Source organism: Thunnus maccoyii, chromosome 20 (genome assembly GCF_910596095.1).
Source record: "Thunnus maccoyii chromosome 20, fThuMac1.1, whole genome shotgun sequence".
NCBI classification, from domain to species: Eukaryota; Metazoa; Chordata; class Actinopteri; order Scombriformes; family Scombridae; genus Thunnus; species Thunnus maccoyii.
The window spans coordinates 19,484,503-19,545,450 of record NC_056552.1 but is presented as its reverse complement, the minus strand read 5'-3'; the positions used below and the strand labels follow the sequence as shown (position 1 = coordinate 19,545,450).

Below are 60,948 nucleotides of genomic sequence, written 5' to 3'. Positions count from 1 at the left end.
TTTTCTGCAGTATAATGCCTGAGGACTTAAATCCACTTTTATTTGGTTCACTCAAATGACTTTGTGCTAGAGTCTAGACGGACTTGTGGTAAATGGGAGATTTGTGTGGTAAACAATGACACCACTAAGAGCTTTATCAAAAATTACAACCAAACAGAGAATTGCTTTCTAAATGGATTTGTGTGGTTGGGGCATAATTCCTGATAATTCTGTGATATGATTATCAGCTTAAGTAGAGGAGTTTGCTTGAATTGAATGTCTGGTCACGGCTGCTCTGTTCCCAGTGAGTGACTTCTTGTCACAAACAGGGAAATATGTATTAACCAATAATCCTGCATTGAACCAATTAATTCAGTGTATCCAGTCATAGGATCAAATCATGTGCTGTATTTTTATATAGCCCTGGCTATTATATGTTTTTGGCCATTTATAATGACCTTTGTAGTTTACATTACTATTGACCACTTTAAGTGTCTAACATATTTAAAAATTGTACACCCTCTTGGAAACAACTGGTTTCCATTCATTTACATATAGTACAGGGTGATAATCAACTGGCTAAATCTCAAGTAAGATAACCCTTCAGTCAACTCATCGACTTTCATTGTTGTTCAAGTCACATTTTTGTAGAGTGGTGATGCAGACTTGATATTGATCAGCATGTACAATGCATCTTTGAAAAAATAAAACTAGTTGTTGATGCCCAGAAGGCTGGAAATAAACACAAGAAAAAATCAGAACCATAGCATGCTTTTATAAATGGTTCACCATATCAATATCACTTGCATATATTTGTATGGTGAAGATGAAACTACTGCTGGCAGCCAGTTAGCATAGCTTAGCACCAGCACTCACTTCCTAGAGTTGTGTCATCACAGTGCCTCAAGGAAGTTATTGTGCCCTGCAAAGAAATAGTTATAGTAAAACTTAAGTGCTGCTGGTAGGTGGATTTTGTTATCTTTGGACAAAGCCAGGCTAGCTGTTTCCAGTTTTTGTGCTAAGCTAAGCTAACCAGCTGCTGGTTGTAGCTTTTTGTTTTTTATTTGTTCCCATATGAGAGTGTCATCAATCTTCTCATCAAACTGTCAGCAAGAAAGCAAATAATATATTCCAAAATGTCAAACTATTCCTTTTAAATAAAGTTTTGAACATAAATACACAAAAACTTGTATGTTTCTTTAAACCAGTTATTCTGCCAAGTCAAAGTTCACAAATCTTCAAACATGGACAAGTAAACAGCCTTATTGATGGGAAGAGTTTTGTTTTGGAAGTGAGTGTCCAGTATCTAAAAACTGCTGTATGTTTTGTTGTTCTGTTATTCTAAATTAATATTAGTTAAACTTAACCCTTGTACTAGCCTAAACCCAGTTCTAAATGTAACTCAAACACAAACAAAAAGTTCCTAATTAAAAAAGGTTGAAAATAGCCTAAATGACCCTCAATATGCAATGAATATCCTCCTGCTGCACATGTAAAACTGAGATTGCCTCTCAAAAGGATACAAGTACATGAACACACATACACACACTCGGCTGAGCTCCAGTACCACCACCCCTTCATTTCTCCACGCAGTCCACAGGTGTTGGGGGGGAGGTAAATGAAGGTTGGCGTATCCAATCATGGCCTGACGTCAGGGTGCCACCCCTCCTGGCATTGAGCCCGCTGACAGAGCGAGCCATCTGGGCAGCAGAGACCCGGCGACAGGCCCATCCATCCCTGTGCTCTGCCCTCTGGGCCTGCAGCCAGTGAGACAGACTGGGAGAGCTGGCGGGGATCAGCACTCCTCGCTGGCTCGCCAAGCTGGAGCATGTTTTGATGATTCTAGCATTCAGTGGGGTCAAAAATGTGCATGATTCAGTTTATTTAATGCAACGGTTTGGTCTCAGTCGTGCAGTCTGACTGGTCACAGATGTATTCCAACTGTTGCATTAAGGCCGTAAATAACCCTTCATATTTTGACATAAATAAGTATGTTTTCCACCATCTATTACCTTTTTATATAAAATAGGAGTGATTCAGGCGAGTGATCTCTGTCAAATGCAGCTCAAAAATGCACCTACCACCAAAGATGTCATAGAATTCACACACATTTTGGCACATTTTAATCACAGGACTATCATACCCAACAATCATAGCAGCAAAAGCATAGGGGAGCCTCGAGGGACTTGACAAGGTGGAGTGGTGAAGAAGTAATGAAAGAGACACAACATGGTAAGAGAGTTTAAATACCCTTTGGCTTGGTTAATCATGGTTGACAGAAAAGTACATGCACATAACTTAGTGAGTTCACTCAGTAGTAATTGGGAGGTGGAGAACGGGTGTGATGAGAAAATTAAAATGATAATTGTCTTCCTGCTTGAACCAAAAGCTTCTCATTTGAATTCCAGAGAAAACTTTAGATGTTAGCTAAAATGTCACACTTGAAGCAGTTAAGAGAGCATCCTTCAAACTGGGAGGATCTGGGTTTAAGCCTTCAAGACATCCAGGGGGACCTTTAGGAGAGCAGCTGACATAACAGCTATTCAATTGATTTGTGATCCAGCAAAGATGAGCTTAATTGTTGGTTTATACATGATACAAGTCATAGCAGTCTGCCTCTCTCCAACAGGGTAACACACATGTTTGACTTAATAATTAGATTGTGTTGGGACAAGTATTTTGTCATAACCTTCAATACAGTTGAGTAGAAAATTCTCACTCTTCAATAGCTTTCTCAGGGTCCTCATCCTCTGTTGCAACCTACGGAGTAACATTTCCTGTAATGGGAAGTGTCATTCTTCCCAGACTTTCACATCCACTCAGCCACCACCCATCTAAGTCATGGACAGTTTTGCTTAAGCAAGGCATTTTTTTGCCATCTGACTTTACATTGAACTTTTCCTTTTTTTTATTTGTGTCATGCTCTGTGATGATACAGCATTGACTAATACATGCTACTGATACTGCTAAATTTGTTACATTTTTTTCTGCTCATTGGTTTGAAGGACTTTAAAGTGACTATAAGCAGCATTTGTATATTAACAGTGGATCACAGGGCTAGTATGTGAAAGAGATCACTCTTAGTGATGAACCCACAGAGACTTATTACCTGACTCTGCAGTTTTGGTTTTATCTTCCATAACTTTACAGTCTATTTCACTCTCATCGCTCTCATCAACCTTGTTTCCAGGTCCAGCAGACAGCTGTTTTCATCAAAAAAAGCTCAGATAAACACACTACACTACTGCCCAGCATCAAATGGCAGACAAAGTTAGCTGCCAGCTGATTAACATGGCAGACCAGCTCATTATTGACTTCAGCATTCTGTACAAAAATGCCTTTGAAGATACAACCTTCTGCAGGATAACAGGTAAAGACATAACATGACCTATTGTGTGTAGCTTTGTATTTTGTTTAATGTGTCCTGTGAGTTTTTTGCTTTGTACTGTTTGTTATTGTGCTGTTACATGTTTTAATTGTAAGGGACTGCAGACTAAAATTAGCTTGAAGCTAACTCTGGTGCAGTGCTTCAAATGTTAACATTTATGTTTAAAACTGTACATTGTCCCAATAAATACAATACAACAACTTAGGAAGCATCACGAATCATGGAGTAACATACGTATGGAGTGCTGAGGTCACAGATTTGGCTACTTAAGAGCCAGATATTTCCGTCAAGAATGGGTGGAGACCAAAATAGAGCTAAAATCTGAGTATTGGACTTACATTCAACAAGTGGCCAGAAACACAAATTAATGCTAATGTTGGGTTGTGTCTTTTGGATGTGTAAATATGCAACTGTTTGATAAGACATTCGCCATGTCAACTCAAAGGAGGTAATATTTCAATATGGTGTTTACAGCTTGTTTCTGCTACACATTTCTACTGTATTTAAGCTCCACAGTGTTAAGTTCTTCTTTTTATTTTTGGGTGACATTCTGAGAGTTGCCCACAAATGAGGTGGAACAGTAGCATTACTATATAAAGCCATTTGGTGGCATTGTTTATGCAAAGGATTGCATTTTATGAATATGCATCTCATCATGTACATGTGGCAGGCATCAAGTTAAAATGAGTAATTTATGACAAGTGTGCAGTTAAGAGTGTTTGTCAAATCTGACTTAAAAAGTAAGAGAGATTTAGGAAGAGGCCAAGTGTTACTTGTTATTCCGCTAAATACAGCCAATCTTCACAATCCTTTCATTTCAATCTGACAGGGTTCAGATACTAAGAGCAGTTTAGCTGTGATGTATGTGAGGCTAATGGCATAGACGAAAAAATAGGAAGATAGCTGTATGTCTGAAACAGTCAGCAGTTATCCTTAGTGTTACTGTGTGCTCACGAAACATAGATAAATACTGTACAGTATCTTTCCAGAGGCAAGTTTGTTTGGTTCAAAAACATTTAGAAAATGAATGTAATAGTTTCACAATGGTTACATATATGAGTACAAAAAATGACATGGATACTCCCCATTCATATTCTGCTGCAGCATCCCTCTCCTGGCCTTCAATCATCTTGCTTTCTGTCTTTTGTTAGAGCAGAAAAAGTGGTGGATGTGCTATTTTTTTTTGTTCACTTAGTCAGATATGGCACAGAAGGCTCTCAGTGACATTTACCCACAATACTGTGCTTCACACCACCACCAACTGGACTCCCACTCTCTCAAAAGTGAAGATGGAAGATTGTTTCAACAGTGTGTTTGGACATAGAACACACCCTCTCCAACAACTAGCCACCTGCTGACTAAAAATGGCCGATTGCTGTTATTTACCAGCACACAGGATGTGAATGTAGTGGCTGAGAGGTAGAGAGAGACAGGGGTGGTCCATCAGGACAACAAGGAGCACCTGCGCCCACTGAGTTACACAGCACTGTGTGTGTGTATTTGTACATTTCACTACGTGCTTGTGCAAGCAAAATGTTTATGAGGAAGTGGCTGAGAGAAAAATGTTCTTACATTGCTGCATTATGAGGGTTATAGTCAAATATCTTTTTTTATTGAACACCAGAAATCAACACGTTAAATCAAACTTTGGAGGACATCATATTTTGGCTCTATAAAACTAATGTTGCACCAATATACAACAGTTTTGCGTAATTTGTGTCCATGTGCAAACTTGACTTGCTCTCTTGCCATTCTTGTGATCACAGCGCCACAGTTATATGTTCAACTTAGCTCAGTTGCCAGGAAGACCACCTACTGAAAAGCTATGGGAGGCATGTTAAAGATGTCAGTACTTTCACACAAACTGTATTTTTCTAACATAAACAAAGGAAACTTTCAGAAGGTGGTTTCCCCTGATTTATAGCTTGAGGTACTACTGTTCCAATTTTACAAGCCTGAAGACTGAAATCATCAGCTAAAAACTGTAGCAGTCCATTGTGATCTCCATTAGGATCAGAATATGTGATCAAACCACTATTTGCATTACAAAATGGTACAATCAAGCTGCTGCCTATTGGCTCAAAATACATTTCACTTGCAAGATGTTTGCTAACATTTCATATGGCTTTTTAACACCTTACTTACAAGTAAATTAATACATAATAGCAAAATACAGGATTTTAAATAATCAATCCTAACCTGGAAACACTTCAGTAGCAAATGGTATTTTTTCTTCTTGTGTTTTTAGGCATGCTAGCGGCGTAGCTGTAAGGATGGCAATGTCGGTTTGTTGGTCACTTCACCACTTTGGTCCAGACTGAAATGTCTCAACAACCATTGGCTGGTTTTCAACAGATATTCATGGTGCCAAGAGGGTAAATCCTACTGTGATCCCCCTGACTTTTCTTCTAGCACCACCAGCAGGTCCAACCAAGTTATCCATTCAAATATGTCAACTTCCACTAAGCAGATTAGCACAGACATTCATGGCTCCCAGACTATGTATCCTTATGACTTTGGTGATCCCCTGATTTTTCCTCCAGCAGCAGGCTGACATTTGTGGTTTTGAGTGAGATGTTTTGACAACTATTGGATGGATTGCTGTGAAATATGTTGGGCCATCTGACAACAGCTTAACTACTGCTGCGACCCAATAATTATCTATAATCCCATAGTATGTTCTTTCTGTTTACTTGTGTGTGAACCAATTGTCATGATGGAGTTATTTCATATTTTGATGTGTCAGTGAAATTAAAAAACAGCTCTAAAAAAAACAACATCCATTGGACATACAGTACCAGTCATAAGTTTGGACACACTTTCTCACTCAAGTGAATGGGAAGGAGTGTCCAAACTTTTGACTGGTACTGTATATTGCAATATTTTCTTTTCAGTTTGTTCAGTTATTTTCTCTATATAAAGCTACAAAATGTTAAGCTAAGACGATATTTGTCCCTTAGTCCCAGAAGAAGGGTTGCATCATTAACCAGAAACCGTGTTTATGTCTTTTTTTTTCATCCACATGCTGTCGCAGAGGGGCTGGATGTATTTCCCATCATGGTAGTTGTAATATGCACACTGAGTTTGAAAGTTCAGAGTTCCTGCGGGCCACTGCTAACCAACTTAAAATTTCTTCTAGCCAGCAGAGCAATTTGTAGCATGGAGTAGCGGCCATTTCCCACTGTCATCACAACCCACCCCCCTCACTGCTTCATCGCTTCTATAAGACCCCCAAGGAGCAGCACAGTGTAACAGCTGAATAGAAATAAACACGTCTCTAAACCGCCTGCCATCCCCAGGGACAAGACTGCACAAACACATAAACACACACAAACTTATTCTCTCCCTCCTATACATACACACATATTAACACACTCACATAAACTATAATACACACTCACAAACTTTAAAACACACTGTCAGACACACACATGCACACACGCATACAGATGCTGGCAAAGATGGTACATTTTCTTCATACGTACACAAACACGCACACACATTATGAAAACAGGTAGACATTTTGACTTCCTTCCTGTCAGTCAGCATTTCCTCTCACAACTCTTAGCGCATGACGGCCCATCTGCATGCCATTACTGTGGGTTTCGACACTAATGGAGCCATTTCACCGAGCAATAAACTGTGGGGGAACATTAGCACCCAAGATGCAGGCTAACAACACACTAAATTGACGGTTGCCGACGTGCTGCGCTTCTCTGAAAGCGCCTCCAGGGCTAGGCAACAATCATTCTAAATATTAATATTCGTCACTTTTTCAGAGAAGGATGAAAAGATATAGCGGAAAGCCCAGGCTTATTGTGCATATGTTCCTCAGTCAATCGCACTCATCCCCCTCTAATGGAGTGGAACATCACTCTACAGGAATATGTGGGAAGCATGAGGAGGACACTGGGGACATACAGTACATTCTTATGTGCTCATAATTGCATGCATATACTCACAGTTAAATGATACGTTACAGAATAGAGAGCATGTTCATGTTACGCTTACCTTTGATTTGCAAGACTACTGTACAAATCCACGTTGTTGGCTGCACTATTGCACTTGAACCAGTAATATATTATGATAGTTCTAGTAGTTATTTTGTGAAAGATTTTCAATTACTATTTTCTCAGCCTAGTTCTATATAGACTAAAAGTGTCTGAAATGCCTCACATTAGCTAGTCCAGCAATCACCGTGCACCATATTCAATACAACTTTAATACATGCTTGATTTTTTATAAACCAACTTAACCAACTCAATCATAGTGCTGTGGCTCAATATTACATACTTTCTGGTTCAGTTTAAATTACCCTTATGCCTGCTTCATGGCCATGCAACGGGGTCAACAAGCCAAAAGCTTCTTCCAAAAGTTCATTTTAACATTTTCTGATATGCAACCTCTACGGTTATGGTCTGGTTAAGTTTAGGCAATCAGCAGGAGAAATACACACATCCTTACATTTTTGGGGACAATAAACTGCACAAAAGAATTCACAAATGATGTAAGATATGTCATCAAATCTCATCTATGTATACAAGCGAGCTCACACCCAAATCTTAACCTGAGGAAACGTGGTGGTTGAAATGTTGGCATGTCCACAACGAGTTAAAGAAGAACCGGGAACAACATAGCAGTGTGCGTGTACTTTTTCGATCTTCTGGTCATGTTTAGGATGTTAAAACTGCTTGGTTAAGGTAATGTTGTTATGATTAAGGTTTTGGAAAATATGGCTGTCATTGTTGAAACAAACCAGTGTTGACTGTTGCTACAAAACAGGAAGTTGACCTGGTCACATGCTTTTTTTTTTTTTACTCATCATGCTACTTCCATATTTGCCGCCTACAGAGGACAATAATTACTCTCCAAAATGCAAGAGTTTGCTTGTCAGGAAAGCCTAAAACACGGAACAGACAACAACAGTGCTGTAATTTTTATTGTGTGGGCAGTTGCAGGAGGTCCAGGGTTTAAATGCGTATGGGCCATGGCCTTTTGTGTGTTTGTATGTTCTCATGAGTTAGAAAACTCCACACAGAAACAATTTCCTGAATCAGTTTCCTAAATTAGAAATATGAAATTACCCATTATCCCCTGTCTTTATGTGGCAGATGTTTTTATTTCTGTCTCAAGTGTTTTTACTTTTACTATAAAGTTTCCACACAAAATGCAGAAGCACAAGTTCATATGCGTGTTGACACATCAACATAATCCCACAAAGAGATCCACCAAGTCCTCACAAAGATAGAAGTACACAGAAGCACTCACATGCAGTTGGTTCATTTAAAATGATGCCTCCAGATTCCCCTCTATGTGTTTATGGCCGTGATTGCATGCCTTTAACATGTTGACATTCAAATTTAATCCGTCCTTGTAATTAGCAAGGCCGCACAAAAATAGAGGCAGAGTGATTAAAACAGGAAAATCCAATCAAACATGCTTCTTACGACACTCAACATTCGCTGATGAGGTGGCGGCTCCACGTATAGGATATAATGCAGTAACAATTACCCTCTCACACTCTGTCAACTACACAAACACACGTCCAAGCACATATACTGTTATAGACACATTTTGGCACACACGTACAAATAGCTGTAGAACCAAACGCACACATACACCACCATAACAATACTAATTAATCCAGATATCTTTTCCCACACAGGATATCCTTGGCTTTCATCCCCTCCTCAATTAGATTGAACTTCCTACTGTTATGTTAGTGTTTGGATTAGGAGGAATTATGGAGGAATGCTAATGTTTGAAATCCTCCTTTGCCTTTGACTTACTGCATCAGAAGCTTGACAGCTATCTGGCTTTTAGAAGAAGTGTGTATTTCTTAATGTGTGTGTGTGTGTGTGTGTGTGTATGTGTGTGTGTGTGTGTTGTGTGTGTGTGTGAACTTGTGTATATGCTGCACATAAGTGTTGGCTGACCCCATCAGTCACTACATGCTAGCCTTCACTGACCCTTGGTAAATACACTGGCTACATCAGGACCTTGCATCACTCTCCCAACTGCCCTTTTCTTTCATACTCATGAGTTGAGATGCGTCAAAATGAGAGCAAAAGATCCTTTTGATGTTTCTATGTGAACTATGATCTGGTCTCCTAGCTCCTTTGGGACTCTGACAACAAAGAACTACACTTGAGTCTTGATAATCACATAAAACACTACCTGCTGAACTGCCAAGGTGATGACATGGTCATGAATAAAAGATGAAATTAAGTATAAAATAAGCTTTCAGCTCTTTTTGCTAGTCCATATAGTTCCCAATGTCACTCACTAACTCCCCATAAAAGGATTAGGGTTAGGGTTAGGGTTAGGGTTAACTCCCCATAAAAAATTATAGGTAGCCATTTCTAGCACACAAGCACAGACAAGCTATGTGGTCAGTTATGTGGTCACATCCAAGTTGGAGGGCTTAACATACAGGTAAGTGGAGTCTCCATGTGGGAAGGTGTTGTGTAAAGTAATAATAAAGTCATTAAAGGGAAAGCTGTGGAATTCAACACACTGTTGATTCATTTATATATAGATACATTTAATTGGGCCATGCACACCTACACAGGTCTTTTCACTTACTCTGACTGATTAGACCTCTGTTCGACTATTCTGGGAATTGTGTGATATCACCAGACTCCATGCACTAATAAGCATGCTTTTGACAGGCAGGAAAAGCACAGGTGTAACTGATATCATTATAGATGGCTCCATCCTCTATAGGTGTGCTGGTTAGTCACCAAGCCTGAAACTGCACCTAAGTGGAAGGAAACACCTAATCCTAAAACTTGAAAGGAATGCAGTCATTGTGGTTATTAGTTACATGTGTATTTGATGAGTCCAAATGTCCACCATGAAAAAGGTCTATTGAGATTTGTCATTTATATGATGATTTTGATTTACTAGTAGTTAATAGGAGGATGTAGACTTTCTCCTAAGCCTGGTGCGTATTTGTCAAAGGGTGTGTTCTATTTAAAATCCAAAATGGAAAATGTTCTATTTGTTGCTTGTTTTGTACAAATCTTCTCTGGCACAAAACAACTTGCACTGCCAAATTTCATGGGGTGGTTTTCTGTCAGATGTGAGTAACTGAAATGTTAAATGTGATTTAATTTTAGTTGCCAAGCTAGACAGTGAGGTAGCAAGCTTCTGCTACTGTCTAATCACAACACACAAAAAAATTGCTCTGCAACAGTCAAGCACTGTGAGCAATGTGAGACAAATTGTCTAGAGCACTTGGCGCTGGCCATAAGTGTACCTGATTTGGATTGGCTGTTGAATTGGAAAAAGGGGAATGAGCTTACCATTCTAGACCAACTGCACTAACACCTGTTTTTAGATTTTTAACAGTTTGGCTCTAGTTATAACAGACAGCAGGGTAAACCTTATAATGTCAGTCCTCTGTAGGGCAACTCTTTTCTCGTGGGCAATCACTTCCACCTGTTCACCTCTGTCTCTCCCTCTTCTCAGCGTGGAACCTCATTCACAAACAGAAGTCCACCCACAAAATCCAACAGTCAGTTGCTATAGCTGTAAAATATGTGCATCGCAACACTAGTCCCTTGGCAGAGTCATTTGGAAATATATGTAATCTATCTATGCTAAGAGGACCCTAACTCCAGCCTGGATTCTTTACCAATCGAAGTATGAAGAGAGAAATGAGCAGAATAATTTGTTGGCGTATTTCTTTAATCTCAGTTATACAGGTATTTGACAGGTGCTGTCAGAATTTGTTTGATCTACAGATATGGATTACCCACAAACCCCTATGCAAAGCATGTTTCAGCCCTCAGCTTATAGTTGCCATTTCTATCAGGGTGAGTAAAGTGGAAATTCGTCCAACTGAGGTGTAGGTGGGTGGGACGAATGCTTCAGTACCCTGCTTCAAGGCAATGTTCTCTCAATGTCAAGATGCTGTTTATGTGAAAACATTGCGTTTTAAATTCAACACCTGCTCTACCTCCTCGCCTCACCCCCTCCTTCTCTCCCCACCACAGAGTTTGGAGGTTCGCCTCTCCAGGACATCGCTGGTATAGATCAAATCAGCCTTTGAGCTGCCTTGATCTCTGCTTCTCTCCTTTGGTTCTCTCTTGTTCTTCCTCGCCTCCCTATCTCTGGTCCAGGAAGTGCAGCATTGTGGATTTGAGGTCTGCCGGTTGATAACCGGCCTCGGATCTGTACGGATTTAGGACTTATTGGTTTATAGACAGAGGAAATGTGTGTCTGTTACATGAAAGAGAAAGCCTTGGTGCTGCTGTCCGTGTTGGGGAAGAAAAACCACCATGAAAACAGTTGCAGTTCTCCCATGATCGCTCATGAGAGGCACTGAGCAAGATATGCTAATGGACCCTGAAAACTCTGCATGTGAGTCCCTCTGCAGTGTGGGTATTTCTCTGTCTGGTTCTGAATCTCACACACAATCCCTTCTTTGCTCTGCACCTTTATCTCATATTCTCACCAAACGAACCTCATGTGTTTCTTCCATTGTCATAAACACTGAGCTGCCATTCCCTCCAATGCATCACCGACATCCACTCCAACCTGTCAAGTGTCTCCCCTGTCACCTGCTGACACCATCCTGCAAATCCCCGGTCTGCCAGCCCATCTTGAATTGTTCATCTAATATGCCCATTTCACAAAGCCAGCCATTGAGTTAGTTCACCAAACATTACAGGCAGGAAAAATGTGTTTATCTGCCTCTCTGTGTCTCACTCTTTCACTTCCTGTTATTGTTTTTCTCCTCCTCTCCCTCATGTATCTTCCCTTTCTCATCTTTCCTCACAAACGCCACATTCCCCTCCTGTTTATTGGCATCCGCTGTCACAGTGATTTGCTTAAGTGGATGTGACAGGCAGCAAGTCATGTTCATGGCTCTTATAAAAGCCATACATTCGCTTCAATAGAATTCATTCCTTGTGCTTCTTTTGCATGCTGTGTTTGACCATGAGGGAGTGTTTTTTTTCCCCTCTGTGCTATAATGTTTATTCCCTTGTTTTGTCACTGATAATGTATGCAAATTGCTGCCCTGGAAAGACGTAGGTCTCTTTGCTTTTGGTAATCAGCTCCCACCAACACGTAAACAAAGAAATTACTTCTGTGTGTGTCATTACGGTTGAGCATTACAGCAGCTGCTTGACTGGTGCTGCTTGACCCATCTCTGAGTGCCAAAACACTCCTCTCCCTCATCTATATTTCAGTGCACTGAGGGTGTTCTGTAATCATCTCAATTTGTGAACATGCAGCGGCGCCGCTTTGCCATTTCCAAGCACCATAATCTTTCGTCACATTCCGCTAAGGTGTCGGAGCAACAAGGGTCATGACAGCCTGAAATGCTATACATGTAGTGCCTGCAGCAGCCATCTTCTGTGCTGCTGGAGTACTTTTATTTCCACTGAAACTCAGTTCCGCTCGTACAGTTCTCTAAATTTGTGACTGCTCTTAGCACTAAAGGGCTTTCAGTGAGTCATAGTTTTCAGAATTTGACCCTGAGTTGGTGGGCTCAACCCGGGGTGCAGTCTAAGAGTTAGCACCTTTACAGTAGTCATATGATATCATTTGGAAAATGCTCTTTGAGGATTGGAATCAGACCGAGCCTTAAAGAAATAATTTGACGTTCTGGGAAATACGCTTATTTGCTTTCTTGCCTTGAGTTAGATGAGAAGATTGATACCACTCTCAGACATGAACATGGCGTCAGTCTTCTTGTCTAACTCGGTAAAAAAGGGAAGAAACATATTTCCCAAAATGTAAAATGATTCCATCAAAGAGTGTGTGTGTGTATTAACCTCCGGAGGCTTCGAGTTTGCCCCTTAGAGCCTAGTTGACTCTCAGGCTTAGCCCTCCATTTACAACAAAACCCCGCTGCTTCTCTCTTCTTCTAATGAGGGCTGGAGGGACGTAACAGGCCTTTAGCTGTTTTCTCTTCTCTCTCTCTCTCTCTCTCTCTCTCTCTCTCTCTCTCTCTCTCTCTCTCTCTCCTTCCCTCCTACACTGCAGTCAGGCAGGCAGTGTTAAATATCTCATCTTATTTTATCCTCCAGCCTGCCATCAATTTCAAGCTGTTCTCTTCTCATTTACAGTGGTGCCGCATCATCCACGATATCAGGATGCGCATCAGCTGCCAAATGTACACTTTTACTCATCTAGCTTGGTGCAAAGAGAAGGGGATAAACAGTTTTGCTGCAATCCTTCACATGTGCCAACCAAACCTGGCGCTCCATCCATGGAAACATACTGGTTTCCTCCAAGCACATTTATGGATCATTTGATTCAATTTCATGTACCATAAAACTGTAATAATAGCAGACTCAATTACATAGCTTCTTTTTCTCTTTCTCTCTCTTGTCGCTCCTAATGGTGTCATGTTACCACTCCATCCCAACTGCCTGCTTCATGTTTTTAACCCGACATTAAACTGCTGATTATCTCCCAGAAGAGGCTGAATGGTCACGAATGTTCTCACACACACATCACCTCAGAGGTAGACTGGTCTCATAAGAAGTTTGCAAAACAAAGCGCTCCACTGCTCTCTATAGGCTTGATCATGAAAGTGCATTATTTTAATCCTCAGAGTCATTTTTGTGTCTGTGTGATCAAGATTTTAAAAAATCTAAATATGTCTTGGTGCAATATGTCATTAGCTGTTTGGCTGTGACACACTGAAGTTACCACAGATGTATGACTGCACTGTTTTAAGTGATTAAAGGTCCTTTTTGGCCCATTTTGACACCGAAGCACTTAAAAGATGCCTTGATATTATGTTTCAATCCTTAGAAATAGAAATGAAATCTTTTTTTACAGTCTAATCCAGGATAATCATGTAATAAATCTAAATGAGTGAGAAAACCTTTGTTCTTTATTTAGCTTGCAAATCCTTTCAAAATTAGCTGGATAAAGTAAGAACTACATGGTTGTCAAGCAAAGGAAAAAAGTATCTTTCCAAAAGCAGACATTTGGAGATGCAGTGGTTTCCTGTATAACTTTACCTGCTTTTTTTTTTTTTTTTTAATTTTACACTGACTGAAAATCCAAATCAAGTCACTTTTACAGGCAATGCCTTCATCCAACCATTTCAGACTGAGGTAGAGTCTGGGTTTCCCTCAGCTTTCCTCTCACTTTTATCAAGTTCACAGTTTCTTTCACAGGTACCTATAAACCTCCCAGTAGCGTGACACTGTTCTGGCGAGGTGGTGTCTGCACAACGTTGTGTCTCCTGCTACCTCCAGGGTCACCTTTGATGTTGGCTGGAGTGTTAGAACTCTCTCTCACACACATTTAATATCTCTCGCTCTACCACTGTACCTCCTTAGTCAGCGTTACACTCAGAGTACGCTGTAAGAATGAAATAGAAATGAAAATCTTATGACGTATGTGCAGAGTTTGGCATTAGAAGACACTTTTGACATTCATCTGCTGAACGATGAAAGTTTTTCTGTGCTCAGCTTAAATCTGAGTTTAAGGTGTGTACAAACAAGCGCGGTTCGTGACATCACAACTAATTTGGAGCTAATCCTGGTCCAATATTCAATTTATACAAGCGTGATGTGGAAAGTTGAAGCCTCCGGTGCACAAACACTGAGAACAGACTTTACAGTGCAGTAGGAGACATCTTGTGTCCTGCAGTTTAAATTTTGAAATGAGAAACATTTGCATATGAACAGGTTCTGCTTTTTTCAATGAGGGAGGGGAAAATATGTCATTTTAAGAATTCTTAACTCATTAACTGAACTCTTTTTTTGTGGAAACCCATATTAGACACAAATTATTATTCAAAGCAGAGGCTTTTTAATATGTCTTAAAACATGTCTGGAGGGGAGCTTTAAATAAAAGTGCAAAAATATCATCAACTCAGTAAACTTTGTGCTGAAAAATATGGCCCCTGCCTAATAGCTAGTTTTAACTACTTCATATACAGTTTGGTAGTTTAGTCTAATGGCTCCCAGCTGAGGGGTCTCAGCCTTCTAAAAGGTCACACAATAATGATATTGATTAATGGGCAAGAAAAAAAAGCTAACTTCATGCTCCATAAATTTGTATTCTTCTTTTTTTTAATAGATTTCATCTCTGTGCCTCTAAAGTGTAGGGGAGTAGAAGTACAAAGTAGCGTAAAATGGACAAGTACCCTAAAATGTACAGTACTTGAGTAAATATACTTGTTGAGGTCAGGGATGTGTGCAGATCAGTCAAGCTCTTCCACACCAAGCTATTTTTTCATGGACCTGACTTTGTGCACAGGGTCATGTCATACTGAAACATTATTTTGGAAACAAGAGATCCAGTCCAAATCAAGAAAAACAGCCACAGACCAAAAGTAGATAAAAAGGCGTGTATATTTTGCTGTATAAAACCTTCCATATTACTCTTCCTTTACTTGTTGACAGCATTAATGAAATGAAATTCAATAGTGATGGGAGAGTCACTGAAATATGAGTTTTAATTAATATACTATAATATACTTACTTAATTTCTGTAACAGTCCTTCACCCCTCATTTATTCAAAATCAGGATATTAAAAGAAATTAGTTTTCTTGACAGATTCAATCGACAGTGTGTGCACACACACGCACACACACACACATGCATGCGCACACAGGCACAGAGTTTCCTGTGTCATTTCAAGGGTAAGTTGAACTTTGTAGAAGAGAAAAGAAAGAAAGTATTGTCCAGATAACTAATTATAATGAGTCCTACTCAGACGTCCATGTGTTGTTTTATATAATCAGGCTCCACATGGAGTGAGTACATCACAGTGGACAGATGTAAACATCAAAGTGGCTAAACTCAAGCCTGTGGTCTCCAAATGGTGAGTCATGCCCATGCTTCTGTGTAACAAAACGTTGTGTGTGTGTGTGTGTGTGTGTATGTGTGTGTAGTGGACTGGGGGCGGTGGGCTCAGCTTCGTCCTGCTCCTCTGCTGTCATTCATGAGCGCAGACCTATTCTGGTCCTCTCAGCCTCCTCTCTTACAGCAGAGAAATGAGGGCTGACACAACAGAGTTTACAAAGCCCAGCTGGCAGGCTTTGTTATGCAAGCATATTACCGCTCTGTTCCTGTCAGTGCATTACAGGAATAATCCACCCGAAAACACACTAATACTGTCAGTAAAACAGCTATTGGCTTGCTCTATGTATTTCTGGGCCAATTTCATTGTTCGATAGTGTATTTCTTATTGCTGCAGTTGGCTGAGAGAATGGATTAGTGCTTGACTGGTGTGAGTCTTTTAAAGGCCTGATATTGATACCATTATATTGATGCAGCTAAATGCCAGCTTGTTGATAATCAGATATGATTTTAATTATTTTAAATGTGATGTTTAAAAACAACATTACAAGGGTTTTTTTACCCAATGATTTTCTTTACTTGTCATGGAGAAAAGGGCTCTGACCATTTCATTTCATAAAAGACACTGCATGTGGTTTTTCAAGTTTTAATTAAATTATGTATAATCTATGACTAACTATTGTCCAATGTGGTTACAATTCCTTTTGGCATGCTATGAAAATCAACTTGGAATGACATCATTATTTCATCATTTTTATGTGGGAATACAGTTGGGAGTAGGGATTGTTTTCTATCATAATTGGTGCCTTCACATGCTTGTGGGAAATTCCAACATCAAAGACTTTAGAGTTTTCTGTCTGCATTCATGGCTTGTCATTTTGAGAGATCAAAAACTGGAGAGACAACCCAAAAGGATGACATGAATCTAGGACTGTTCAGCAGTAAACTGTAACATCTGAAAAGTTGGGAGTTTCTTACAAAAACGCACGCAATGCTCAACAAAGAGGACTTTCAAAACTACCATTATATTTTCATGAGAATGTGAAAAAGAGATATTTATGATGTGTGTGATTTATGTGTGTGTGTGTGATTTATATGTGTGTGTGTGTGTGTGTGTGTGTGTGTGTGTGTGTGTGTGTGTGTGTGTGTATGTATAAAACTGAATAAACCACCAGTACGCAAAATAATGCAAAAATAAATACCACACAGTTCATACAAAGACCTTTTTAAACATTTTTAATACCTATTTTCTACCTGCTACAGTCCTCCATATCACTAGAGGGCGCTGTTGGTTTTCAACGCTTCAACTTCTTTGTCTTACCGTCACGTGACCGGATGTACAACTTCAAAACATTGAATAACAGACGCGGGTAGTGCACCTGTGTCTGGTCCCGCAATGATTTCTGTCACTTTTAGCTAACATTTGTCACCGGGAGGGTAGAGAAAAAGTGGGTGGTTTCGGTGCTCTGGGGTCTGTTGCGGTGGCTCCAACATGGCGGGGCCTCTGCTGGAGTTTGAGACCGAGATGTTCCTCAGTCTGTTCGGCTGTGACGGGCTGCTGGTGGCGGCGGAGGGGATGGGGATAGACCGCATCTTGCTACAGTTCATGCGGGTGTACTCGGAGCAGGGCAGCCTGGTGCTTCTGCTGAACACAACCACACCAGAACAGGTAAAACCGGCCACAGATATTAACTTGGCTGCGTTGGTCGTTTGAAAGCTTCATAACTCGCCCGTTGCCTGGTGATGTGAGGCAATGAGATAGCTAATATGTCGACAATTAACTGTTATTTGTCAATTTTAACTACTACTTTACTTTATCACAGCTCATAAGACATCTCGTTTTTGCCTGACTTGCAAATGTAATACACTTATGGCACTGTTGTTGCCATACCTAAGAGAAGGAGCAACCAATACACTGGGATCAATGCATTATCATTGTCAGATAATAAATAATTTTACCTTATTAAGTTGCAGTTACACAGAAAATACTTTTTAGTATTTGACACATGATTGTGTTGAACATGTTGAAGATCCCCTCCAGACATGTTTTAAGACATGTAAAAAGACTCTGCTTTGAATAATTGTGTCCGATCAGGTTTTTCCATGAAAAAGTTCAATATCCTAGTTAGAAGTTCTTAAAATGGCATGTACTCCTTTTGCCTCATTAAAAATCCAGAAACTATAAATATGCAAAACTTTAACTGGCAGATGTACAATGTTGATGAAAAAGCCCACTCGTAAGTGTGTGTAAACTGTGCACTGCAGGCTTCAGGTTTTCATATCACACTGGTGTAAGTTGCATACTGGACGAGGACTGGCTCCAAACTAGTTGTGTTGTCACAAATGATGCCCTCATAGCTCTCACCTTACACTCAGATAATCCGTTAAGCACAAAGAAACTTTACACTTTCAGTAGCTGAATGTGAAAAACAGCCTTCTCTGCACTTGCATCATTCTGCACATCTAAGCCTTAGCAAAGTCTTGCATTACTTCTGGGTATCAAAGTTTTATTGAGCCACCTCTTGCTGCAGCTAGTGTGTGAAGTTAACTAAAGCAGGTTCAGTAAAAAATACTGTCTTTCTTGCTCTCCCCTCTCAGGAGTATCTCACGGAGCAGTTGCGAATGGAGGGTGTGACCCACCTGCCCAGGACGGTGACCAGCGATGTCCAGAACAATGAACGCTATAATGTGTACACTGAGGGAGGAGTGCTGTTTGTCACCAGCAGAATCCTGGTGGTTGACTTCCTCACAGACCGCATCCCTGCTCATCTCATATCAGGTAAGAATGCCTGATCACAGCTGAATTGATAGCTCTGATCGCTCGGTACATGTTGTGATCTTGATTATCAATAGAAAATGATGAGTCTAATTTATTTTGGGTGGAATATTTGTTTATGTGGTTGTTATATCTTGTAAAATATGCCAAGTCAAAAACTGGATATTCAAAGTGAGGCAGTGCTTATGCCTTATTTTTGTTTTCTAGATTAGTCAGTAAAAATCCTAGAGTAACATGCTCTTATCATCTTTCTTTACTGTCCCTACCTTCAGGCATCCTTGTGTACCGTGCTCATAAAATAATTGAGTCGTGTCAGGAAGCGTTCATCCTTCGTCTGTTCAGACAGAAGAACAAGACAGGCTTCATCAAAGCCTTCACTGACAAGGCCACGGCCTTCGCCTCGGGCTTCTGCCAGGTGGAGCGTGTGATGAGGAACCTCTTTGTCAAAAAGCTCTACCTCTGGCCCAGGTACGATAAACCTTTTCCACGAGAGATATTTAGACATGTCATAGCAGACCTGTAACTGCACTCCGTGTGCTTCATCCAACAGATTCCAAGCATCTGTGAACACAGCACTTGAAAGGCATAAGCCGGAGGTGGTGGAGCTCCATGTGTCGTTGACGCCAGCTATGAGGGCCGTCCAGAGCTCCATCCTGGACATAATGAGCGCCTGTCTGAAGGAGCTGAAACGCTACAACCCCACCCTGGAGGCAGAGGATCTCTCTCTGGAGAACGCACTTGGCAATGCTTTTGAAAAGGTGTGCCACTTTAGAGATGAAGGTGTATGGAAATGGTTTTGAGTCGGACAAAATTATATTCTTGCTGTTTGATTGTGGTGTTTACCTTCTTACCAGTGTCATCAGTTCTTAGTAAATCTCATCCCACTTAAAACAGGACACATTCTGTTTATTACAAAACTACATTCTGCCTCATCTCACTCCATTCAGACCATCCATCACTACCTGGACCCCTCTTGGCACCAGCTGGGCGCCAAGACCAAGGCGCTGGTTCGGGACCTGAAGGTGCTAAGGGTTCTCCTGCTCTACCTCACCCAGTACGACTGTGTCACCTTCCTCAATCTGCTGGAGTCGCTGCGCTCCAGCCAGAAAAACTTTGGCTCCAATGCAGGTGAACTAAAAGTATTTATCTGCTGAAATACAAGTGATATTATAAAATCCATGACTCTTTGACAACATGATTCAAAGACTCTCGTGATGTCAGACGTCATAAATTCATGGTTACATTTAATGCTTTTCATCAATGAGCCCAATCACATTATTCACATTTCATACAGTATATTATCATCATCATCTTGTGCTTTAATGGTGTAAAAAATTGACTTAATTCTCAGATTCAATCTTCTTTCTCCTTGTTTGATTGCCTGTGGTTGTAATTGTCAGGGTGGCTCTTCCTGGACTCCAGTACCTCCATGTTTGTGAACGCCAGGAGCAGAGTGTACCGCATCCCTGAGAGGAAGAAGAAACTCAAAGTGGGAGCAGAGGCAGAGGAACAGAAGCCTTCTTCTGCCTCAGGTGACTAACCAATGAAGAGATCTCTGAAAATATTCATCAGAGAAGATGTGAGCAATTTAAACTGCTTGTATAATTATTATTGCTGAAATTACTAGAGGGTTTGTGTGTGTGTGTGTGTGTGTGTGTGTGTGTGTGTGTGTGTGTGTGTGTGTGTGTGTGTGTGTGTGTGTGTGTGTGTGTGTGTGTGTGTGTGTGTGTGTGTGTGTGTGTGTGTGTGTGTGTGTGTGTGTTCAGAGGTGAAGCGGGAGCTGGTGTTGGAGAAGAGCCCAAAGTGGGCGGCTCTGACTGAGGTACTGCAGGAGATTGAGAGGGAGAACAAGAGCTCTCAACATGAACCAGGTTAGCGTTAAAGCGTTATAAGGATCCATCATGTCAACAGCGCATGTCATCTCTATTCTACGAATTCACATTTAACGTGCCATGTTAACAGAAATTCACATATACTACCTTTCTAGTTTCCAAAAAGTGCTTTTGTTGTCTATTAAAGTCAACATGATCTTTTGTAATTTAAATTTTAGCCCACTACATAGCACAGAAATGCCTCCTGTGTGGACAAGCCATAAGTGTGCATTCTATTTAGGTGCACCAGTTCAAGGCTCTGGTGTTATGCATGTTGGCTCACTCGCAGGGCTTACTGGCACACCCAATCAAATGCAGACAGAGTGCTAAGCGACTTAATCGTTTTTTCTTTCGAAATCACAATTTGAGAGGATGCAGTTTTCAAATTGCAAGAGCTGGGAGATTAATCATCAATTTTATAAGTAACAGTGTCTTCACAAGCTGTAGCAAGTGAACATTTAAGCTGGTGACCCATGATCAATATGCTTCTGAATGCCAGTATTTGCACTATTTACATGGCGATGGTTTAGTCAAAGAAAATACACCATGCTGTATAAGTTTTATGTTTGAAAAAATGAGTGGGCTGTTTCTTTTTGCTCTTCAAAGAAAGAACTTTAAGGCACAGCATATCATTGTTTCAAGCTAATCACATAAAAAGATAAATTGAGGCCTCCAGTATTTTGGAAGCAGTCTGTTCTTTCTTTGAAGCTAATGTTGACTTCAGGCAGCTGCAGTGCAGAGCTATCAGCAGTGTAAACATCAGTCAGATATTAAAAGACTGTCAGATGTGACCTACTGATAGTTTGTTATTATTAACAGAGCTGGGCATCATGTAGCTGTTGTAAATAACTAATAAGTGTAACATATATTTAAATGTTCACTGAGTTAATGTAGCACAAATGTAATATCTTCATAAATGTGAGCTTGAATTGGTCGTTTTTCCAAATAAAAAACTAGTCAAGTTTACTTAGAAGATGACTTGATTATTGACTCTGATTGATTGATTGAAAAAAACTTGGGAAATCCTCAATAACGAGCAACAGCAATATTTTATCTGTTCTTTTAATAATGCATGGCACAAACATATCTTATTTACAAATACAGGCCTGTAGTTATTAATGGAGAATAAATGCAATTTAATTTGATATTGCAGTATTAGTCCAAAATAAGAAAAAAAGCTATTAAATATCAATGTCCACCATGAAAAAGGTCTATTGAGATGTGTTATGTATATGATGTTGATTCACTATAACAAGAGGATGTACACCCTGGTGTGTGTGTGTGTTTCTTAACTGCATAGCATGTCTCTCCCCAGGTCATGTGCTGATCTGTGCCAGCGATGACAGGACTTGTGCCCAGCTGCAGCAGTACATCAAGCACGGGTCAGATTGGCTGCTGAACAGACTGTACGCCCGCACCATCGCTAAACGGGACTCCGCTGCTGCAGCTGCCTTTGACCTCGACTCACACAAAAAGAGCAAAGGCTGGCCCAAAAAAGGGACCAAGGGTAAAGAGCCTGCACAGAAAAAAAAGTCCACAAAGAGTAAAAAAAGACCGTCTCTGACCCTGACCCAGATGGTGGGGAAAGAGGAGGCGAACGAAACGGCAGCGATGGGCAGCAGTGGAGACGAAGATGAACTGATGGAGGAAGAGGAAGGGGAGGAAGAACAGCTTAAGCTAGATTTGTCATCCGATGCTTACTACGGTGTCCTGAAGGAGCCGCTGACTGTCATCCACCCACTGAAGGGCTGTACCGACCCCCACAGCTTGACGCGGGTGCTGCGTGAAGTGGATCCCAGTTTTGTGGTACTGTATGACGCTGAGATCAGTTTTGTGCGCCAACTGGAGATCTATAAAGCTAGCCGGCCTGGAAAACCACTTAGGTGTGTGAGAAAAAAAACAAGATTTGAGATCATTAGTGTGGTAGTGCGCTAGAGTCACGACCCATTAACTCAGCTCATGATCTTCCTTTTTTCCTCTTAGGGTGTATTTCCTCATCTATGGAGGCTCAACAGAGGAACAGAAGTACTTGACAGCGCTGTCTAAGGAGAAGAGAGCCTTTGAACACCTCATAAGGTCAGAACTATTACTTTTACATCAAGCAGGCTCAATGAGACTGTTCAGTTAGTTACTTTGTATGAAACGTTCACACTACTGAGAGTATTTGTTGATTGTGCACGTCTGCAGGGAAAAGGCCACTATGGTCATCCCGGAGGAGAGGGAGGGGCGAGAAGACACCAATCTGGACCTCGCTAGAAATTTAGAGCCTGCCAACGCCACCACCAACACCCGCAAAGCAGGCACGTCTACTTCAGTCATTATTGAAGAGTTTAGATTTGCTCTCAATTTTTTGATTTCCTTTGTCTGTCTTCTTTTTATAAAACTTTTACTCCAAAGCGTTCTTGAACAGGGAATGATTGTGTTCCTGTTTGTCGTTTGTTAATCAGGAGGCCAGGAGCAGCCCAAAGAGCCCTCACGAGTCATCGTGGACATGCGTGAGTTCCGCAGTGAACTGCCCTCCCTGCTCCACCGCCGTGGGTTGGACATCGATCCCATCACCTTAGAAGTAGGTGACTACATCCTGACCCCGGAAACCTGCGTGGAGCGCAAGAGTGTCAGCGATCTGATCGGCTCACTGCAGAGCGGCCGCCTCTACAACCAGTGCCTCTCCATGACCCGCTACTACAGAAAACCGGTGCTGCTCATCGAGTTCGACCCAGCCAAACCATTTTCCTTAACAGCCCGGACAGATTTCCGTCACGAGATATCATCTAATGACATTTCCTCAAAACTCACCTTACTCACTTTGCATTTCCCTCGGCTCCGCATACTCTGGTGCCCCTCCCCACACGCCACAGCTGATCTCTTCCTGGAACTGAAGAAAGGTCGCCTCGAACCAGATGCCGCAGCAGCACAGGCAGTCACAGCCGAGTCGGACATGGTGACTGAATCGGCAGACCTGTATAACCCCGGACCTTATGATTTTCTGTTGAAAATGCCTGGAGTCAATGTAAAAAACTATAGAGCTCTCATTAGAAACGCTGACAGTTTGGCAGATCTAGTCAAATTCAGCCAGGATAAGCTAGCAGAAATACTGGGGAATGCTAACAATGCTAAGTTGCTTTATGAGTTTCTGCATAATGACGCTGATGTTCCAGCTCCGGTGCAAAAGGGCAAACAGACATGATAGGCAGTAAAAGCCTATGATAAAACATTTGGACACACCTTCCCATTCTTTTGAATGAGAAAGTGTATCCAAATGTTTGAATGTACTGTATCTGTATAGATATATTTTTGTCTTTAGTGTAGAACTACATCTTGTATTTGTACATAGGGAGTTATTTGTCTGTGAAGTGAAATACATAAAATTGTACAGAATTAACTAAAATAATGCAAATGTTTTGAATTTGTGAAAATATTCTGCAAATGTGTGCAAAATGTTGAACTTTTTAAATTAAATAACAGTAAAAAAAATATTTTTACACTCTGGAAAAATAAAAATCTTTAGTGTTTTTATATTTTGCATTACCTGTAAACTCAAAATAAAGCTTTCTCAAACAACACAGTTCATTATAATTAACATATACTGGAGGCTATATACATTTAACATATAATTTAGTGTAAAATGTATTAACTACTTACTCTACTTACTGTTATTTAGAGGTAGAAAGTTGCTCAAATACCACAAATGAATACTAATAACCCATCAGGGAGGTGGATTACCTAATTAGGTAAAATGACTAATCTCAGCTGTTTTTTATACCTTTTTAATCCACTATAGTTAAAAGTCTCACAAATACAAGACAAGTACCAGTACCTCATAATTGTATGTACAGTACTTGAATAGTAAGTAGTGTTGAATAATAGAAGTGGTGTACTTGACTGCAGTGTAAATCACTCCCAGTATGCTGTCGCTCAGTTCTGATGGGCTCCTTCAGCATAAGACATTACTTCCAGTGAACTCTCAGTCGATGGAGTACACGAGACCTTAATCTGTCTTTGTAGATTCTTATACAGGTATTTTTACATTACAACTTCTTAAGTGAACTCTTAACAGAAAAGAAACTGGTAATAGTTATAGCAGTGTTCTGTCCTGTACATTTAATTGGTGGTGAAATGTAATGAAATGTAAGTACATTTACACAAGCAGTGTACCAAAGTATCATTTTTGCTTGATCTTTACTTTTTGTCCATTTTATGCTACTTTATATTTTCACTCCATTTATCTGACAGCATGCAGATTAAGATTTTACATATAAAACATATGATCACCATTATAGCAAATCATAATAAAACATTGATGGGGTCTCTGCATAATACATATTTCTACTCGTGACACTTTAAGTACATTTGGATGTTAATGCTTGTGTTACATGAGTAACATTTTGAATATTATTGCTACTTTTACTGAAGAAAATCATCTGAATACTTCTGAAGTGCTCTCAGGGTGGGGCCAGGGAAAGTTTGGGTGTCCTTTCTTAAATGCCAGATGACCCCGAGCTGTGGGATAATTTAATTTCATTTAATTTTATAATGATGAGATGACTAATGAGATGACTAATGAGGGCGGCTGGCTCAGCTCTTCCCACTGTGGATGTTAGCAGTTTCACTGTTATGCAACACTACTAAATCATATCTGAGAACAAACATCAAGTGGGTTCTTCTTCTTCTTTTTTTGTAATATAATTTTCTTATTAGTGAAAATACAGGCAAAGTCCAATTGAACAGTGCATGTGTAGGAACGAAAATGCTTTTTCTGTATTTAACAGTTTTCAATAATAATAATTAAAACAAAACAGGAGAAAGAAAAACAGCAATGCTCAAAAAATCGTACAATGAACATTCCTTTGAAAAATGAAGTGGTTTCTTAGGACAATTTTTTATAACTATGATGCCTTTTTTTCACCCAACTTTATTGACAACAGTCAAACTCTAACAACAGTAACATACAAACACGTTTAAAGAACAAAAAGAAGAAACAAAGTACCAGGGGCTTCAGTCAGGACAAAAAAATGAAGTTTAAAAAAACATTGGGTAAAGGGATTGTGCAAAACTTTTTACATTCAGTAAAAGCAAAATCATACATAGGAGGAATAAGTAAGATTCCTAAGTAAGAGTACAGATTAATAATTAAGTAACATCAGTCGATAATTTTATATGTTTCAAATATTGTTTGGGTCTTTGTTGCTTTTCTATTCTTCAGCTTGACTGGAGAATTGTAATAAGGTTCAATCAATTAGAAATAAGGAAAAATTTCATTTTAATTTCATTTTATGTGAATGGAATTTGCCAAAAACTATAAACAGTTGGTGTTATGATGCATATTTGACAGCAGAAAATGCTGCCAGGTACATGGCAGCTCATAAATGTTGACCCCTGCCCTCCACCACGCCCCTCTTGCCCGACAGCGTCATTACGTCACTCTGCACTCTCGCAGCCATTTTACTCCGCGAAATAAACTTCAATCTCGTTGCTAGAGGAAAAAAAAACAAACACAGAAGACTATTCTGCTGACATTAATGGATATTTCACTGTGAACAACAGCCCGGACGCCTTCGGGGGTTTTCAGCTTTCATAATTCGGTAAGAGCCTGTGTTGTTTTTAGCATGTTAGCCTGTGTTAGCTAAACCGAGCTAACTAGCGAAAAATGTGAGGAGGTTGTTGTTTGTTGAGGAGCGTCCCGTGATGCGCAGGCAGAGACAGCAGATAAGGCTCGGTAAGACCACACAGGAAAACCACAGGGGACGAGTATTTGACCGTAAGATATGTTTTGTTGCCCTAGAAACGAGTATCGCCGTGTTTTATGGACGGCGCTGTCGGCAACTCACTCACCTGTCAGATTTAAAGTGTCTAGCCAACGTTAGCTTCTCCCACACCCACCCACTTCCACCACTAATACCACCAGTACCTCCTTAGGTTACTTAAATGTATTTTGCACTGTTCAATGTATTATGTATGTATTATATATCTTTGTACTGCGTGTTTATTTCAGCATGCATTCAAGAGCATGACATAACGTTACAGTATCGTTTTGAGGTGGCAACCCGGTTATCACCCAAGTCTGTTTCTAACCACGCACGCTGTGTAATGAGGCCCCCTCTAGCTTATGCACAGACCCGATGATGATGTCTGATTGCCCTCCGATCGATTGAAGCGAGGAAAGTGAGGCAGTGCGGCAGCAAATCCAAACAGGTCGGGGTCTGTGTGAGTCATAGTCGGGCAGGATGTGTGTTGGTTTCATTGGCGGCTTTATCCAGTCACAGTCTGTCACTGAAAAGTGTGAATTATTAGGGTAAACTTAAGCGCTATGGATATGGTTGGATGGCAAAGTAATTATCCCAAGGCTGTTAGTGTGTTTTGCTTATTTCAACCTCCCAGTGCAGTATTAGTTTGCAGGAAGACTGTCTGCTTGGACCAGTTCAGACAAGGCTTTCCATGTCTCTCTCCCTGTGGTGAGTTAAATGGAAATGAAACACAATATCACAATGTAGGCAGAGGCGTTTGTATTTAATAGGACTTGATCTTTGTCAAAATGTAGGTTAATATTAAAATGCTATATCAATCAAGCGATCACTCTTCTTTATTTATATAGCACCTCTCAAAGAAATCAAATGCAATTCAAAATGCTTTTCAAGAGATTGACAAAACATGGGATGTTTAAAAATAGATTTAGAGGCTGGCGTGGCAATTGTGCAATTCCACCCTGACAAAGAGGAACGAGACAAAATCCCTTACAGTATTGTCATGCTTTAATAACGCTCAGATCATATGCAGATGGACTCAATGTCCGTGTCAGGCAAAGAGCAAAGAGGCAAAGTGAATCACAGATATATATATATATATATAGTCATCCATCATGAAAGCTACAAACATTTCATCACTCCTAGAGGCAATTAAAATTGAGCAGCTAGCCCATTGTTTGTTACTTATCATGTTTCTTTCCTGGGCAGCCTCTGCACCCATCTGCTGAGAGGCCTTTGATACATTTTGCATCCGCTGGGAACAGTGGGCCGAGCGCCTTCTCAAACTCCCTTATCTGCACTTTAGCTTTGCCCTCTAAACATTTATTCTCTGTTCATACTACATCCACACTAATACATTTCTACTTTATAACAGCGTTTTAAAACAAAAAACAATCTCTGTCCACACGAGCCTTTTAGCAGCGTTTCAGAATTAATCACCGTCTTTACTAACACACCTGTTCACGTACGCTGGGCATGCACGGTGGGTGTAACCTCTGATAAAATTATCCCACCAGGGAGTCTTTGCACAGTCTTTCCACAGTTGCTTTATACTGTATGAAAAGCTTCTTTAGTTCATTAAATCCCTGCAGCATCTGAAGGCAGCAGGACTAATATGTTGATAAATCTGCAGGCTCTGAGAAGTGCCGTGCCGGAGCACAGTGCCGTTGTGCATGGCTGTTCACTGTGTTTATCCTCATTAAATCACCTGATGTCACCAGGCTGATGCAGTATAACCACACACACCTCTACACACATCAGACTGGTCAGTTATAACTTGATATTCTGCGAGATGTCAGGTTAGCAGAGCTCATCATAGCCTCTTTTCCAACTTTCTTTTTAGCAAAAGTAATGTTGCATGTTTTTATCCTTGAAATATATTGCAGTGCAAATGCTGTTGTTGTAACATTAATTACAAAGCTATGTGACCATGTACGAGGTGAAATACATTAGAATTATTGCTGAAATAGTGGCGGTCTGATATAATCATATAAACAGCTTTACCAAATCAATTTCTTATTATTACAGTTGAATGCAAAAGTTTTGGCACCCCTTACTTACTTCTTATGTCATAAATTGAGCAAAAAAAAAAGCCATCATTGTGGCATGAGCAAAAGTTTGGGCACCTTAAGGTTTCCAAAGTCTCAGATTATTTTTACAAGGTCTCAGACCTCAATCAGCTCGTTAGGCCTGAGGCATGTCAACAATTGTCATTAAGAAATGTCAGCTGGTGCCCATTTCAAAGCTTTACAAATACTCCTCGTGCAAACATTCAGCAACCATGTGTTGCTCTAAGCAGCTGTGTAAGACTGAAAATGAAAGTTATCGATGCCCACAATGCAGGGGAAGGCTACAGGAAGATAGCAAGACGTTTTCAGCTTGCGGTTTCCACAGTGCAAAACGATGGAAGAGATGGCAGTTTTAGGGAAACTGTGGAGGTCAAAATGAGATCTGGAAGATCAAGAAAACTCTCAGAGAGAACTGCTCGTATGCTGTTCAGAAAGGCAAATCAGTACCCCCATTTGACTGCAAAAAACCAGGAAGATTTAGCAGACTGAGGAGATGATTGCACAGACGATGCTTACACAAACAAGGCCTTTATGGAAGAGTCAGTAGAAGAAAGCATTACCTGCATCCACATCATAAAATCTAACATCAGAAGTATGCAATGGAACATCTACAGAAGCCTGATGTGTTTTAGAAACAAGTGTTGCGGACTGATGAAGTTAAAATAGAGCTCTTTTGCCACAATCAGCAAAGGTATGCTGGGAGGAAAAAAAGGAGCAGCATTTGATGAAAAGAACACCTTGCCAACTGTTAAGCATGGGGGTGGATCTATCATACTTTGGAGTTGTGTTGGAGCCAGTGGCACAGGAAACACTGCTAGGGTGGAGGGAAGAATGGATTCTACTAAATGCCAGCAAATTCAGGAAGCAAACATCACACCGTCTGTTAAAAAGCTGAAGCTGAAAAGAGGATGGCTTCCACAACAGGATAATGATCCTAAACTTACGTCAAAATCCAACATGGACTACGTCAAGATACGCCAGCTGAAGGTTATCTATCACAGATCCCTGACTTAAACATAATTGAAAATCTGTGAGTAGATCTTGAAAGAGCTATGTATGCAAGACGGTCTAAGAATATTGCAGAAATAGCAGTGCAAGGAAGAATGGGACTAAAACTCCAAATACAAGAATTGAAACACTTTTAGCTGGCTACAAAAAGTGTTATTTGTTAAGTGGTGCCCAAACTTTTGCATACAACTATATAGTAACTAACTGATGAAAAAAAACTACTCCATCTGTTTTTGGGTGCAGATTTGGGGTGATGTGTGCTCATGTTGTGATGCTCTCAACCATTTCCCCGAAGAAAAGCTTTTCGTTTGTTGAGCTGTCAACTGTGATTGGCACAGCTGTCTCAGAGCTATGAGAGCTGAGGTGTGACTGACTGAGAGAGTATTTAATAAACACTGCACCCGCTGATCTGTATTCACCCTCACTAACACTTTTTGCATGTAACGCTACCGCACACACATGAACCACAATAGCAGGTGTGCACAGAGATGCCAACACAGTCCATGTGCCTCCATGCTTGGCATTTATTATTCAAATTTCAAGTGAGGATGCAAAATATTAAACTGAGGGTGTAATGCATGCTTTTGCACCTTTAGTAGAACTGAGCCTGTCCGTGTCATAGTTTTCAAAAGTCTCCGTTTCCACCAATCCAGACTAAAATGCAATCCCGGAGAAGCTCCCTCAGCTTAAGACCACATGCTTAAGATTCAGAATAATTAAACATAGTGGAAATTAAACGTGATTACATGTGCAGTAATTAAAACATGGTTACATGTGCAGTAACCGTACTAACATGTGCTACAAAGATAATCAAACGTCATTATATGTGTAGTATGTGTCATCTCTCTCACAAGACTAATGCACAAAAAAAAGTTATTGAATAAGAAAACAATAAAATATGTGTAGTTAAGATAATAAAAGATAAATAATGAAAGATAATATCAGCAATATAATATAAACAGTAAATATAGATAAGATCATATAAACAGTAAAAAAATAAAATTATGAAATACTTTACAAAATTAATAGATTATAGTAAAACAGTAAAATGTTAATAGAATAAAATAAACAATAATGATGTTAATAAATAAAATAAGTATATATAACAAACCATAAAATGATAAAACACCAGGTAAAAGCCAGGTTTTTAGTTCAGTTATAGAAGCGGATTCATGTCAGGGTGTTTGTGTCTTGACTGACATTCAAGGGTTATCCGCCCACAGAAAAGCTGCATCCAATCTGGGCAGTTTATTCAGATTTGTGTTCATTTCTCAGAAACTACTTTACATAACAAGCCTCCATAACTCATCGTCGCAGGCAGCACTTGCTGACTTGTGTCTGTTTAGTCAAAGGCTGTTTCTATGCAGCTGCAGGAATGGTTTTCCTTTTCTTAGGAATTATGGCATCCAGTCAAGTAACACCTTGTTTTTTGTTTGTCCAATCCTTTTGTGCCTTTTTTCTTTTTTTTTTAGACGATCTTTTAAGCAAAGTCCACAAAGGCAGCCAGGAAGGAAGCAACACCACATGTGTCTGTGGGAACAGAGCAGAGCACTGAGACTCTAGTGAATAAGCCACAGTGATGTCATCACTTCTGTCTTATCTCTGGATAAAAGCAGACATTTTTGTTGGACAAGACTCGATCTATTTAAGGCTCAAAATAGCCGACTCAAACTGTGGTTTGGCACAGAGTGGTTCTCATGCTGTGTGCTCCCATATGTGTGGGTTTGGTATGTTTATGGTACATTTGTACAGAAGCTCTCACATGGTTACAGCGGGGATTAGTTAAGGTGATGTGAATAGTGTAAATACGCCTACAATTATTTATGATGACATATAGCATTACATCACAATATAACATGCGTAATTAGATGTGAAGTGCTTAGTAATATGTCATTTTAATGTTATTTTCAACATTCCTCTGTTCGTATCAGATTGAATTTTGTGAGATTTTATTCCATTGAGACTCTCAGTCATTGAGGACAGAAGATATTTTGTTTTTAGAACTGACATTTAAATTCTAGTTGCAACATCAGCAAAACTCTATCAGTGATTCATCATGATGTGTTATTTTTCATAGTCAGTTGTTAATGTTGTGTTTATGTCTGTGACCAGAAACCAGACCACCTTGACTGTTCATGGTTTATTAGCTCTCAGACTGAGGCTGCAGTTATCAGTTAACTCATACTGTCAGTTGAGTGAATGTGTGTGAGTGCCTGTGGGTCCTTTATCACCGGAAGGCTTCAGAGCCAGCTCTATTGTAGTAGAGCTGACCCACGACCTATTCTCGTCAGTACACAGAGACTAGGAAGGGGTGGCGTCTCTCTGTTTGTTGCTGTTCTGGGTACATAACTCTGCACCGTGCAGTCCCTATTCCCTCGAATGGCTGCACAATTATCGGTTTTCATTTGCTTAAGTATCTAGTTGGTCTTTGCCTTAAATGTTTCCACGTACAAGGTTGCATCAATTTCATTCCAGTGTTTCCCCTATAATTAAACAGGTCGCCGCCTGGGAAACTCTTGGTTGTGTAGCTCCTTTAAGAAACAGAGCAGTGCGTAAGTGTATGGTTGAGCGAGTGCAAGCGGAGGAAAAGGTTAGCAGTAAGTTGTCACTATGTAAACCACAGGCTACAGTGTGTCAGTCCATAAATGCTGCAGCTTCTCAAGAAAAGTCTCATCTGTTGTTTCACCAACTGCTGGAAAAGTAAAGGGGATTAGCTCCAAAGTTAGCGACAATGGGTTAGCCTAACCTGACCAGGCTCACTTAAGGTGGACCAGCTATTCTCATTTTAGTGTCAATCTCGGCTGCTCCTAGACAGAGAACGAAGAAATGTCTGGCTGCTGAGCCTCTCCCGAGTTGTGCACCTCTCCCCCTCGCCGCCACCACTGCCGCTGCCACCCCCAGAGCAGTCAACATAGGGGAAACACCGCATTCAGTGCCATCAGCCTTCAGATCAGCAAGATGTTCCCGGCAGAGCATTGTAAAGACTTGCTACCTGCATTGCATGTAGGCCTTTTAAGGCTGTGAGAGACAAAGAACAGCCTCAGGGGCCTGACGCACCTAAACACATACTGCAGAAATGTCACTCAAATGATAACCTGGTTGAGCTTCCTGCAATGCAGATAGGCATTCAAAATGATTAAACTTGAGCTACTTTATTGTTTTCAGTGAATCAGAGAATCCATCCTGGTTCATCAGGCCTGGTCTGAGATGCTAGCATCATGGGACATTACAGAATGAGCTCTTCACTGAGCATTGGTGGTGTGGAGAAGTTGTTTCACAACACCATCAAAGTCTGTTGGGCAATGGCACTGTCACTGTCTCATAAGTAAAACACGTCATTTAGAAGTCTCTTGTGATGTATTTTTAGCCTCTCTAGTGAGAGCGTGGGGCTCTGAGGATGGCATCGTCTGTCAGTTTGTTGGGTCTTTTGGTGGTGGTGGCACATAGACTTTATGGACCCTTAAATTTTCCCTTTAGTCGTGCCGTTCATGGTGAAAGATCCTTTCAAATAGTCAGATAAGGCTAGTCCACATCACCAAATTTTTTTTGACTCTCCAAAGCAACAATTTGACAAATACAAGCCTAAGACAAATGTGACAAGCAGGCATTTTTCACAGGAACGGCATAGGTGTTGAAAGTGGGCCGGGCCGAGATTAAGACCAGAGCTCCTCTCTCACAATCCTCACTGCTGACCTGCACCTATTGTCTCTGTGATGGTATTTATCAGGGTCTTCTTCTCTCTCCCTTCTTCCTAAGCCTGTTTCTCTGTCATCTCCACTAACTGTACAAACGCCGATTGACAAATGGAAGGACTTTTCATTCCTGACGGCGTTGCTAAAGTTTTCCCTTCTGTGATAACTTTCTTCATTCATCTGTCTTAATAACACGTCGAGCGGACCAGATGACAGCTTGTTGGCAATGTGTGTATCAAGAAAAAAAAAAGACAAGGGGGAAGGGAAGGGTTCAGTTGTTAATATCTCTGTGGTTGCATGGTACAGTGTCGATGATTGACAGAAGCGTGGGCCGCAGCAGTGATCAGCATCACCTGTGTCCAGATTTTAAATACCAAACACACCCCGTGGCAGATAAACACACTACTACTCTGACTGGCCATTTGACAAATCAGTGAACTGTACAAAGCTACTTATAGCAGTCAGCTGGTCTTTTTTTTTTTGTTGTTGTTGTTGAGACCTGTGTTTAGCCCACCTTTGACGCTGGTAGTGTGTTTACTTGTGTGTGTCGTGTATTACCCTTTGATGAAACACATGGTACTTGTTGCCCATGCCATTAAAAGAACAGTCTAGTGCAGAGCAACACGCAGTGCCTGCCATCTGGATCTGCTCTTTGATTCCGCGGGGGCAGCGCCGATGTTTATCCCACAACGCCTCGTCGGCCGTGACAGTTGTTTGTTCCTTCCTCCCTCTTTCATTGCCCCCTTTCTCTCTCTCTCACTCACGTGTTCGCCCAACCTCGTTCACCCCTTTTTACTTTGCCCCCCAACACATATATACACACACACACACACACACACACAGCATGCAGCGCTACGTCTGTTGGAATGCGACCCTCGCTTCATTTGTCTTGTCTTTCACTCTCGCCCGTGAAGTTTCTGACGCAGGTTTTTGAAGGTCAATACAGATTTTTTTTTTTTCCATCTTGTCCATGCTTTTTTGTGTCAGTAGGTAAGCCTGTAAGCGTTTGAGCATTCATCTCCCTAAGACTTGTTTTACAGGTTAAAAATACTGTATTACTAGTGAAAAGGTTAATTTTTTTCCACAGTCTATATGACGCTGTTGTTGGAGGATCTTACCACTACACAAACTCTATAAGAGATACGTAGTACAAGAGAATTATCTGCCCAGAGTGTCAGTAAATTGAAACATCAATCTAACCCAAATCCAGTTATCTTCTTCGTAACCTAAGCACATTTGCTGAAGTGGCCTGAAAGCTTCTGAGTGTGTGCGCAGTTGTGATTGATTCGTATTCTGAGAGTCTCTCCCTCAGACTGCAGTGTGTTGCTACAGCTCTTTAGTAATCACTACCAAGAGTTTCTATTGTCTCTGCATGGATGCACCACCATTGTCATAGAGACCACACCGCAGGTTTTCCTAGCAACCTGTGAACATCAATTTTCAGACCTCGATGCATCCTTGAGTGTCGGCTAGTTTCATTCAGGCATCTTTAAGTGGTACTTATGATCCGTTTTATTCTCTACTTATCTTCAAACACACCTATTCAAGTGACACCAGCGTCTGATTCCCAAATTAGCTGTTGTGTTATTGTTTTAATGCACTTAAATTTTCTAAGCATAATAAGTATGCCATTAGCTTGAGATAGTTGTTCCCCAGTTTCATATCTTTTTCAATTTTTTCCTTTTTAAAATGTATTCCATTGGCAGTGTGTCTTTGCCCTAATGCCATGTATAAAAGCCAATGTTTTAGTGTTTTAGTGGTCGAGCATCTTTTGGTTTTACTTTAAGAAAACTGTTTTAAATTTCTATTGACAAAAGCTATTTGTTTAGGATAAACGAACCAGAAATAGCCAACAGGGCAGGACAGAAATAGAAGAGCATTTGCGACAGAAGCTCATTTTAAAAACATAAAAGCAAATGGAAAAGACAGCACAGTGCGAGGCACAGATGTGCAGAGTAGTAACGCCACAGGAATGAGCGCCCAGTATCACAGATGCCACCAAAAAGAAAAATGAAAAACCTGGATTATCACTTTCAGCCCTGGTTTGAGTTCAGATAGATTGCTAGCTTTATGGTATTTACGACAGATCTATTCTCTGTCTTACCAGGTCTGACTCCATGGCTTAGTGTGACTGTTGACAGAATCTAGCCCTGACATCTCTGTCCTCCGTCCCTTGCTGTCCCCTGCTACTAAAGGTAAGCATGAACTCATCGACTAAAGAGAATTATTATTATTGACTGACAAACAAATGGTGTCCAATGGCCAACTTTGACTTTCTGTTTTATCTGACAGATACATAAACAGAAAGGAAAGTTGTTTCTGTGTGTAACCAGCTGTTCTGGCTCTAAATCTGTATTTGAGGAACTACTATAAAGGGAAATCCAGGGAACTTACCAATACACTTTTGACCTTGCCTAGAAAATTCAAAGAAAAAGACCTCACAGTGTATGATGTGCTATTTGACATTGCTATTACTAAAGATGCTGTTACTGGATATCTGTTACTGAAGTTCTGTCACAAAAAACCACTGACGTTGAACTGTTGAACATCAAGGCCTCAATTACTTCTTTAGCTTTGTGTTTTCGTAGCACTTAATCATCATTAGGGGGCCACAAAGTGGATGTGGGTCAGAAGCCAAGTTTTGAAGAGTGGGGGAACTTTGCACTGTCGGACAGATTCAACTTGTACAATTTAGATTAAGGCTAGGGCTGTACCCAACTCAGAACTTTGTCAGTCGAATCGGATTTAGCTGTTGAATACGAAGATTCGACTATTCCTAAGAATTCCTTTTCTTTTTTTCATATAGACCATCTGGCAATCAGAAAATCCACTGGCATGAGTTTCAGTGACGATTTCAACCATGTCAACATCATCAAATGCAACAGAGTCATAGGAACATATTTTTGAGCATTTAAAAATCAATAAAAAACAGCTGCATATGATGCAAGATTTGAGTTGCGGCCTATTTGAATTGCTGACATATAATCTTTGGCTGCCATATGGATTTGTTGGAATAATGAGTCAGGCAGTACACATGTATTTCTGTTGAAATCAAGCTCTTATAGCCTATTTTTTTATGACACTTTAATCATCAACAACAATGTGTAAATGAATAAACAAATAAAACAGTTTTAAATAAATTCATGGCATTGTCTGCTTTGAAGTAATGACTTCTCATCTTCAACAGGATAGCCTTATTAGGCTACAGTATTTCTCTTTAAACAAAAAATAAATAAATCCTAAGTGTAAGCCAATAAATAAACAAATTGAACAGTTGCAGTTTAAGATTTGACTGACCAAAAAAAAAAACCGACTGCACAGCTTGAGTCTCAGTGGACTGGGGGGGTCTCCAGCAGATGATTTGACTCATTGACTTTGAGGGGGCAGCTCTAATTAAGGCTGAAATTCCCCATCTGTGTCCCGTCATTTCCTGTCATTTCTGTTATGATCTAAAAAAGATTTGAAAAATATTCTTGAGAATTTATCCGTGTTTAATTTAATTTTTTTTTTTTTTTAAACATGAAAATAAAAAATAAGTTAATAGAAAGCAACTGACAATCAGATCAGCTCATAATCAGCAGCTTGTTTGCATTTTGTTCTCACTTTTGTCACCACTTTCTATTTATAGGAGAATATTCTAAACTCTGCTTGTTGAAGAAGACTTCATTTACTGTAAAATGTGGTGATCACTGTTTATTCAAATACAACCGCATTTGCTAGGATGATAAAAACAAAACTGTATGAAAATCAGTGTAAGCTATTGTCTGTGAAAAATGGTAAAGTCAAATAAGATAAGCTTTATGTATAGCGTACAGCAGAAATACAGTGTACCGTACATGTTTGTGAAATGATGTCTTTACTTGAAAGCAAGGATGGAACATAGTTTACTTTTTATGTGGTAGGAAAAGGAGAAGAAAGAAAGAGAAAAGAGTATAGGCTTTAGGATTTGTTGTGTTTGGATGTATTACTCAGCATCAGCGTTTAGAAACCAGAAGGAACAACATGTGTTTTAACCAAAAGTGGCTGAGTCCACTTATGTCCCATAGTGCCAAAGACATTAGTGGGTCATGTAATGCCTTTGGCACTTTTAAGAGCCTACAGGGAGAAATACAGGCAGCCATAGGAGCATAGTAAGTCTCAGCCAAAAGCAACACATCAGGATGGTTAGTAAAGAGTGCTTAGGTCCTAGCAGGGATAGATGTGGGTGCTGCTGGAGAACGATAAATAGCATACATACTCCAACTAAGCAGTCTGTCATCTGCCAGTTAAAAGACTGTTGGGAAGCCATGGATACTAAATTGTTTGTTTTGCTCCCCGAAATGTTTCCGTTCCCTTCGTTTGAAACCACCACGGCGACGTCATATTCCAGATCATGAAGCCTGTCTGAACAGAGAGAACATTCATGCACAAACTGGCGTTGTTTCTCATGAGCAGCGGTTTGAAGTGATTATTCAGTATAATAGCCAACCCTGCTCGTTTAATGAATAATTTGGGCTGGGACTGAGCTCTTCCAGATGGCTGAAATGAAATGCCACCCTTAGCATTTCACCAGTTGGGTGAAGTAGTCATACCAGCAGCATGATTATTATTATTCTGAATTACTGGTGTTTTTTTGAGAGTCCTCAAAATATCCCAGAGTGATGTATTCCTCATGTGAAAGTTAGTTTTTTTTTTTCTAACTCCTCATTCTCTTTCCCTTTTCCTTGTATCCACACAGGTAGCAACGAGACATAACCTAACCCACCCTGTTGCTTGCCTGGGACCCCCCCCCCGCCCCAGACCATCCCCAATCCTCTGTAGAGGCAGGATGGAGCCCCAGGCTTCCCAGGGGATGCTAGTAGCAGAGGGGGATTGTGGGACAACGAGTCTGCTGGTGCCCAGTCCCCAGAGCGAGGCGGTGACCCATGAGTTGGAGGAGCTGTCGCTACAGCCCACACAGAGCCTACCTCCACTCAATGAACGCAAAAACGGTAAGGACATGCTGCTGTACAGGCCTGTCATGATATGCTAGAAGGCCACCGTGTTGAAAGAGTGACCAACAAAAGATTTCAATTTCCATAAAACTTTTTGCACAAAAACATTTTAATGAGGAAGAAGATATAGAAACGGGTGATACTTAATTAGTCACAAAGTAGAGAATAAATATTTCTTTCTTACCAAGAGTAAGCTCAGCTTGCTAGCTCAGTAACTAAAGGATAAGACCACCAATTTTCCTTATTTTTCCTATTGTCAACAAATCTCATGTGCCGTTGTTGTCCTAAAATGCATCAGGGAGCCACACTGCTTCACTGGGTGATATGTTCCTTCGTCACAAAGTTTTGGGCTTGGTAATTTGTTAGCTTGTTGTGCTACATATCACAGCCTCTTGACTTTGTGCTACATTATACATTTCTCAAAGAACTTTATTCCAGAGTCAAGAGGTTGTGATATGTAGCACAACAAGCTAGCAAAACTCTGTAAACAAAACCACATTCCCACATGTGCAGGGGTCACTGCCTTACTCGGAACTACTCTCTGGAGAGTGAAAATGTGATCGCTGGTATTAGTCTTTGAGGCAGTTTCTAAACAAACTACAGTAGCCTTTGGGGTGAAGGAACATGTCACTCAGTTCAGCAGTGTGGCTCAATGACGTGTTTAGTAGTTTTTGGACAACAATGGAGCTCTACGGCACAGAGGAATATGATATATCAGGCTTTGGATCCACACACAATACCTGTAAGTAGGATGAGTTCATTGTTGGTTTGGCTTTGCATATGAGATTTATTGAGAATAAGAAAAATATAGAAAATCACCAACCTTATTCTAACACATTATATCTTGTTGGTTTCATTTGTAGAAAAACTGAACTGTAAAAACAATTCGTCCTGCAGCCCAGTTTTGCCATTAATGCCTCTGTAAGTAAAAGGTCTACACCCACTTAATTAATGCAGTTACTCGTGCACACAGGCACGTACTCCCAGAATCAACTTATCAGTTTGGTCATAGATATGAGTCCTCAGCTCCTGAAACCTCCATCAGCTTCTATTATATGTTTGTTCTGCACAGGGAAATTATCCTAGCCAGCCTGCACTTTAGCTTCTCATCACCATCACAATGTTGGTGTTGTTTTGGCAGCCACATGAGACCAACTCAAATAGTGATGGATGGGTATGCCACTAGCAGGCTGAGGGAGCGGGTTAGATTCACTGCTGCCTTTGCCAGTTCCTAATCATGGCTTAGATGCTGAAGGGAGATCAGCTAGTCAGTCAGTCAGTCCAGTCACTGTGATGTTAATCACCATGCTCAGAAATGTCTGATTTGTCAGATGCAGTGAACAAATGCAGGGTGTTTAGCTGGAGCTGTTCCAGTTTGGATTAAACATGTTTTGGATAAATGTAGGATTCTGCGCTGTCGTGCTGCGGTCTGCAGGAGAGCGCAGTAAAACTTCTTGACGGTGGAAAATTTCTGTGGAATGTCAACAGTAGTAGCACCCACTCATCATCTTGGCTTTTGTCATTTCCCCTCCCGTGAGAACACACACCTCATACTTTCCACCCTGTAAGCCATCTCCAGCACTCTGCCAACCGCAGAGTCCCCTCTCTCATATTGGTTTTAACGTGCAGGTGTTAATCTGTCTACCGTCATGACAGATATGAGTGTCTGAGGCCAGTTTAGCTGTGTGGAGGCTGCAGCTCAGAGAGTCTGGAGGACTGCTCCATCAGCAGAGTAGGGTATTGAGACTGAAGTTGTTGTTGACAGGGAATAAAGGTCGGGTTATGCTAGAAAAGAAGTAGTTCGTACGGCAAAAATGTTCATACCTGTTTCGAACAGCCAAATTTGAAGACATAGAGAGAAATAAAATGAGATAATAGTTTGAATAATGGCGCACATTTTCAGACAGTATTTCCTGGAAGGCGTTCATGGTTTGTACACATGATAAGTAATAGAAATAGCTGTGTAACAAATGAAAAAAGAAAGCAAGGGAGAGAAGGTCAAACCCTGCTCACTTTCTCACCTTTTTCACATTTGTCAGTTTTGGAAAGTTACAGAAATTGTCAGACATAGACCCCTCCAATTACTTCTTTGAAAATGTGTTGAGAGGGAGGGGGTTTCCGAAGCTATTCGACAAGCACTTCTGATGGTGTATACTGGCGCCTTAAGAGTCTGGCCAGTAAAATGCAGCTCATACACTGAAATCTACAAGGTGACTCCTCGTGACAAGTGGAACCAAACTGAATTTCATGTGTAAAATCGACGGAATGCCCCTTTAAGGAAAACCCCTAATGTTATTGTAGACTACTCTGTCAGTCGCTGTTGATTACAATGAATGTTTGGATTTCCACATGATAATTGATTTACTTGCCAAGTTGACTAGTGGAGGCAAAACAGAGTTTTGAGAAAGTTTCACTTTTTAAAATAATGTTTGCTGAGTAACTGCTTTTAATGTTGTACAGTAAGTCCATCGTAACCGCAGCTGTCATATTTGAATTATTTTTAGAATTCAGTCCTTAGTCAGAGGTTCAGAAAATAGGCCAAAGTCATGGGAGGGTGCACACCCCCTCGCTGTTTCCACTATTCAGGTTTAGCAATGTGTTTGAACTTTAGTGTTTGGGTGACAGAGTTCTGTTATAACTCAGAAACATGTGTTCATCCAGAATGTCTCACACATACACACACGCATATCATAGACCTGCTGTGAGGTCTCATGCGTAAGCGAGATTGTTTATGTTAGTGGGGCAGTAGTGTCAGTTTTGTATTCTTAATCCTAACTCATTACTTTAATATGACCAGAATACATTAGAACTGAAACAATAATTAGATTAACTCTTATCGACCGAAAATCTGCAACAATTGTGATAATTGATTTATCATTTAAGTCATTTTTTAAAGTAAAAATATCCAAAATATAATGTTTCCAGCTTCTCAAATATGAGAATGCGGTGCTTTTAAATGATAGTGAACTGAATCTCTTTGAGTTTAGACTGTTGGTTGAACCAAGTGATTCATCGATTAATGGAGAAAAGAAGCACTTCATTCAGTCTGTTATACCACTCGTTTATTGCTTCACTAATTTCTTTAGCTATGTGGCATTGGGTTGAGCTGTTGAATTAGTTTTATATCCATTAATTAAGATATTATTAAAAAGCTTTCTGTCCCTCACTGATAGCAAGTGAAATGCAGACACATTTATCTGCGATTCCGTGTATCCTCTGCGGACTTGCTGAGTGCGTGTGTGTGTGTGTATAAACAGCTCGTCGTATCTACCCATCACCCTGGCTTGTTAAGGTCACAGGTCAGGATGTGTTTGTCAGGCTGAGCCACATTTCCCGGAGGAATCAAAGACAATGCAGCTGACTGGAAGTCTATATGAATCACCCTAAACAAACATGTGCCACTGCATACCTTTCTTCAACTATTTACTGAGTGTAGTTTGAGTCAGATGTATAGCCTAACACAAGCCCCCCCTCTTCCACAAACCTCCTTATCTGCAATACTATGTGTCAGTGTTATGTAGAAACTGGAGCCAGAGCAGAGTTTCTGTGAAACATTTACAGAAATGTTTCACAACAGCTCCAGTTGGAAGTAGAGCTCCAAGCGAAGTATGCAAAAGGTTCTGATATTTTTGTGCATGACAGTTTTGCATAGCCATCAAGGTGATGCAATAATTAACAATAATTGGTCTTAACATGGGAGATAAGTTCGCAGTCAGTTTATGTTTACCACCTAAGTATATCTATGACGACAATAAAAGGACACCAAATAGAGTCCAGCTGTTTCCTGTTGAAGCAAGAGTATTTCACTGCAAGTTTTTGACTCATCTGTTCCAGTGACTGAAGAAGTGCCCGCACTACTCGTGGCTAGTATTTAATTTGTGCAAATCGACGCCTCCTCCCACTTAATGTGATACTTCCCTCAGTTGTAGATCCACTTAAAAAAATCACACTAAAACCGTAAAACGCTCGTGCTGTTGCCCCAAGCTCACACTTGCAGCTTGAAGATGCAGATGTCCTTTGTTAGAACAGTTTCAGTCAGTGCTGACTCAGACGTTTGACTGTTCCCTGGTAGTTAAAAGGAAGCAGTGTCTTCAGTCCTCTACATCTGGCTGTGTTTGGATCGCCCACAGTCAGAGAAATAACTAACCGGCTGAGTGAGAGGGAAGTAAGAGTAAAGAGGGAGGAGGGGGTTGTGGTCCTGTAATTTAAAAAAAAAAAAAAAAAAGTCAGGGCGGGATAGAGAAGTAGAGGATGGGGCCTAGTGTTGTAACAATGTGGATTTTCATCAGTTGGTTGATCGTGTTGCACTGGAGCCAAGAAGATATGACAAGTAGCTCCATATTTTGGGCATTAATACATAGGCTGTCAGCTTTGGGATCAAATGACTTAATCACTCAGGTGTAATGTGGATTGTTCTTGGGGCCAAGAGTTTAAGACTATGGCCTGTATGGAAGCAAAGACACTCGGCGACTGCTGCACAAGGTTCAGAGCAGGTGAGCACTTCTCTGTTGTTGTCATGCTGATCACTCAGCCCATTTAGACTAATGGTACTTTCTTTTAACATAGAACAGATGGAATGAATGAAAATGAAATCACTTTGTGTTGGTTTGCAATAATGGAGCACATTACTCATTACATGGATCAGCTGCAGAGGAAGCATTTGGAGCAGTCCTCTTATAGAATGACATTATTGTTCGTTTTCAGCCTAATTATGAGAGAGCAAAGATTTTTGTTTCCTTTTTTATTTTTGTTACACTACCTCATCTATGTGTTCTTACTTTCCCTCTTGTTTTTCTTGTCTTAAATCTCTCTGTTTCCTCTTTTGCCTACTTAATACAACAACTGAAATGTCTGCTTTATTTTATGACGTATTTCCTCCTTTTCCTTTTAGTCCTGCAGTTGAGGCTTCAGCAAAGGCGAACTCGGGAGCAGCTTGTGGACCAGGGCATCATGCCTCGTGAGTAACTTCACTACCAGTTGTCCATCACATGGAAAAACTAATGTGGGCGACTGGGCGCGTATATAATAACACAAGTGGAACCCTGCTGTAAACTGATAACTGAGATAATAAACATGTTTGTTTTATTGTTTCGCTGGACCACATCTGTGCTTAGATCTGTGCATTTGTGATACTGATGTGTGTATCTGTTGCAGCTCTGAAGAGCCCGGCAGCTTTCCATGGGCAGATTCGCAGCTTGGAGAGAGCCAGGGTAAGGTGCACAGTTTGGGAAGAAGCTAAATTTGGACTTGAGAAGCAGAAAAAAAAATGCACAGCTGGACTGTTGAGCGGCTCATTATTTTCAAATTTGTTTGTAATTATTTTTTAATTAGTGAATAAAAGTATCACTTGTATCAATTATTATGAAAATGTAGGGAATTTACTGACTGATCTTTGTCCCTCTTTCTATTAAGACTGAGAATTTCCTAAAGCACAAGATCCGCAGTCGTCCAGAGAGAGCAGAGCTGGTCAGGATGCACATCCTGCAAGGTAATGGTAATCCTCCAGTTTACACTTTGCACACTTATTGTATTATCTAGTGTTCCCCGTGGAATAGTATTGGAATAGAGAGATTGTCTTCAAACAGTAGCATAAAGACTTTACTCTTATATTTTTTTAGCATTGGTAGGCACCAGCAAGAACATTTCTACTGAGAGAAGACACATTTCCCCTCAATTATTACACATTTAAAACCATTTTAGGATTCATATTAGCACCAGACTCTGTGCTATAAACAGATATTTCCCCAGCCAGCTTTGCAAGCAAGGAATGTATAAGCTGACATTGGAATATGTCTTTATATATATTTATGATGTATATTTGGCCCACAGAGACTGGAGCAGAGCCCTCACTACAGGCCACACAGATGAGGCTGAAAAGGGCCCGACTTGCTGACAACCTGAACGAGAAGATCGCCCAGAGACCCGGCCCCATGGAGCTGGTGGAGAAGAACATCCTGCCGGTGGATTCAACCCTTAAAGAGGCAATCATCGGTAAGAGAGACAAACAAGATGCTGAAGACGTTTTTGGTAAATCAACCATACTGCAGGTTATAGGAGAAAAATAAGTACAATTCTCCGCATGACATGTTTTGTCCCCTTGTGGTTTTCCTACCAGTAGGCCAGGTGAACTATCCCAAGGTGTTGGATGAGGACAGCAGTGATGCCCTCTCTCCCGAACAGCCGGCCAGTCAGGAGTCTCAGAGTTCTGTCCCCTCACCCGCGGAGAGTAAAGCACCAGAGACGCCCTCTCCAGCCCCAGTACCAGCACTACTACCCAGCACCATGCTGCAGGTCAGATAGAGGACAAGTAATCCTGCTGTTTGTGTCCTACCAGCTCCATGTTCTCTAACTCTAGTAAATGTGTAAATATATCTTTTTTTTTATGTTTCCTCAGGCCTTCCCAGTTACTACACAAGCCACTACAGACTTTGTGAAATTTATCTCTACTAATGAGCTCCCAGCGAGCCGCCTGCCCGTGTCTCCCGCTCAGCCAGTCACTACAGCTGCTCCCTCAAAACCAGGTCCAACACTGGTGAAAGTAAGGGCGACACTTTTTTTTTCTCACCAGTAAATATAATATCACATCTTTCTTTCTATCTGAATGCCGTCAGACAAGCAGTACGGTAAAAAAGTTTTCTGTTTCCTCCCACAACAGCAAAGCCAGCAGAAGCCGCCCTCTGAGAAGAGTCGCAGTAAGAAAGGCAAAGAACCCAAGCCCAGAGTGAAAAAGCTCAAGTACCACCAGTACGTTCCCCCAGACCAGAAACAGGAGGCCAGCGAAGCACCCATGGACTCCTCCTATGCCCGACTACTGCAGCAACAGCAGCTGTTCCTCCAGCTGCAGATCCTCAGCCAGCAACAGCAGCACTACAACTATCAGACTATATTACCAGCACCACTCAAGTATGTTTATAAAACATTACAACCACAAGCAATGATTCCCATTCCACAAATAAGAACAAACAATATAATTTTATTTCTTCCTACAGTACCAGGCAAAAGTTTGGACACACTTTCCCATTCACTTGACTGAGAAAGTGGTTTTTGACTAGTACTTTATATCTCAAAAGATATAGAGTTTATGGATTTATGTTTTCAGGCCTTAAACACCATTGTACGGTCTCTGAGCGAGCTTGGCTCGCCTCCATGACTCCTTATCTGAAAACGCCTGAAAGCAAGCCAAATATTGTTGTTTAGAGGGCCATTAGCGAGTTTCCAATAACAACACAGCGTGTAATCATATTAATAACTAACAGGATGTTGTTTCACCAGCTGCTGTTTTCATAAATGTCCTCTCAGCGGCCGCATGGCCGAGCTCCCTTTGAACTGTGCCCGTGAACTGTCGTTTGGTTGACTGGCTTTGTTAGTGAGGCGCAGGGCACAGGATGGATGGTCTGTTCCTATTGGGAACACATTTCCTCTCTCCTTGCTTCTCTCCTTCCTCCTTGCTTTCTGTCCAATTATCTCTACAATAATATTCTTTTGTCCACCTCTTCTTCCTCTCATTTTGTCTGTTTCTTATTCGTGTGGTAAGGAAATACTATAAATTACGCTATTTCCTCAGATAACAGTTACCTCTTTTTATTGTGTTTTCTCTCTGTAGACCTGTGGCAGAGGGTCAGAGCAGCAGTGCCGGCAGCCTGCCAACCTCCATCGTGGTGTCTTTGCCCACTGCTCCTCCACCACCCCCTCTGCCTTCGGCTCCGGCCCGACCAAACAACTCCCTGTCAAACCGCAAGCCAGGAGTTTTGCCTGCGAACCTGGAGGACATGAAGGTATTTGGAAGCCATCCGTACCAACAAACACAGGCTAAAAGAACTGCTCAAAAACATGCCCACAAATCATAGTAACAATCATAGACTAAGAGGGAGGGAGGGGGGAGGGGGCGCCTTTGGTCTTATAAAGCCTGCTCAGCTGTTAAAACTGAACTGTATCAAGATATTACACAGCCAGTACAAGAATGTTTCCACTGAAATAAGATCCAACAAGATTTTGTTTGGTCGTTTAGTAAATTTCATACAGCTATAATAACCTGCAGACACTTTTATTATTGCTATATTTTTAGCTTGCAGCGTGGGTCAAGGGATGGCAGTCTACCACTTTGAGTCAGACTTGGATATCTCTACAACTATAAGATGGATTGCTATGAAATTTGGCACAGACATCTATGTCCCCCCCAGGATGAATTGTAGTAACTTTGGTGATCCTCTGACTTTTCAGCTAGAGCTATCATCAGGTCAAAATTTCAAATTGTCCACTATTTTAGTTTAGGGTTGCAACTAACGATTATTTTCATTATTGATTAATCTGCTGATTATTTCTTCAGTGAATCGTTTAAATGTCAGAAAAAAGTGAAAAAGGAGTTATAATGTCCTAGAATTAAACGTGACTTCTTCAGATGTCTTGTTTTGTCTGACCAGCGGTTCAAAACCCAAAGATATTAAATTTACTGTCATGTATGACCAAAAAAAGCATTAAATTGTAACATTTGAGAAGCTGAAAACAGAAAAATTTTGCCATTTTTGCTCGAAAAATGATTTAAATGTCCATAATCAAAATAGTTGCTGATTAATTTTCTGTTGATCAACTAATTGATAAATCTAATAATCGTTGCAGCTCTACTTTGCTTTATGACCAAGTAGCTGCTAAAATAATTAGCCGTCCCATTAGCCTCAGCTGCACTTTGTGTTTAGTGCTAATTAGCAAGTGTTGACATGCTAAACTTGGTATATGGTAAACATCAGCATGTTAGCATTGCCATTGTGAGCATGTTAGCATGCTGACGCAAGTATTTAGCTCAAAGCACCGCTGTGCTTGAGTTCAGAGCAGCTAGCATGGCTGTAGAATCTAAACCTTGTTACCATTTGTTTATCGTGACCTATAATTAAAACTTTTTTTCTTTAAGTTGCATTGTATCCAAAAAAAGAGGAAAATGCAAAAATTCAAAAGAAGCTCCCTTGTTGTTATAAGTGCTTACTGAGCAATCAAGAAAACAAAGGCAGAATATTTTTTTATGAGAATTGTAACACTAACACCTAAAATCAGCTGCATTCCTCCTCCAGCACTACTCTAAAACTGATTATATGGTCTATCCAGGTGGCCGAGCTAAAACTGGAGCTGAAGCTGCGTGGCCTCCCTGTGTCAGGAACAAAGACTGACCTGATAGAGAGACTGAAGCCCTTCCAGGACACTCCCAGCACCTCTGCTCCTACCACTATTCCCCCACCTGCCACCACTACCACCCTCACCTCTATCCCAATGGAAATCACCACCGCTACCGGCCCTGCCATAGTCCTCCCAGCCCACCAGGGGGCTCCAGAGAGTGTGAGCTCCACACCTCCAGTCTCACCAATTCCCACTGATCCCTTCACCCTCCAGCAGGATGTTGGCATGTCTGAAGCTCCATCTGAACCACAGCTTGTGAGCTCTGGCTCAGCAGGGCCACAGTCCTCTCCTCTCATGTCTTTTCCCCTACCGGAGAAGGACAGGAGGCTCCACGAGAAGGAGCGGCAGATTGAGGAGTTGATGAGGAAGCTTGAGCAGGAGCAGAAGTTGGTGGAGGAGCTGAAGATGCAGTTGGAGGTGGAGAAGAGAGGCCAGAGCAGCTGCAGCACTGATTCTGCCTCTGTAACCTCCAAACTCACATCTGTAACAGCCATGAACCCAGTTTCAACTGTCTTGAACTCAAACATAGTAAAAATGGAGGGTGCGGTTCTGTCAAACTGTTCCTCCACTACAGCTGCCATCCCAAACTCTCTCCTGGGCTCCCAGGCTCTCACAGCCCCCCTGCCAACAGTGGTGAAGTTAGAGGATGTGACCGTTTCCTCCGGCAAGCCACTCCAGCTCCAGACCCAAACCCAACTCATCACCCAGATCCAGCCCCAGGCTCAGCCCCAAGTAGCCACCAGCCCACAGCTTCTCTCCCAGTCCCAGAGAAGTCCCAAACTCCAGCAGCAGGCCCAACCCACTGCCCCCAGCCTGCAGCAGTTCTTCATCAGCCATCATGGCGGGGTGTCCCAGGTGCTGGGTCAACCTCAGACTCTACTGACCACAACTGGCCAGGCTGGAACTCAGATCCTCCTCCCAGTCTCACTACCTAACAACGCTACTGCAATCCAGCTGCCAAGCACCACTGTCAGCCTGAAGGTACGACTGGAGTTAAGTAGAGTGGCATAAGATACTGTTGTGTCATTGTATTTTAACCTGCTTTAGCAGGTAACACATTCAACTTAGTTTAATGACAAAACAGACTACAAAAGTAGTCTAGTCTACAGACTCAGGCTTCTTTTGTTTTTCTTCTTATCTCAGCCTGTTCTCCAGGCCACGGTCTCAAATCCAGGCTTGGTCCAGGCCTCCGTTCCTCAGCTGCAGAGCACTAAGATGGAGACGGCACTCAGCCAGCAGTTGGCCAACCATAACCCGTTGCTACAGGTCAGTCATGCCATATTAATAGTTGCTTTTCTTTCTTTTCTTTTCTTTTCTTTAGATTACCATATTGGCCCGAATATAAGGCAACCCTGTTTATAAGACCTTTTCCAACACCTGTTTTTAGAAAAATACTTTTTGAAGATACATTACATTATAGTCACATACACACTCTACTGACAGGCTCATGGAAGCAGTCAAAATAATTTTCTCTGGCAGTTATATGGAGCCAGAACAGCGACAGTTAAATTGAAAATCAAATTTGGCATTGAAAACAAAGCCTGAACTGAAAAAGGAAACACTGGCATTGAAACACTTGTATTGGCACTGAAAAATAAAACACAGGCATTAAAACATTACAGTCTTACAATCTTATTATCTCATTTTATTTTGATATTTTTTGCATGTGTTTTTCTGTCCATCTTCAGATTTTTTTCTTCATGTCTGTCTTTTTTTCAGTGACAGGTTTTTTTTTTTTACACCATCAGTTTTTTTCCCGTGTCACTGGTTTACAGTTTCAAACTTTGTGTGACCATTTTGGCATAGAGAGGAGGGCCCCTTCCTTGGCCTACATTGCCCACTATGCATTGCAGCCCGACGAAGATATCTGAGGGCGATAGCATCATGGCGGAGATTTTGAGCCAGGCTGTTGTAATTTTTGCTCAAGGACTGTTAACATGTCACTTAAGTTTTGATATTTTTTCAGGCAAGAAAGTAACCATGTACAACCATATACTGCTCATCATTAGTGATGAGGAACAAACGAATCAATCATATCGAAAATGGTTCACTGTTTCAAAGCATGAGAGGATGAAACAGAGACCAGGATGAAGGAGTTACAGAATACAAGTGGTCTTACTGCTTTTTCATAGTTTTTTGGTTCAATGTATTACGTGTTATGAGTCTATAGCTGTGTTTTTAAATACTGTGGCAGATGGAGAGATGCATCCCGTATTTAAAACCAGCGCAACACCTCTCTGATACAAGTGTGATGTAACAAGGCCCTGTTTGCGGTGGTCATGTGATTTTTGTTCTCTCTGTTCCTGAAGAGTCTAAAATGATCTTGAACTCTTGTAATGTTTATTGTAATGATAGCAGTGATGGCCTGTGGAGTGTGTGTGTGAGAAGTGGTACTTTTTCCACAACCAGCATGCAGCATGTCCCAAATGATTTAGATTTTTCCGTCATTTTATATCTCTATATCTGTTTTTTTGGCTGTTGTGTAGTAATCATGTTAAGCCTGTGATCATGGACTGATGTCTGATGGTCACTCTCTAATCACATCCTAACAGACACTGGCAGTATGCAATAACACTACTGGTTTGGAGAACCAGACAAGACCTGAACTGAATCCCCAGTGTTTCCTGAAAAGTTCCCCAGAGAACAGGGTCTCTCCCCGAGCATCACCCAACCACCACATCTCCAACGGACCCCTCAATAAGGTATCAGAGCTGAACTGTCACTGGTTCAATCCATCCTTCTTACTCGATGCTTTTTGAGATGATTTCATTTTCCCTGACTTAAGGTTTGTCCTTAAAACTGCTCGTGTTTCTCCATCTGTCAGTCTCCCTCGCCGTCCCAGCCGACCTTCATCCTCCAGCCCACCTCCCTCGTTACTCAGCCCCCCAAGACAAAAGAGCCTCCCCGCTATGAGGAGGCCGTCAAACAGAGCCGCAACCTGCACGTCAACAACGTTTCACAGGTTAGACACAGACAGACATTTTTACTGCAGTTGCCTGCTGCGTCCTTGAGAATATTTTCAGTTTTTCAAGTCTCTTAACCTGATAAACTGTCTTTTCAGGTTCCCACGGCAACCAGCCAGCAAATGGATGACTTGTTTGACATTCTCATAGAGAGTGGAGGTAAGGAGGCGCTTATAATGACCGTACAGCACAGCTTTCTGTTTAGTATGAGCAGATTTACAAAACTTAAGTCTTTGGAAAATACTGAAGAAACTGCTGTAACGTCTCAAAATAGACCTATATTTTGTATGTAAGGTGGTTTAGTATCAATTTCTGAGTTTTAGAGCCATAACTGACAGTACCAGTCTTCAGAAGAGCCCTCATTGTTTGAGCCTTAATGGTAATCTCCTGTCCCTTTTACCCCACTCCAGAAATCACTCCATTTATCCATCAGGACCCTCCAATGTCTCTCACTAAAGCCCTCCCAGTCACAGCCAACATCACCACCCTGCCGGTCAGCACTGCCCTCTCCAGAAACCCTCCACAGATCCAGATCGCCCCTCCGCCTACACTGAGCCCCGTTGTGGACCCCAGCCTGCCCAGCCTCTCCTCCCTGGCCACAGACAACCAGCTGGAGGCCTTTCTGGAGGGGACGCTGGCCAACACACCATCAGCATCAGACCCGCGCACCCAGGGTCTGATGGAGGAGCTCCAGGCGCAGCTTATGGACCAGCAGCCGTACTCACCCATGGACACATCAGACCTGTCCTTCTGCGATTCCTCCTCGCCCCCCTCCTCGCTCAACATGGGCCTGTCTGACCCGGCCCTGGACAATATGGAGTGGCTGGATCTCACCATGCCCCCGGGTCCCGGCGGGGCTCTCACACCACTCGGGATCCCAACGGACTTCCTGGATTCACACGACCTTCAGCTGCACTGGGACTGACGGATGGAAGGGTAAGAAAGATGGGGGAAGGTTGGCAGAGCAGCCGAGCCAAGAGTGAAAGATGGATGGATGAAGAGAAGCAGAAAGGGAAAAAAAATGGCATTTCTGTGCCATATCACTCTGAATAACACATCCATACCATCTGTAATATTCCCACTATACTACAGTAAGAGACACTGTAAAGACAGTGCACTGATACAAGGTGAACTACAAGCAGGAGTTTGCACAGCGTTAAAAGAATAAAATCATGACAAAGGTGACTGAGATCACCTGTAGTATTTGTGATAAAGGGATTTTAAACAGTTTAGACAGTTCAGTGACTGAAGTCATGAATTTTAAAGATTTAGAGACGAGGAGACAGAGCCAAATGAATACTGGTGTCATGGACTGTTTGTACATACTGTTTAAACCACGCTAATACAACTCAAGTTTCTCTAGGACTAGAGAGGCTGAATAGTATTGATAGCTGACATTGCCTGATTATTTCTGCCAGAAGTTTGGCTGGGTTGTTATCAGTGAATACTGCGTAAGCACAGTAACTAAATATGTAAAAGGTTTCTGAATACTTCAGGGTGTGACAACCTTTGTTCCACTGATCATCACAGCACATTAACTGTGTAAATGTAAAGTTCAGACAACAGATTAAGCATCTGAATTAAAAAAAAAACAATTAAAAAAGTAGATTAGATTTCAGAGAAGATGCGGCTTCAGATTAGCTTTAAACTGTTCCTGGGACATATCTGTGCAGCCTCAGCTGCTGACCACTTAACATGGAAAAGCTTAAAGTGCTTTGAGAAATTGCTTCAGGCTGTCTGAGGTGCCGGACAGTCAAATCCGTCAGTTCCCTTTACCATCTGAAGCCAGATGTGCTCAGTCAGTCACTGACTTTTAAAGGGATTTCTCACTAAGGGAAGGTCAAGCTTCTTTTTCACACTGGTCCAGTCTACCACATACTGTAGATGGCATGTTTGCTGACTAATCTGATGCGTTCTATCAGATGTGACTGTTTTACTCTGACTTATCACGACCCCTGCGGTCTAGCTGATGAACCAATGACTCTAAAGAACAAAGACTGGACTCAAGTCGGACGACGAGCGGAGGACGCTACGCGAGAGCTATGCACTAGAGAGGTGGAAAGATCCGACGATGCGCCACATTCACCTCAAAACAAGGAAATGTGAACTTTGCATATCCGAGGAAGTGATCAATATGATTGTGGCCAATTGCTCTAGAAATACTGCAGTTGTTGTCCAAGTCTCTTATTCTGAATGTATTTTGCAAAGATCGAAAAAATAGGACTTTACTTACAACGTTGGCAGCTTTTTTTCTTCTGATAGTAAACTGACATACAACAGTGGAAAGGGAACAAATAGCAGTTTATGAGACATGCACATACACATCCATACTGTAGATATGGACTGCGTGTGTGCTGCAAATTATATCGAGGAATAAAGATGTCTGTGGAGAAGGTGAGCTTTATATCTAACTGTCCAACAGTATCCCTGCACTTTGTCTGTGTGTGTGTCAGGGTGGGAAATTACTGCAGCACTAACTAATGAATGAATGCTAGTTAAAGTAGCTGATTCGTTAGTCTACTCATCTAGCCCTTTTATCAAGTGACCGACCATCATTTAGAGGAATCACAATATTCTAAAGTAATACCTGGCTGGTGAAATAGTCTAACTGTGGCCTGTGGCAGAGTTAGTTTCCCTGACTGTGTGGGTGTGTATGAAACAATGGGAGCAAGCAAGCAAGCATGTCCGTTTTGTGTGTGTGTGTGTGTGTGTGTGTGTGTGTGTACGTGTGGATTTGTCTTCCTGTCTTTTGCATGTACATGTGTGTGTCTCCGTGTGCATGATTGTATTCCATGTTATATCTCGAGCTGTTTTGAGGTCTTTTCTCTCATCCGTCGATCTCAAGATGTCTGAAGAAATTTGTTAATATCTATGAAATGAAATCATTTGCTATCCAGTGGACGTATTCCAAACTTTACTCTTCAAAAAGGCTTCTGATGACTGTTTTACTGTTTTATCTGTGTTGTTCAATTGGTGTTCTACAGTCAAAAACGCACAGACACCCTTTTGAGGTGTGATTCGCATTGAAGAGGGCTCAGCTCCTTTTAAAGCTGTCATAAATTTTGTAGATGTTTATTTTTACTAGTCTGCAACATCTCCCACTAGCTGTTTCTTCTTAAGCCTAAAATGGAGTTACTGAGTTTGTATCTCAGTATTCTCAAATTCTCAAATCTTCTGTTAAGATCCTGTAAGGGACTGATACAGTATTACTGTATGGCACTTTGAAACAAAATAGCTTCTTTAATTGTCCTTTTTTTTTTAAAATTCAGTCATGTTCAGTGAAATCTTTTAACCACTTGTTCTGTTAGGACGTCCATGGGCACTAGAGGGCGCTGCCTCTCTTCTGTTGTGGCACATTTTCAACGGCAACTGTTGGTACTTCAGGGTCATTTCTAACAAACGAAAAAGATAAATGAGGCTGTTATCGTGCATTTTCAAGAAATGTATTTTCTGCCTGTATAAATGCTGATTTGCTGTTCCCATCAGCAATAATGTGGTGACCTGAGCAAAATGATCGAGAGCCCTTTTATGTCAGTACTGTCTATCAGAGAAGTGTGATGCTCTTACTGCTGCAGTTATACATTTATCATTGGATGTATAAACCTAAAAATTCAATATGTTTGACCACCTGAAAGAGTTGCGCCAAATACTGCACAGACTTTTTTTTTTTTTCCCGCGTTGCTGCACCAAGGAGCACAAACAAACTTGTGTTAAATCACATGTTTAAGGTTGTCTCTGATTGGTGCATCTTTGGTTCTTACTTTCATCAGGGTGCTTGGACCCGGGCATACCTGCTTGCAGGTCTACTTCTATTCCTTTTCTTTTCCATATTGCGAGTGTTAAATCCTGTGTGTAGGATGAACAGTCACTAGTTGATTCATGTGTATCCTAGAAGATTTGACATGTTAATAGTGGGTTTTTTTGTCTTCAGTCTGTCAGCTTTAAGGCTGTTAAATTTGATATTTTGTTGCCAAAATGGCAGTGGAACATATTATCACTTTTTTTTTGTTTTGTTTTTTTGTTATTTTCTTACATTTTTGTATTTATCACTTGTTTTGAAGGTGAAAGTAAAGATAAAAACATTTAATCATGTTGTTATGCTTATGTACAAATCTGTAAAAGAAGGTTTCATGTGTATATCTTTGGTTTGCAGTTTTCTTGTTTTTTCATTTTATTTTTCATATCAGACATACACAAACCTCTTGGCTGCAGTAAATCTACGCATGTATGTGGTTTACTTTCACATGACGCCACTTACCATTGGTCAGACCGGGACAGCTAATAGCAATAATGGCTGCTTTCCCTTGATATACTGTACTGTATGTCATATCCTGCCTTGATTTTATTAAGAGCCTTTACTACAGAGTAATACAATTGTTTATAAGTTTAAAAGCACTTCATATCTGAGGGGTTTTTTCACATGTTAGAGGTTTGTGGAAGCACCATCAATCTGAAGAACCCCTAAAAGGTTCCTTTTTAATATTCTTGTCAGCTGACAGATGTTGGCTCCGGCTTCCTCATGTCGACTTCAGTCCTTCTGCTTCTGCTTATCGTCATGTGAACATTGTACATTTTTCAGTGGAGAAGCTTCATTTCAGAACGGAGGACATTAGTGTAAGCACAGGTGAAGCACCGAGCTTCTCCACCCCCATCAGTTGATTTACATCTTTCAATATGACTGAGCCTCCTCTCCATCTCCACCACCCACGCCATGCCTCTTGTCCTTTGTATGCCATATGTTTTGCACATTGTGTACATATTTATATAGATGTAATGCATATTTTTATACATGTTTAACATCCATGGGCTCTCTATTTTGTAAATACTCAAAAAGATGTATATAAGTACTGTATGCCTTTATGTGTCAATAAAATTTGGTGTACTGTGAACACTTCAGGAGATGTTGATTTCAAAAGTAATACATCACATATACACAGTAAAAGCAGTGACAATGTTGCCTCAAATAACTGGTGAGAGCACAGAAGAATCGAGCAAGCAGCTACATTTGAATAGTGTTGTGGTTGACGCTGTGTGAAAACAGTCCTTTGTTAGACTTGCCAGGTTATATGCCTGCGTTTGCATATGGTCAGCAATGCATTTCCATTTTACTTTAAGATAACGGATACCTCCAAAGATATTTTCCTAATACCCAAGAAAAATGGTCACAAAGGTCATCACATTGTTGACAAACATATCTTGATGCTGTAACCTAATTTGAGCAACAATATGGATTTGATTCTAATAAGTTATAATTATCTGACACATACAGGTATTCAGGTAGGCAAACTGAGGCTGAGCCGTAGGACAATGAGGTACAGTATGATTTCCCACAGCTGAATTTCACAGTGAGTTTTGACAACGACATTTCCACAGATGTTTGACTAAAATTGTCCATATGTGAGTCCAGGCAGTTTTCCAAGATCCGGTGTACAGTCAGGACCGGTACAAGCAAAACAACTTCTTGTCCAGATGAAAAGCAAAATGTTAAAAATGAAGTTAGAGACCACATCACTGACGGCTACAACCCAACAACATTGATTGTAGTGCTGGGGAGAAAATAACGACAACAGATGCCGAGACCCAAACAGCGCCATGACCACCGGAAATGGTCACTTGAGGACAAAGGCCATGGATCACAGTGTCCAAATGACACAAGTAACATCCATGTCAGAATGGCTGGTATGTGTGTATGTGTGCCTGGCAATGGGGACATTGGTGTTCGACATCCTTCATACGGTCAATGAAGAAAGGGATTAAACAGCAACCTGCGAAACACCTGTTAAGAAGAAGAAGCAGAGATGTGACAGGTGATTTGAAAGGGGAAAAGTCAATCTCTGCAACAACAAAAGTGTCATTTAGCTCCGTAAAAGGCCCAGTTTCTCCTTGTTGCTGACTGTAAATCACTGAATAATAGGGTGGAAAAACCCATTTATTTACCACTTATGTAGGCATAACTGAAAGCTTAATACCATCATTTAAGACTCTAATTTAAGACTTTAAAGTCTGGCAAGGTAAATATACAACCAACCAAGAAGACGTACCCCATAATGGAGCACAAGCAGCAAAGCATCCACACCGTCTCGCCTACTTTCCTGCAGGTTTCCGTGGACACGACCTCATCACAGCATGGACACCTGGTGATGGCTGACATCTGACCGAGACCATCCACTTGTGAGACAGAGGACACTGTTACTGACCTAATAGACATTCAGATGTTTTCAAATTGATGGCTGTTATGTGTGTGTAAGGTGTGTGTGAGTTGTTATAACCCACCTGGCATAATCGGACCTGATGGTCTCTCTTCTGCAGGCTTAGGTTTTAGTCTCGACTCCAATGTAATGTCCTCCTGTTTTAGCAGGGGCGGTGGCAGCATGTAGATGCCCCCCTGGGGTATCTCAGTTTTATAAAAAGTGAGACTTTCCAGTTGATCTGTATCAGATATGTTGCATTAAAGAGCATGTAATCATTACTCAAACTTTGTCTAAAAAGGCTAAAATACAAAAGATGCTGTAACTAACATTATTTGGCACTTCTACAGTACACTGGTCAATAGAATGTGATCATTTTAAACTCTCTTTCCTTGAGAGGAAACATGCCTTCATTTCCTTCGAGGCTGGTGCCTTTTCCCTTTTTCTGTAACATCTCCTTTTTCACCATCAGCTCCTCCAGCTCTTTCTGGATAGCCTCAAGCTCACACAGTTTGTCGCTGTCCTCGCATGTCACTGAAGACATCACACAAGGAGAAGGGGTTTACAAAGCTGAAACAGATCAAAAGCAAGCTCGCCATCTTTGTTCTTTTACTGCAGTGGTTCTAAACCTGGAGGTCACAAGAAAGCCTAGATCAGAGGTCAGGATTTTTTAGCCACGCTATCGACATGGTCATCAGTTTGTCATTAGTGATTTTGTGTGAAGTGTCTTGACAACTATTGGATGGATTGCCATGAAATTTGGTGCACACATTCATGTCCTCCTCAGGCTTGTAATCACTGGTGATCATCTGACTTTTCATCAGGTCAAAACCTGATTTTGTGTTGGGTTTATGACCAAATACTGGCCAAGCCTCAGCTTTACTTTGTGTGTAATGCTGGTTAGCAAATGTTAGCATGCTAACACTTAATTGGGATGGTGACCATGGTAAACATTATCTGCAAAACAGCAGCATGTTAGCATCGTCACTGGGAGGCATGTTAGCATGCTGGTGTTAGCATTTAGCTCAAAGGCTAAAGGGCTGCTAGCATGGCTGTAGACTCTTATTCTTGTTTTATTAATTCATTCTTAATTTATCTTTATTTTGCAGTCATACAAACAGCAAAACAGACAACAGAAGAGAAACAGATGTAAAAGGACTAAAAAACATACACTGGTAAAAAGAAAAAAAATATACAATCAAAATAAAGGGAAATAAAAGACACACAAAAGGCACAATACAGAGCCATACAGCTCCAATCAGCTGATCATGATCAATGATAGAGAGAGGGGATTCCAATCTTTGCTTTTTTTCTATATTTTCTATAAAAAATATTGTTACGTTTTACCTCTTCATTACTCGTCATCAGAATTATTCCAGTAAAAAAATTGAGATTGAGCAACCTGGGACGAGGGGTTGCAATGAAATTAATTTTAAAAGATAGGTTTACAATTTTTAATGTCTGTCCTAAAACAATAATCAGGCATCCAAATGAACAATGACACACTTTAATCATTCCTCCTGTCCATACTGATCGTTAAGAGATCCCTTCATAATGTACTTTTAGTGTAAGTGATGGGGGACAAAATCCACAGTCCTCCTTCTGCACAAAAATTCATTTAAAAGTTTATTTGAAACCAATATGAGGCTTCAGTCCAAATTAGTCAAATCAAGTCAATATCTCTGAATCCTCGTTGGATTCAGCCTGCGAATTAGGTTCAGTCCCATCCTTCTGCTCCTGTTCTGAGTTTTTTAGTGCCAGATTCCCTCTTTTTGTTACAGTCCTCCCACTGCAGTTGAACAGGAAAACACTGTCACAAAGGGGGAAATGTTACCAAAAAAGACTAACTGTGGAAAATTTGACTTTATTTGACTAACTCCGACAGCTGACGCCTCACATTATCTTGAAGGATTATAGCAAGCAAAACCTGTTTTAGTGTTCATTTGGACACATGACTATTGTTTTAAGACAGACTTAAAAAATTGTGAACCTATCTGTGAACCGGTCTCAAGCCAAAAAAGTTTGGAGACTGAATTATGGGCTCATTTGACTGGACTGAGGAATAGTTTTTTATAATCAAATGAGCTTTTAGGGAAAGAGTAGTTGATATATGGTCACTAAAAGTGTGTCAAGATTTATTTAGAAAGGAAATTCTGGCTTTGAAGAGATTTTACCTCCCAGTAAATTAAGTATTTATATACAAAAACTCTCAATGAGGTCTTGCTATGGAGTCAAATGAGGACGAATAAAATTTTGAGCCTGTAAAGTCATGTTCGCAAATAATTCCAAAGTCTGTAATTGTAAATCAACCTTTGTAAACCTGTGAAATGACATACATTGGAATTATTTACAAGCTCAAAACTTGATTGACCCTTATTTGATCCCATACTTTACAGATGATCGTTCTGTTAAATTATCACTGTCACTTACTTTCCTCTGTAGTGCTGTCACTGTTGTTCTCCGCCTTCTTCATGAGGTGTTGAGTCTTCTGCAGAAGGAAGCGCCTGTTTAAAAGCTGCGCTATGCGGAACTCGATGAGGGCCAGAGGTGAGGCTTTGCACCTTGGCTCTGGTGTCTCCTCGTTGGATTCAGCCTGCGAATTAGGTTCAGTCCCATCCTTCTGCTCCTGTTCTGGCTCTGAACTGACAGTTGTGTCACTATCTGTGGTCTGTGACTGACTAATAGACCCAAGGAGCAGCGAGTCCTGGTCTTGATTCTCCATTACTGAATCAAGAAGTTTAAACGCTGGATCCTCAAATCTGGCGATGTAAACCGTGAACCTAAACCAGCTTAGAACAGCTCACAACCAGAAGGTAACCACATCTGAATCCAGCCTGGCATTCATCAGGGGCAATTCGAAGCTTCTTTTTTGATGTTTTCATGCAAATAAAGCTATGTGTGAGAAACACAAAATCACTATCGAAAGAATTTCAAGGATTCCTTAGAAAAATCGGTATTAATTTTTCCTGAAAAATAAAACAAAGTGAAGTTGAGTCAAAGACTCTTCCGAGTGATATGTTTTCATCATATGGCTCCTCTGGGCAGTACTGGCATTGAATATGGTTGATAGTTCCTCTAATATGATGTAAACAGCATGCACAAACAAATGAGTGCCCATAAGACTATAAAATATGCAAATGTTGCCAGCCTGAAACACATCTAGGACAATGGACAGTAGCTGGAATTTAAGGAAGTTGCCAGGAAAACAACTCAGCAAAGCCATGATTTGCCTCTTATTCTGGTTTCATGGGAAAGAATAGTAGATGACTTTTTAATTCTGGCTAAGCAGGGTTATTATTCCATCCTAATATTATTAATACATTCCTCTCCTCTTATACAGTATTTTCAGCACAGTTGGTCACAGTCTGTCATTTAACAGGCTTGTTGTTTCCTATTATAACTAATTATTTTAATTGTATTCATTAAAACTTTGGACTGTAGTTTAATAATTGTAAACCAGAATTTCCTGCAAGGATTCACTTCCACTCGAAAGTTTGCTTATAGGAGATAGTTCATGCTTTTCTCTACATTCCCAAAGGTTCAAATTTAAAGGCCCTGAAAATGTTTTTCTTAATTAGCTTCTTATTATAAGCAACAGTAACATATGACATTTCATCCCTTGTGATTTTACCATTCCATTATGATTTTTTTTCCCCTTAAAATATCACACACTTTTTCCCTCCAAAACTGGCTGACTTTTTCTCTAATTATTATGTTTCTTTCTGAAAATCTCAAGTGTTTTTTATGACTGTACTATAAAAAAAACAAAAAACAGTACTCCCCTTGTCCTACATGAACGCACATTTAGTTATTTCAAATGAGGGATTTCTATAATATTAGTGGTTTGATTTGTGCTCTTGTCACTGCTCACCAGAAAAGGTGGAGTCACATATTCCCATGCACCAATCAGGGTTTAGCAATATTTTAATAACTGTGATGGCAATCATGAAGCTGTCTGCCTATGATGCCTCAACACCACACAGTCCTGATGAAGCAGATTAGCTGAGTTTCTGAGCATCGCATTATAACAAACAATGTTTTCTCCTAAACATTTTTTAATTTATGTATTCATAATATTCAGTGCTGTAGAAAATCCTTAAAGCACCATTAATACATTTGTTGATGACTTAGAGGCAGTAGCGGAAGTATATTATAATTTTGTGTTTATATGGCATTGAGCAGACAGAGTGGAGTCTTGTTTCTCTCCACCTGAAAAAAGTCCAATATTCACTCTTCTTTTAGTCCTGTTTGGCCTCCACAAACTCCTTAGTGGAAATATCTGTCTCTTAAGCTGCTAAATCCTCCACTAGCAAGCCACTAACTTCTGTCTGTCTGCTGCTTTGTGATCGCCA

The 60,948-nt window shown here is 40.8% G+C and overlaps 3 protein-coding genes across 4 annotated transcripts; 2 read left to right on the top strand and 1 right to left on the bottom strand.

The window, feature by feature from the left end:
• Positions 1 to 17,489: 17,489 nt before the first annotated feature.
• On the top strand, positions 17,490 to 24,304 carry ercc4 (excision repair cross-complementation group 4). The gene is made up of 11 exons (XM_042397195.1): positions 17,490 to 17,819; positions 18,749 to 18,929; positions 19,199 to 19,394; positions 19,477 to 19,684; positions 19,874 to 20,054; positions 20,327 to 20,458; positions 20,693 to 20,797; positions 22,113 to 22,680; positions 22,781 to 22,873; positions 22,985 to 23,097; positions 23,245 to 24,304. Exons 1-11 carry the CDS (start codon positions 17,643 to 17,645, stop codon positions 23,982 to 23,984), a joined length of 2,694 nt encoding a protein of 897 aa, XP_042253129.1. The 5' UTR covers positions 17,490 to 17,642; the 3' UTR covers positions 23,985 to 24,304.
• A 1,885-nt stretch (positions 24,305 to 26,189) lies between these two features.
• mrtfba (myocardin related transcription factor Ba) lies at positions 26,190 to 55,297 on the top strand. Of its 2 annotated transcripts, none has more exons than XM_042397159.1 (17): positions 26,190 to 26,379; positions 35,415 to 35,502; positions 38,025 to 38,277; positions 43,172 to 43,237; positions 43,435 to 43,490; positions 43,693 to 43,768; positions 44,110 to 44,271; positions 44,399 to 44,571; positions 44,675 to 44,818; positions 44,936 to 45,183; positions 45,884 to 46,055; positions 47,377 to 48,426; positions 48,589 to 48,711; positions 49,998 to 50,147; positions 50,270 to 50,407; positions 50,507 to 50,567; positions 50,819 to 55,297. In XM_042397159.1, exons 3-17 carry the CDS (start codon positions 38,115 to 38,117, stop codon positions 51,331 to 51,333), a joined length of 3,297 nt encoding a protein of 1,098 aa, XP_042253093.1. In that variant the 5' UTR covers positions 26,190 to 26,379; positions 35,415 to 35,502; positions 38,025 to 38,114; the 3' UTR covers positions 51,334 to 55,297. The 2 variants fall into 2 exon arrangements, with proteins under 2 accessions (XP_042253093.1, XP_042253092.1); XM_042397158.1 differs by having other exon boundaries at positions 44,396 to 44,571.
• A 94-nt stretch (positions 55,298 to 55,391) lies between these two features.
• On the bottom strand, positions 55,392 to 59,804 carry LOC121886836. The gene is made up of 5 exons (XM_042397160.1): positions 59,027 to 59,804; positions 57,005 to 57,130; positions 56,682 to 56,837; positions 56,450 to 56,576; positions 55,392 to 56,184 (listed from the first exon to the last, which is right to left on the bottom strand). Exons 1-5 carry the CDS (start codon positions 59,316 to 59,318, stop codon positions 56,076 to 56,078), a joined length of 810 nt encoding a protein of 269 aa, XP_042253094.1. The 5' UTR covers positions 59,319 to 59,804; the 3' UTR covers positions 55,392 to 56,075.
• Positions 59,805 to 60,948: the final 1,144 nt, after the last annotated feature.

Coding starts and splice junctions, on each gene's coding strand:
- ercc4 (XM_042397195.1), top strand. CDS start 17,643: ATGGCGGGGCCTCTGCTGGAGTTTGAGACCGAGATGTTCCTCAGTCTG. Junction 20,798..22,112: donor GAGCTCTCAACATGAACCAG/GTTAGCGTTAAA, acceptor GTCTCTCCCCAG/GTCATGTGCTGATCTGTGCC. Junction 22,874..22,984: donor GCCTTTGAACACCTCATAAG/GTCAGAACTATT, acceptor GCACGTCTGCAG/GGAAAAGGCCACTATGGTCA.
- mrtfba (XM_042397158.1), top strand. CDS start 38,115: ATGGAGCCCCAGGCTTCCCAGGGGATGCTAGTAGCAGAGGGGGATTGT. Junction 48,427..48,588: donor GCACCACTGTCAGCCTGAAG/GTACGACTGGAG, acceptor TTCTTATCTCAG/CCTGTTCTCCAGGCCACGGT. Junction 50,408..50,506: donor ACGTCAACAACGTTTCACAG/GTTAGACACAGA, acceptor CTGTCTTTTCAG/GTTCCCACGGCAACCAGCCA.
- LOC121886836 (XM_042397160.1), bottom strand. CDS start 59,318: ATGGAGAATCAAGACCAGGACTCGCTGCTCCTTGGGTCTATTAGTCAG. Junction 56,577..56,681: donor ATCAGGTCCGATTATGCCAG/GTGGGTTATAAC, acceptor CTGTCTCACAAG/TGGATGGTCTCGGTCAGATG. Junction 56,185..56,449: donor TGCTTGTGCTCCATTATGGG/GTACGTCTTCTT, acceptor TCTTCTTAACAG/GTGTTTCGCAGGTTGCTGTT.